The sequence below is a fragment of the Coregonus clupeaformis genome, chromosome 20, assembly GCF_020615455.1.
Source record: "Coregonus clupeaformis isolate EN_2021a chromosome 20, ASM2061545v1, whole genome shotgun sequence".
NCBI classification, from domain to species: Eukaryota; Metazoa; Chordata; class Actinopteri; order Salmoniformes; family Salmonidae; genus Coregonus; species Coregonus clupeaformis.
In genome coordinates this window covers 36833281-36905369 of record NC_059211.1, presented here as the reverse complement: position 1 = coordinate 36905369, position 72089 = coordinate 36833281, and the positions used below count along the sequence as shown (strand labels likewise).

The following is a 72089-nucleotide window of genomic DNA, read 5'->3' as shown; positions in this document are numbered from 1 at the left end:
AAGAAGCACTTCATCAAGTGTTTACACTTTAGAGATATTGTATCTGATTTTATATAAACATTATAGACGCGACGATAGTCCTGTCTACATTAGGTTTTAATAGTACATAGAATAGAACCAGGTACAGGTGCTTGCCTTGGGGCTGTCTACCAGCAGGGGGGGCATCCTCTCTGGGTGTGGTTTGACCCCGGGGGGCAGGGGCATGCCATCCTCCATGAAGGAGCCCTGGGGAGGGCTGGAGGCCAGGTAGAACTCACTGGCCTGGGTCATGATACGACGGTTGTCTATAATCAGATGGTATGCTACCGCTAGCTGGTCCTGGAGAGACAGAATGAGAGAGGGTGGAGAGAGAGCGATAGAGGGTGAGTGTGTTTGTCTGTCTACTGTATGACTAAGTGTGTGTGTGTGTGTTTGCACTAGTGTGCATGTACAGTATGTACCTGGGGGTCTCCGCTGTACAGGCTGCACATCACCTCAGACTCTGTGCTCTCAAACTTGTCACACACCTCCCTGACGGCCTCCTCATCCAGAACCGTGGCGTCATAAGACAGGTCCTCAGGAAACAGGTAGCCTGGCAGGTCCTGCTTAAACCACTCATGTTCCCTACACACACACACACACACACACACACACACACACACACACACACACACACACACACACACACACACACACACACAAACACAAACACAAACAAAATAACAGTTACTGTCCATGATTCTTCTATTCTTTTGCTCTGGACCAACCTTCAACCACCACAAACCAGCGTTTGGCTACGTTTGCCAGTATTATCCCATTAAAAACATCAGCATCATCATCAGTAGGGAAGGTTAGAAGTTAGAGGTCAGGGGTTACCTAATGTCTTTAATGGTGGCTCTCTTCAATGGGTCGACCTGCAGCATGAGCAGCAGCAGGGAGGCAACAGGGCGAGTGAGGTATTCTGGCATATAGAACACACCCCCTCTGATCTTCTTAAACAGTGTGGGAACATGTTCGTCATCAAAGGGCAGAGTCCCACACAGCAATGCATACAGGATCACCCCACAACTCCATATATCCACCTCAGGGCCAGCATATAACCTGTTACCAAAGCAAAGCATACAGGATCACCCCACAACTCCATATATCCACCTTAGGGCCAGCATATAACCTGTTACCAAAGAAAAGCATACAGGATCACACCACAACATCCTACAGCAACCACACTCAATAGGCAGACCGCGGTACTGATCCGAACCCGGGGGGGGGGGAGCACAGAATTGTTATTTTGCCCACGCTACAGACGGCTATATCGGTCTGGTAATAAAGGACTGTTTTTTTTCTTCTTCGGATTGTTCGGGGGGTGCTCAGCACCCCTACTTCCCGTGGCTATGCCGCCATTTCCTGGTTACAAAAATGATAATACTTCGCTTAATTTCAATTTATGTGACCAAACAAGCATGTATAGTGTAGAGAATCGTTGTACCATCTAAACCGCTGTGAAATATATTTTCCATAACAAAAACATTTGTATTTTCAGCTGTTTGAAGATGGTGTACAAAACCGAAAGTAACAGACTCAAAAACGAAACTTAAAAACGGGAAGCTTAGAAACAGATCTATCGCTTCTTAGACTTGCGTTCAATGAGAATGATAGCTCTATAACACAAATGTCTATGTGAATTTGATCAGGTCACCCAAAAAGTTACATATTGCAGCTTTAAGGAACTCGGTCAGGTAAGTTGTAATAGTAATTGTAATAGCAATTTCTAAATTTGGTAGTGCATTAGCAGCTTTTATTATATGAACACACATAAGACATGGCAAAATGTGTCGAATTGCAGGAAATTAGCTTGAAAACGAGGTGGGGGTTTGTTACTATGCTGATAAATGACAATATATCCATCCAGACTTTTGCCACCTAGGACATTTTTGTACCCCTGTCCTACAGTATCAACCTTAGGACCTGCATACACACACACACACACACACACACCTTCCAGAGATGACTTCAGGAGCAGCGTAGTTGGGAGATCCACAGCTGGTCCTCAGGAACTCCCCATCTGACATCATGTTTGACAACCCTGTTGACCAGAGCACATCATTTTCTAACAACATTATCTTCAAGCTCAAGTTCCTGATGCTATCTTGGAACTATGTTATGAGAGGGTTAGTGTTAGGTCGTGCCATGGTTAGGTCTCTAGGCCTGTATAATGTGTTTATTCAGCTTTACTAACCCAGTCCTCTAAGCTCCACACATGCTGCGCTGATAGGATCAACTTCTCCCTAACCTTACCTTCACTATACATGCTTATTATCTATGCATAGTCACTTTAACTCTACCCATATGTACATATTACCTAAATTAACTCGACTAATCTGTGCCCCCGCACATTGACTCTGTACCGGTACCCCCTGTATATAGCCTCGCTACTGTTATTTTACTGCTGCTCTTTAATAAAAAAATGTTTTCATTTATTTGTTATCTATTTTTTACTTAACACTTTTTTTTTTCTTCTTAAAATTGCATTGTTGGTTAAGGGCTTGTAAGTAAGCATTTCACTGTAAGGTCTACACCTGTTGCATTCGGCGCATGTGGCAAATAAAACTGGATTGTATTTTTTGATTTGACCTAACCTTCCCACGATTTTCTCTCTTCCCTTGCCCTCTCTCTCTCTCCCCCTCTTTCTCCCCCTCTCTCTCTCCCGCTGTCTTTCTATGATCAGGTGACACAGGCCCTGACAGGGCTCCCTGCCAGAGTGGATATCAGACCTGCCTGTTGCTAAGCAACAACCCCCCCTCCTCACACACACGCACCCCACCCAAGCCCCCTGTCCAGAGTAATCAGAGTCATATAGGTGTCGGTATATTCTAAAAGAGAAGTGGTTTGGTTTGACATTTGCTACTGCTGATACAGTGGCTATGGATATCTTTGTGGATAACTCAATTTGTTATTTATGTGCATGCATGAGAGTGTGTAGCATACCAAAGTCAGCTATCTTGGCGTTCTTGGAATGGTCCAGCAGGACATTCTCAGGTTTGAGGTCTCTGTGCACCACCATGTGTCTGTGGCAGTAGTCTACCCCTGAGATGATCTGCTGGAACAACCGACGAGCCTCTTTGTCTTCTACCTACACACACAATATGAGGTACCGAGTAGGAGGTTAGTAGTTTCTTCTATTCTAATGTTACTACATACTGTCACTATGACAAATGTCACCATATAATGGCCCGTGTCTGTATCTATCAATCAATCAATCAATCCAGACAGTCAGTCAGTCAGTCAGTCAGCCAGTCATTCAGTCAGTCATACATCTCACCCGTCCGTGTTTGCAGATGTAGTCAAACAGCTCTCCTCCTGAGACATACTCCATCACCATGAAGAAATCTGTAGGAGTACTGATCACCTGGTACCTACACACACAGGGGGTAGACAGACTTAAACACTCAGGAGAAATGTCAGAAATACACTTGTTCTCTTTCTTTTCCTTCCTTCTCTCACACAGACAGACAGGGCTATTGTGTCTCTGAGTGGCTATTGTGCTGAATACATTGGCTGAAAGTCTGTCATAAAGCCATAGCTCACAATGTCACTGTGGCCTAACCCTACAATTAACACTCACAGAGGAAGCAGAGAGAGAGAGAGAGAGAGAGAGAGAGAGAGAGAGAGACACTAGACACCTGGGAAGGGATTTATCCAAGCCGGAATTATAAACTTTATCTTCTTAACCAGAGATTTCTGCTAACCGGAAGGAACTGATTATTTGTGTGTGGGAGAGCGAGAGGGGGTGGGGGGTGCTCCCAGGGGTTAAAATCGGCTGGGTCCCGCCAGGTCTATGATCCAAATGAAAGCCAGGTGGAGCTGAGACCCAGTACCTTTCGTTAGCCTATTAGAATTATCAAATGAAACATTTTGACCACGTTTAATTTTCCACAGCCAACAACATGAGTAGGCTAAGCAACAGCAAACTCAGACAACCCCATAGTAGAATAGTTTACCTATTCAATTGTTCAGCCTGTCGCATTCTATGCAAGAAAAATAATATTCCTCTCGAGGCGCATTCAAATTGTGAGTGACGCACAGGGAGAGAAATATGCATGCCCAGTCATTGTAGCCTACAACATTCTTAATGCAGTCGTGGGAATACACACCTTTGAAAGCAGTCTTGATGGCCACTGTTAAAAGAGGATCACTGAGTTTTCTAGTGTTACTAGGCTACACTTATTTCTCAAATCCAAGAAATTAGTAAAATGCACCATCAAAAATATATGGCAAAATAGAAATCAAACTGGATGGGCTTCAGAGATAGATTGGAGGGGTTGATGGTAGCTGAAGGATGGGATTAAAAACGAACAAAAGATAACTACTGTAAAATATATTGTGTCCGTAACACGTATACAGTATGTATAAGCTGGAAGTAGAAGCCTAAGTGTTGTTGTCCATTAGTTTACTCCAATTAGGGGAGGGGTGGTAGGGTTAGGGGAAAATAAGAAAGGAAAATATATTTTAAAAAGATATGTATGTATATACAGTACCAGTCAAAAGTTTGGACACACCTACTCATTCAAGGGGTTTTCTTTATTTTTACAATTTTCTACATTGAAGAATAATAGTGAAGACATCAAACTATGAAATAACACATATGGAATCATGTAGTAACCAATAAAGTGTTAAATACATCAAAATATATTTTATATTTGAGATTCTTCAAAGTAGACACCCTTTGCCTTGATGACAGCTTTGCACACTCTTGGAATTCTCTCAACCAGCTTCATGAGGTAGTCACCTGGAATGTATTTCAATTAACAGGTGTGCGTTGTTAAAAGTTAATTTGTGGAATTTATTTCCTTCTTAATGTGTTTGAGCCAATCAGTTGTGGTGTGACATGGTAGGGGTGGTATACAGAAAATGGCCTTATTTGGTAAAAGACCAAGTCCATATTATGGCAAGAACACCTCAAATAAGCAAAGAGAAACTACAGTCCATCATTACTTTAAGACATGAAGGTCAGTCATTGCGGAAAATCTCAAGAACTTTGAAAGTTTCTTCAAGTGCAGTCGCAAAAACCATCAAGCGCTATGATGAAACTGGCTCTCATGAGGACCGCCACAGGAAAGGAAGACCAAAGAGTTCCCTCTGCTGCAGAGGATAAGTTCATTAGAGTTACCAGCTTCAGAAATCGGTAATTAACTGCACCTCAGAAATTGCAACCCAAATAAATGCTTCACAGAGTTCAAGTATCAGACACATCTCAACATCAACTGTTCAGGGGAGACTGCGTGAATCAGGCCTTCATGGTCAAATTACTCAAAAGAAACCACTACTAAAGGACATCAATAAGAAGAAGAGACTTGCTTGGGCCAAGAAACATGAGCAATGGACATTAGACCGGTGGAAATCTGTCCTTTGCTCTGATGAGTCCAAATTTGACATTTTTGGTTCCAACCGCCGTGTCTTTGTGAGACGCAGAGTAGGTGAACAGATGATCTCCGCATGTGTGGTTCCCACCGTGAAGCATGGAGGAGGTGGTGTGATGGTGTGGGGGTGCTTTGCTGGTGACACTGTCAGTGATTTATTTAGAATTCAAGGCACACTTAACCAGCATGGCTACCACAGCATTCTGCAGTGATACGCCATCCCATTTGGTTTGGGCTTAGTGGGACTATCATTTGTTTTTCAAAAGGACAATGACCCAAAACACACCTCCAGGCTGTGTAAGGGCTATTTGACCAAGGAGAGTGATGGAGTGCTGCATCAGATGACCTGGCCTCCACAATCACCCGACCTCAAACCAATTGAGATGGTTTGGGATGAGTTGGACTGCAGAGTGAAGGAAAAGCAGCCAACAAGTGCTCAGCATATTTGGGAACTCCTTCACGACTGTTGGAAAAGCATTCATGAAGCTGGTTGAGAGAATGCCAAGAGTGTGCAAAGCTGTCATCAAGGCAAAGGGTGGCTACTTTGAAGAATGTCAAACATAAAATATATTTTGATTTGTTTAACTTTTTTTTGGTTACTACGTGATTCCATATGTGTTATTTCATAGTTTTGATGTCTTCACTATTATTCTACAATGTAGAAAATAGTAAAAATAAAGAAAAACCTTGGAATGAGTAGGTGTGTCCAAACTTTTGACTGGTACTGTATGTATATATATATTTGTTTTGTTTTTTGTTTAAATATTTGGGGGATTGGAAATGATGCAGACAATTACATTGATGGAAGCTACAAACCAACTGCAGTATTAAAGCTGATCTACCCCCTAAAAATAAAAATAAATAAAAGATTGCACCATTTTAGAACCAGAGTTTTTAGCAGCAGCATGGTTTATGCGCGCTAGCGGACACCAATGGCTTTGAACGCATAGGAAAGACCTAGGCTAAATGTAACACGGTCAGGTGTAACAGGTATGCCTACATTATATTAACAGTAGGCTACATGGGGGGGACATTCAAGTCATCCATATGTTGCTATAACTAGGAACAGAGTTTGTGATCTAGCTAATGATTAGCCCAATGCGGTAAATGGGCAACCCTCAGCCCATTTATTTATAGCCACTATGCTGTATCAGGTGGGCTACATCAGGTTGATAATAATTATTGCTAAATAGCACACCTGCCTGATCATATGGACTAATTAGTTATATTGGGCTCATTTCTGGAGGGGGTCATTATATTGTCAGCATATATATTTTTTTCAATCATTTTGGAGTAGGATTTCCTTTAAAAGGTCACCAGAACTGACCTTCTCACAGTCATTCTCCCCCCGTAAAATGGTAGATCCCTCCCCGACCTGTAATATGTGCTTTTGTCAGTATATATATTTAGGCTAGTATATCACCCCCCACCATCCCCCCACCCCGGCACACCCCTGACCTAGGGACCTCCCAAATCCCAATTCAGCTCCTGGGGCGCGTAAGTAAACAAACACTGAGTCTGTGTGTTTTTTTTATTTATTTATTTTACCTTTATTTAACTAGGCAAGTCAGTTAAGAACACATTTTTATTTACAATGACGGCCTACACCGGCCAAACCCGGACGACGCTGGGCCAATTGTGCGCCGCCCTATGGGACTCCCAATCACGGCCGGTTGTGATACAGCCTGGAATCGAACCAGGGGGTCTGTAGTGACGCCTCAAGCAATGAGATGCAGTGCCTTAGTGTGTGTATGTTGTACTCACAGTTTGATGATGTGAGGGTGTCTGAATAGTTTGAGGTTCTGTATCTCTCGTTTGATCTTGCCCACCACATCCAGACTCCTTATCTTCTGTCTGTTCAGGATCTTTACTGCCACCTTATGACCTGTCAACTGGTGCTCTCCAACTACAACACACACACACACACACACACACACACACACACACACACACACACACACACACACACACACACACACACACACATGAACCAACTGGAATGTTTCTGTTCAACTGCTGCAATGTAGGCTATAAGGCACAATTTGTGTTGGTCCCATGTTTCATGAGCTGAAATACAAGATCCCGGAAATGTTCCATATCCACAAAAAGCTTATTTCTCTCAAATGTTTTGCACAAATGTGTTTATATCCCTGTTAGTGAGCATTTCTCCTTTGCCAAGATAATCCATCCACCTGAAATGTGTGACATATCAAGAAGCTGATTATACAGCATGATCATTACACAGGTTCACCTTGTGCTGGGGGACAATAAAAGGCCACTCTAAAATGTGCAGTTTTGTCACACAACACAATGCCACAGATGTCTCAAGTTTTGAGGGAGCGTGCAATTGGCATGCTGACTGCAGGAATGTCCACCAGAGCTATTGCCAGAGAATTGAATGATACGTCCAACCGGCCTCACAACCGCAGACCACGTGTAACCACCCCAGCCCAGGACCTCCACATCTGGCTTCTTCATCTGCGGGATCGTCTGAGACCAGCCACCCGCACAGCTGATTAAACTGTGGGTTTGCACAACCGAAGAATTTCTGCACAAACTGTCAGAAACCGTCTCAGGGAAGATCATCTGCGTGCTCTTCTTCCTCACCAGGGTCTTGACCTGACTGCAGTTCGGCGTCGTAACCGACTTCAGTGGGCAAATGCTCACCTTTGATGGCCACTGGCACGCTGGAGAAGTGTGTTCTTCACGTATGAATCCTGGTTTCAACTGTACAGGGCAGATGGCAGACAGCGTGTATGGCGTCGTGTGAGCGAGTGGTTTGCTAATGCCAACGCTGTGAACAGAGTGCCCCATGGTGGCGGTGGGGCTATGGTATGGGCAAGCAAAAGCTATGGACAACGAACATAATTGCATTTTATCTATGGTAATTTCAATGCACAGAGATACCGTGGCAAGATCTTGAGGCCTATTGTTGTGCCATTCATCCATCGCCATCACCTCATGTTTCAGCATGGTAATGCACGGCTCAATGTCGCAAGGATCTTCACACAATTCTTGGAAGCTGAAAATGTCCCAGTTCTTTATGGCCTGCATACTCACCAGACACTAATTAAGCATGTTTGGGATGCTCTGGATCGACGTGTACGACAGCGTGTTCCAGTTCCCGTCAATATCCAGCAACTTCGCACAGCCATTTAAGAGGAGTGGGACAACATTCCACACGCCACAATCAAAACCTGATCAACTCTATGCGAAGGAGATGTGTTGCTCTGCATGAGGCAAATGGTGGTCACACCAGATACTGACTGGTTTTCTGACCCACGCCCCTACTTTTTTTTTAAGGTATCTGTGACCAACAGATGCATATCTGTATTCCCAGTCATGTGAAATCCATAGATTAGGGCCTAATGAATTTATTTCAATTGACTGATCGACTTACAGTGGGGAAAAAAAGTATTTAGTCAGCCACCAATTGTGCAAGTTCTCCCACTTAAAAAGATGAGAGAGGCCTGTAATTTTCATCATAGGTACACGTCAACTATGACAGACAAAATGAGAAAAAAATCCAGAAAATCACATTGTTAGGATTTTTAATGAATTTATTTGCAAATTATGGTGGAAAATAAGTATTTGGTCAATAACAAAAGTTTCTCAATACTTTGTTATATACCCTTTGTTGGCAATGACACAGGTCAAACGTTTTCTGTAAGTCTTCACAAGGTTTTCACACACTGTTGCTGGTATTTTGGCCCATTCCTCCATGCAGATCTCCTCTAGAGCAGTGATGTTTTGGGGCTGTTGCTGGGCAACACAGACTTTCAACTCCCTCCAAAGATTTTCTATGGGGTTGAGATCTGGAGACTGGCTAGGCCACTCCAGGACCTTGAAATGCGTCTTACGAAGCCACTCCTTCGTTGCCCGGGCGGCGTGTTTGGGATCATTGTCATGCTGAAAGACCCAGCCACGTTTCATCTTCAATGCCCTTGCTGATGGAAGGAGGTATTCACTCAAAATCTCACGATACATGGCCCCATTAATTATTTCCTTTACACGGATCAGTCGTCCTGGTCCCTTTGCAGAAAAACAGCCCCAAAGCATGATGTTTCCACCCCCATGCTTCACAGTAGGTATGGTGTTCTTTGGATGCAACTCAGCATTCTTTGTCCTCCAAACACGACGAGTTGAGTTTTTACCAAAAAGTTCTATTTTGGTTTCATCTGACCATATGACATTCTCCCAATCCTCTTCTGGATCATCCAAATGCACTCTAGCAAACTTCAGACGGGCTTGGACATGTACTGGCTTAAGCAGGGGGACACGTCTGGCACTGCAGGATTTAAGTCCCCTGGCGGCGTAGTGTGTTACTGATGGTAGGCTTTGTTACTTTGGTCCCAGCTCTCTGCAGGTCATTCACTAGTTCCCCCGTGTGGTTCTGGGATTTTTGCTCACCGTTCTTGTGATCATTTTGACCCCACGGGGTGAGATCTTGCGTGGAGCCCCAGATCGAGGGAGATTATCAGTGGTCTTGTATGTCTTCCATTTCCTAATAATTGCTCCCACAGTTGATTTCTTCAAACCAAGCTGCTTACCTATTGCAGATTCAGTCTTCCCAGCCTGGTGCAGGTCTACAATTTTGTTTCTTGTGTCCTTTGACAGCTCTTTGGTCTTGGCCATAGTGGAGTTTGGAGTGTGACTGTTTGAGGTTGTGGACAGGTGTCTTTTATACTGATAACAAGTTCAAACAGGTGCCATTAATACAGGTAATGAGTGGAGGACAGAGGAGCCTCTTAAAGAAGAAGTTACAGGTCTGTGAGAGCCAGAAATCTTGCTTGTTTGTAGGTGACCAAATACTTATTTTCCACCATAATTTGCAAATAAAATCATTAAAAATCCTACAATGTGATTTTCTGGATTTTTTTTATTTAAATTTGTCTGTCATAGTTGACGTGTACCTATGATGAAAATTACAGGCCTCTCTCATCTTTTTAAGTGGAAGAACTTGCACAATTGGTGGCTGACTAAATACTTTTTTCCCCCACTGTATATGAACTATAACTCAGTAAAATCTTTGAAAATGTTGAATGTTGCGCTTATATTTTTGTTCAGTGTAAAAACCTGTTTAGTCTTTTCCTCTGTGGCCAAGGTCAGACAGACTCTGCTGAGGTAGGCGCTAGCAGAATGTTTCCCCATTCATAGACACTAATTGTTTTAGTGCCTATTGACGATAGTATCTTCTGACCAGAGGAGTTTTGTTAAAGCCCAGATGCTTGCTGTAAACATTAACGCGCATCGCTTGCAGTACATTTTTGGAAACATAAGGATAATATAATAATTTTAAAAAAGGTTCAATTACTACACACTAGAGGTGTTTCAAAAGACCCGAGCGGGTCCTAAATTCTGACTTTCTCTTGGATCTGGGTCGGGTCTAGGGTATGTGCACTTAAAATGTATTTACCTACTGGATCCGATTGGACCTGTCCTCTGTTAATTTAGTGTTTGTGTGGTGAGAACTGCCCGAGCTTGTTATATGTCAGCAAATTGCAACTCAATAAAACGTATAGCTTATATCCAGCTGAAACTGGTTCTGGCTGCTCACCTCAAGTGCGCCTGCTGCTGAGGAGAGAGAGCGAGTTAAATGAGCCTTGGCCTAGGCTACTGTTGATTGTGAAGATTTAGTCATTTTTCATTTAAGTAAAATGAAAGTTAGAGGAGAAAGAGTATAGTGAAAAGGAGCCGACAAGGGGAATGTCCTCTGGGACAAGTTTTATGCGGCCAAATGCACTGTGTGCAACTCGCTATTCAGGTTTGATGCAATTTCATGTATTTATTTTCGTATTTATTATCAATTGTTTAGCCATTATTGTTATTGTAAATCCTTATTATTATTATTATTGTAGGTCTTTAATGATTTAATAATCTAAACCATTTCTTTAAATAGCCTATGCAAAAAGTGTTTTGTTTCATTTTCTTGAGAAATGTTCATTGGCTAAATTAACTGTCTTTAATTTTGTGCTCGGTATTTAGTTTAAGGTTAAAAGTAGGCCTGTTGTAAAAGAAATAGCCTAGCATTAGCCTATTGCTGTCATTTGTTGGGCAGGCAATCACCTTTTTTTGTAAGTAATTTAATGGTGCAATATAATAACCTGTTTTGTATTTTCCCTATAAACAAGGACTTGACTTACTTTTGACACCCTTATAAAGTTAATAATATTCCATTTAGCAGACGCTTTTATCCAAAGCGACTTACAGTCATGTGTGCATAAATTTTTGTGTATGGGTGGTCCCGGGGATCGAACCCACTACCCTGGCGTTACAAGCGCCGCGCTCTACCAGCTGAGCTACAGAGGACCACGTTAAGCAACGTTTGGTGTGGTATGGCTATTACTAGGCTTAGCTACAGCAGGACTATGAAGGCAGTGCACACCGGCACTCCAACTGTTTTAGGCCTACCAGAGTTACTCCTTTAAATCTAACAATATAATGCTTATCTTTATCAAATATATTCTGATCGAAATGTATGAATTAGCCTCCTTCTGTAGCCTATCTGACAAGTATAAAGAAATCCATGCCGATGTCAGGAACATGGCGCCGACATATCTCTATCTTTCTCTCGGTCTCTCTAGGGCTAGGCCTAAACTTGTCTCCTTTAATATTTATTTTTGAAATATTAATATCATACAGTGGGCACCTAAGCCTATAGGCCTATATGCATGCAATGCCCTGTTGCATTTATCGATCGTATTTACCGTGAGGTAGACAGACAACAATTTTTTAGGAAAGTAAAAATCTATAAATCAATAGACTATAAAGTTTTTAATATGCTACACATCGAAACACAACAAATTGTTTTTTTGTCATTTTTCAGTTTGTAAGGACATGTAACTGGATCATTTGGCCAATATCCTTGTTTATTGATGACGCTTGCAGCGCCCAGTTGGAGGTTTCTTTCTCTCTCTTTCTCTCGGATCCGAACCAGCACAGGTCTGTTTTGGTCTGTTTTCCAAGGCCCTTTTCGGAACGGGTCTGACTGTCCTCGGGTCCATTCAGAACAGGTCTGTTTATTTAAAATTAATTTATGCATATCGGGTCAGTGGGAAAGCCACGGACCCATTTTGAAATGGAACCAACTTGTTGGACCCGTGAAGACCTCTACTACACACCTTAATAGGGTTAAGGTTAGTGTTCCCACACAGCCATAGCTCCATGTAACATAGTTTATTTACGGAAGACATAGGCGGACACCTGTGCTAATTATCTATCTAGGGTGCTCCGAACACCTGTGTGTAAGCGTAACTGAAGAGGAAGTGTAGTTCGCCAACTGGAGGCACACACAGCTTGTGGAGCTGTACAAAACTGCTACAGTAAGTGTATATTTTTTATTTGAAAGATTCCTTCTCTCTGATATGAAAGATAAGGGACATATCAGCATATGTTTCGAGAACTGGATTGAAAGTGATGATTATTGACTTTTCTAAACGTTAAAACACAGCGTCGGAATTGTAGTTCACATGGAGCCAAATGTGGGCGAATGTAACCGCTGAAAACCCTGCATACAGAGAAGAAGGTTTTTTTTCGAGAGCTAGGGGAATGTGTGCTGTAATGTGTATGCTACTCAGCTAAACATTTATTGCCTGATAAAGAACAGAATCCTGGCTGTTTCACAGTAGTCAACTTGACATGATTCAGAACATCTCTATTTCCACATTACTGGACTAGCTATATCTGTTCACAACAGTAAGTAACCTACATAACAAACAGGTAAAATACAACACACCAATTACAGTAAGCCTAAAGCCTACACATAGATTACAAGGTGAATAAGACAAGTGTGACCTGTCTGTCTGTCTGTCTGTCAGGGTTTGTCTGTCTGTCTTGATCTGTTTGTCTGTCACATTGTATTAACATTGTTATAGTCTGTCTGTAGCCACATGGTTATTGCCTGTCTGTAACAATGAAGAAACACTGTTATTGTTGGCTAGTAGCTGGTTACACTCTCCTACTCAGGTCTCAAATCTAACACACCTCCTGCAGCGCAGTGGGAGAGAAAGGGGAGGATTCGGGAGTGGGGTGTGGGTCTGAATTCGGCAAGGTCACGTTGAGACTGCTGAGGTGAAGACATGAGGTAACTTGATGAGGCGTTCTAAATTCTCATTTTGTCCATGCCATGCCATGGGATAATTCACACCATGGTTTGATTGAGGAATACTGGTGATGATGAGCACTATTTAGCTATAACGTTACGGTAGATTTTTCTTTTAAAATGTCCTACATTTCCATAGCCACATAGGACAAGTTTAAAGGTCTACTGCCACTAGCAAAGTCAACCTCAGACATTCACTAGCGGTCAGACGTTACAATTATGTGCGAGTTGTTTGTTTACACCATCATTGTTGCCGAAGGTAGCCTAATTATGCATGTAATGCCTATCATTACTGGTGCGCGAGTGGACAGGGTAGAGCTAGCTTCACCAAACCACGTTCTCTACACATAAACCGAGACAACGTTAATCTATTCTAGCCTGTTTATAACTACGTAGCCAAAGCTACGTACTTCGCGTAGTTATCTAAATAGCCCACAGCTGAGTTGGGGACGAAAACACAGGCTACGATTATTTACACTCAATAACAGCAAACGTTCCCACGACATGACTGTTGACAAGCACGTGACTTAACTCTTTACTTTGCCGAAGGTGCCGACGCCCAGAGTGTCTCCTAGGAGATAATGCCCGATTTTCACTCGGCCGCCTTCATGTTTCTGCTGTCGTTCTGCCATGTTTAACGTTAATAACGTTAACGGCTCCGGTAGGCTCGAGCTCTCTGCTTGGTGCGTTGGCTGCGGACGCGAGGTGAGGGGGAGGTGGGTCCGCCGTACAGTGGACAAGGCAACAACTCTCTTCTCGAGTACGGACAGCGCTCTACAGTGGCACTCTATGGCGCAGGGGGAGGGAGTGAAGGAGAAGCCTATAGATATTGGCTTTTTTTGTTTTGTTAAATAGGCCTTATCAAATATTGGGTCAGAAATAAATTACAGAACATGTAATTTATTCTAGGCATAATGTAGGCTAATTAATGTAGCCTGTTATTACATAATATCCTATACTACAGTATTATTATTGCCCTGGTTCTCTCATTTTGGTTACAGTTACGTTCCCATACACTTAGGGCATGTCAAGAAACAACCCCTAGTCCGGCAATGCTGACATCTGGCCTTCAAGGCCAGCAGTAGGCCTATAGGCTATTGATGTTTTTCATTCTTCTTGCTCTCTAATTAGGGACTGATTCAGACCTGGGGCACCAGTGAGTGGACTCTCTGGCCAATCAATTAACTCAGGGAGAAAACCATCAGTACTTTGTCCAGATTGGAAAAGAGGGGTTGTTTCTGAACAGGGCACAGTTTAGTATTTCTACCACTAGATGTCAGACAGAGCTCAGTGTAGATCCCCTGGCCTATACTCATTGGTGTTGATCAGTCACACACTTTTGTGCCTGGGACCACTGCTCTTCGCTATATCTATGAGGCTCACTGACAGGCAGAAGACAACACTACTTTGAACTCTCAACAACAGACAGGCAGGCAGACATACAGACAGGCAGACGAAAACCTCAATATGCAGATGGATAAAAAGACATAGGCTTATTCTAAACTGAACTCTCAACTCTTACTCTACAAACACAGACAATCTCTATTTTTTGATTGACGACAGCTGATGTTTCAATTTTAGTCTAGGCAGGACAAGTTCTGAGTGCAGTGGCTTCAAGAACATTACAGTATGACACCAGAGACCTTGTCATCAGGTTTGGACCTCTTGGCATAATGGCTAACAAGGTGTTGGACAGAAAACACAGGGTCGGGGGCCTGAAAACCGCTAAATTCACTTTATTGGTTTCAGAAGTGCAATGGTACTATAGTGAGGCCATTAAGGAAGGATCACATAATTCCATCCAGGTCATCAGGAGGGATCAGTCAATTCATTATATTAATGAGCAAACATTCCATAACTGCAGGTGGCAGTAAATTGCCAACCGTAGCTTTATACCTGTTCAAACAACACACTCCAGGTGGCAGTATGCACCGTTTCAGTTTGTTTACCAACTCATAGAAGTAGTAGAAGAAGAAAATTGACTACTTCAAAATGGAGATGGCCTCAATTGCGCTGCCCATGCTCTCACACACACGATAGGACAGACAGGAGGCTGAAAAGATTTGGCATGGGCCCTCAGATCCTCAAAAAGTTATACAGGTGCACCACTGAGAGCATCTTGACTGGCTGCATCACCGCTTGGTATGGCAACTGCTTGGCATCTGACTGCAAGGCGCTACAGAGGGTAGTGCTTATGGCCAGTACATCACTGGGGCCAAGCTTCCTGCCAACCAGGACTTCTATACCAGGCTGTATCAGAGGAAGGCCCTAAACATTGTCAAAGACACCAACCACCCAAGTCATAGGCTGTTCTCTCTGCTACCGCACAGCAAGCAGTACCGATGCACCAGGTCTGGAACCAACAGGACCCTGAACAGCTTCTTACCCCCAAGCCATAAGACTGCTAAATTGTTATTTAAATAGTTAACCAAATAGCTACCCGGACTATCTGTATTACCCTTTTTTAACTAACTTTTTTTGACTGATCAAGTACACTGCTGCTGCTGTTTATTATCTATCCTGTTGCCTAGTCACTTTATTCCTAGTTATATGTACATATCTACCTCAATTACCTCGTACCTCTGCACATCGACTCGGTACTGGTACCCCGTGAATATAGCCAAGTTATCGTTACTCATTGTGTATTTATTATTACTTTTATTATTACGTGTTATTACTTTTCTATTATTTTCTCTCTGCATTGTTGGGAAGGGCCCGTAAGTAAGCATTTCACTGTAGTCTACACCTGTTGTTTACGAAGCATGTGATGAATAAAAATGTATTGGATTTGAGATACAATGCTGTGTCCTCTAACTATCTCTCTGCTATACAGTTACCGTGCTCACCATCCACACCTTGGAACTATGAAATGTGCTTGTATGGAATTTTTGCTGTATTTCTATCTTTGCTGCTAATAAATGGGCAAAAGACCCAAGGATCTAAATCTGGAATAAGGTTTGTTTTGCACACGTTTATGAATATTTTCAATCCCACCTGTGCTAGAGTGGCTATCAGGAACTTTTGACTAGGTTAGCCACCACTAATCTCATCAAGAGGTTCAGATCTTTTGGCAATGACATTTAGGAGAGGTGTTGGACTGACAGACAAAAGGTTGCTGGTTCAAGTCCCCTTTGGTACACTCTGTAAATTGAATGCCCATACTTTCAATGACCAGTTAAGTGTGAGTACAAGGTCTTGTTCATTAGGGCCTCCTGTAGCTCAGTTGGTAGAGCATGGCGCTTATAACGCCAGGGTTGTGGGTTCGATTCCTATGGGGGGCCAGTATGAAAAATGTACGCACTCACTAACTGTAAGTCGCTCTGGATAAGAGCGTCTGCTAAAATGTAAATGAGTGTCCTGGATTTTCATAAAGAATAACACGAAATGCTCTGAGACCAGTACCTCATGGTGCGCTCTGTGTCCCCAGTACCCGCCGCTGGGAGCAGTGTCAGACTGCTCTTATCCATGTCCAGAGAAAGTTTTCTAGCAGTAGGTCTGGAGCTGATTACTGAGCCCTTGCAGAGAGAAGAGAAGAGGGGCTGAGCCTGAGGCTGCTGAGAGGGAACTTAAAGAGAGAGAGGAGGGGAAGGAGGAGGAGAAGAGGAAGGGTTGATAAAACTACCATCTCTCTCTCTCTGCGCTCAGAGCGCTATTCTCTGCCAGGCTTTGAAGCGGACTGAGAGAGAGAGAGGAAAGAGTAGCAGGCTTCGTTCATCATAGCACCTTTACAGTAGTTTACCATCCCAAAGCGTGAACCGGACAGACGAAAGGTTTTAATCCAGGATCTGAAGAGACGATTTAAGCAGAAAAGTCCGGTTTCTAAAGTAAAATATTTGGACAGACGAGGCATCGCATCGTTGCAGCGCTGATACAAAGTTTGCAGGACCTCTCCTTAGTTGGGAAGTTCGTTTCCCATAGTTGGCTTCTGAGTGACATTCGCTTCTTCTTGGCTTTAAACCTTGACGGACTAAATAACGTGATTTAGTTTGTTTGGAGCGCTGGTTGAATTTTAACTGGAGTCGGAGTTGTTCCATGCAACTGTAGGCTATTTTGTACGAGTAAGCCATGGCACAACAGACCAGAAACGGAGGGACCTCATTGAACAACAACGGCAGCGATAACATTAAGAGGAAACTGTTGACAGGACTGGACCTCTTCTGCCTGCTACTAGGTGAGTTTCAAAAACATATTCGGCCTATACTGTAAACCAATGAAATTACTTGACAGCACTGAATACCCTATAACATGTCAATAACATGCCAATACTGTCACACTGTAATAGCATCAGGGAAAAGTGTTGCCTATAATAAACTGGACAATTAGGCTACATAACATATTTAACACTTTAAAGGGTGTGACCAGAATGTATAAAACGGTGCTTACCATCATGGTGCATTAGTGTGTTATTCGTTTTTTTTTTAACAGAACCACTCTGCCAGAGTGTGTTGAGAGAGAGAGAGAGAGAGAGAGAGAGAGAGAGAGAGAGAGAGAGAGAGAGAAAGAGAGAGCGAGAGAGGGAGTTAGAGAGGACACAACTCCAACATGTCCACAAAGGGACAGCTAGGTTAGGCCTACTATATTTAAAATAATGTAATATGTTAACAACCGGCAACATGTCCACCTAACACACTTATCGTTAAAGTGATCAGACCGTAAAATAGACGTCAGACAGTAGGAACCAGGACCACGGAACTCTGTTTTAAAGTGCCGCTGAGAGAGAAACAGAACACACTGTGGTTGACGTGATGTGAAGTGGTAGAACAGGTTATTATGGTTTCCTAAAGACCACTGTCTGACTGAACAGGACTCTATGAGAATGAACTTACTCAATGTATTTAGTTGTGATTAAGTAAAATCGTTCCTAAATGTTTCTATAATTGGATATTATATTATCCCAATTAACAGTGGGAAAGGTCCCTGCTGTGTGTGTGTGTGTGTGTGTGTGTGTGTGTGTGTGTCCAGGGGTGAGAGATGTTGGAGATGTTTTGCAACTTTGCTGCAACTTTCTCATTTTACTGCCCCTTAAATAGTCTGCCAGCCCCTCTCCACAACCTCTTCCCCTACCACCATCCTCCCTTACCCCTATTGCCGCTATTACCCTCTTGAGCTGCCTTTCCATCTAGAGAACAGGAATGGAATGAAACAGGACTAGAGCTTTGGAATGATGGAATGGTGTGGAATTGGAATATAAATATAAATGGAACATAGAATGTGATTCTGCTCTGTAGTGCTATTCCGATATGACATTCATTATAGGACATGCAGCATTGACGCAGGTCAGGCAAGGCAATGGTGTCTGTTTGTGTTTGTTTGTCTGAGATGATGATGGCTCGTTTGAACTCTAGACCCCCTTGAGTGTTCCCTATGCCAGCCATCTTCTTCTCTCTTTCTCTCTCGTTACCCCCTTTTCTCTCTTTCTTTACACGTTTTCTCCCAGAACCCTACAGCAAATCCCCTTCAGCTGCCCCCCAGATCAACTTTCTCTCTCTCTTTTTCTCTCTCTTTTTTTCTCTCTCTCCTTTTCTCTCTCTCTCTCTCTCTCTCTCTCTCTCTCTCTCTCTCTCTCTCTCTCTCTCTCTCTCTCTCTCTCTCTCTCTCTCTCTCTCTCTCTCTCTCTCTCTCTCTCTCTCTCTCTCTCTCTCTCTCTCTCTCTCTCTCTCTGTGTACAGGGGGATTGCGTGGAGTAATTGCTTAAACATTTGTGTTGTGAGGCGGGGGGAATGCCTCTTCACTGTAAGCCCACCGCTGTGCTCTGAGAGAGAGAGAGAGAGAGAGAGAGAGAGAGAGAGAGAGAGAGAGGGGGAGAGAGAGAGACAGAGAGAGAGAGAGAGAGAGAGAGAGATTAGGGAAGGCAAAAGGTGAGAGATAACAATAACTGTTCTATAGTTTTTGCCCTCACAAGACAAGCTTGATCTGATAGGAGGAGAGAGAAAGTCCCAGTTTCTTCACAAGCATAACTCTGTCTAGAAACAGCTACAAATGTCAGACACTATTAGTGTGCTTATTAAAAAACCTCAGTCACACATACAGTACAGTGTTTCAACTGTTTCATTTCTAGCCTATAAACTCTGAAACAGATACACTGTTTCATATAAACTCTGTGACAATCTTTGAATCCATGTGGAGTAGATTTCCTCCACAAACCAACTTCCTCCGCTTTAGAAACACAGGCTTGGGCGCATTGTGCTTGTTGTCAACACACACACACACACACACACACACACACACACACACACACACACACACACACACACACACACACACACACACACACACACACACACACACACACACACACACACTCATACACACACTCTCTTTGTGATTCTAAACACAGACAAGCTGTCTGTTTTTGATTCGATGGCCTGGTTTAGTGGCGTGTGGGTAAGGGATGGAGGGATGTAGAGGGGGATGGATCTAGCGAAAGAGGAGAGGAGATAGAGGGGGGTTATCAGGGGCAATGAAAGGGGTGAGGAGGAATGCGCGTTTGCAGAGGACTTGAAGAATGTGTGATTGTGAATGGGCTTTGTCCTCACCCGTGTGTGTGTGTGTCTCTTTCTCTGTGTGTCTGTGTGTGTGTGTGTGTGTGTGTGTGTGTGTGTGTGTTCGTGGCAGGAGAACCTCAGGGATCCTACAGAGTACCTACCACTCCTCCAACACATTGTCTGCTGGTGAACACCGTCTAGGCAGACAGTCTATAGACCCTCCTGTTACTCTTGGGTAAATCAGAGATAATAAATCAGCTTCTATACTGCCAGAGAGAACAGCAGCCCAGAGAGTGATTGAGACTGACAGATTTACTATGGAGAGTTAATCCCATACTGGCAGTTGGACACAGACAGTATCTGCTGATTAGCATAACACACACACATAGCGTCCCGGGGCTGTGGGAGAGTTGAGATTGCGGATGTTTTTTAGAAGACATGTTTAATGTGGAGAGATGCTGTGCTCTTCAGGAAACAACACTTCTAAAAACAGACCTCACCTCAGCCGCACAATGGGACTGGAGTGCTGTGTGTGTCTGTGTGTGTCTGTGTGTGTCTGTGTGTCTGTGTCTGTGTGTTAATGTTCCGACTAGAGCTGGGAAGCTATTCAAGGTTGGGTCTTTCTCAGAATAGAAATTCCAGTTCCCCCCTCTCTCCTCTCCACTCTGGCTTGTTATCCAGTTGGCTGCTCAGAAAGCAACAAAGAGTGAAAATAAATTCTAAGTAAATGTCTCTATAGCGGCCAATCTTATAAATCTGATCAGAGACATATCTCCTGTTCATTTCGTAATGCAGCTGAATGAGATATCAGCCCTGTTACCATGTTACCATTAGCTGAACATGAGAATTGAGGTAATGTGTGTTTTTATGTGCAGTCTGACCTGAAGTCAGTCTCTGAGGGAGATGAGAGAGTAGCCTTACAGCCAAGGGGAATCGCGTTATACTCCTATAGCTGCTGGCATTAACCCTCGTCTCTACCTCCCATTAAGACCTATAGCATTGCATTACATTACAGCAGTTTCACCTTCTAGCTTGACCAATTTAGTCTCATACATCTCGTTAACCCAATACTCTACCTCCCCCAGTATAAGGTACAGATAACTGCCAAAATAATGGAAACACTTGAGTAAGTGAGGGATTCAAAGTATATTGAAAGCAAGTGCTTTCACACAGGTGTGGCTCCTGAGTTAATTAAGCAATTAACATCCCATCATGTATAAAAATGTTGGACAGGCTATTATTTTGGCTACCATGGCTATGCCCCCATCCATAGGGCACGAGTGGCCACTGAATGGTTTGATAAGCATGAAAACGACGTAAACCATGTGCCATGGCTGTCTCAGTCACCAGATCTCAACTCAATTGAACACTTATGGGAGATTCTGGAGAGGCGCCTGAGACAGCATTTTCCACCACCATCAACAAAACACCAAATGATGGAATTTATTGTGGAAGAAGGGTGTTGCATCCCTCCAATAGAGTTCCAGACACTTGTAGAATCTATGCCAAGGCGCATTGAAGCTGTTCTGGCTCGTTGTGGCCCAATACCCTATTAAGACACTTTATGTTGGTGTTTCCTTTATTTTGGCAGTTACCTGTACATCTACTTCCCCAGCCACTTTACTCTGACTGACTGACCGGCTCTATAAATATTTTCCAGAATTTCTTACATTCCTCATCAGCCAGCAGTACCGAGCTCTCTTGAAGTGACATCTGGTGTAATTTTCTCAGTGTTTGTGTGTGTTGTGTGTGTGTGTGTGTGTGTGTGTGTGTGTGTGTGTGTGTGTGTGTGTGTGTGTATGTAGGGGGCACTCAGGAAAGGGTGGGAAACGGAAAGGTAGTGTCGGTCGGACGTAGGTGTGGCTCACTTTGCTGTGAAACATAATACCGTCCACTTTCCAGCCCGTCCCTCCTCCTCTCCACATCTCTCTACCTCCAGCTCCCCCCTCTTCCCTCTCCCTCCCTCTACCTCCCTGTAACCCCATTTCCACTCCTCCCTCTCCCTCCAATCAGTGGAGTGATGGTGCTTGTGGGACCCTGTAGAGGGAGGAATGTGTTAGGTCTGTGGTAGTAATGAGTTATAGATGTAGCTGTGTCTAGTGTGAGTGGTTTACAGGCAGGCTGTTAGGGCTAGTGTTTGCCAGGCGCCTGTTGGATGGATGACTAATCTAACCATTGGTGGCTCACTTGGCAACTGTAAACACACACACATACATACACACTAGCCATGTCGCACAAGATCCACTGCGAAATTAGACATCCGTCCAGGTAAGCAGGATGTCAGGAGATTACTTCAAAACCGTGAGCGCTATTACCATCAAGTAGGCTTGGGTTTTGCTAGGGCATTGTGGACGGGGGTGGTGGGTGGGCGTAAGACACAAGCTCCGGCTCTGAGGGTCGCGTGTTCAATCCCAGTGCTAGACACTCATTTTTCTTTTTTGGGTTTTAACACTAGAACTGCTGGGCCTCAAGGGACCCCCCCGTCGAGCTAATGAGCAATCATTCTGACTGCAACATTCTAACACTGTAATTAACACATTTCATATTCGCAAAAATAATGATTTGGTTGTGTTTATGAAGGTCTTAGGTAACATTATAATATGAAGATGTTTTATTTATTTCAAATAACACAGTATTTTCTTTAGTTTATGTTACTGTAGGCTATATGTAAAAATGAAAAAACACAACTTCAAGTGTTTAATAAATGTTATTCGTGGAGTGCCTTTGTTACAACTATGAAACAGAAAGCATATGTGTTGGAATGCGGTAACAGCTTTTTTTATAACAACAAAATAAAAAAAATACCCCAACCACCAAGAAGCACAGTCAGTGATGAGATTTTGGTCTGATAATTGGCCCGTAGCATTGTCACGGCTTGTTCTATCCAAACAGTGCCGTCCCTTCCTCTCTCCTGTCTCACCATTTCATTTGGTGGTGGCACAGGCAAATGCTCAGTGCGCAACGTCCCCACAATCTGAATCGTTTTCAATCAGATTTTGCAGCAACGCTAACGCAGCATGTGCATCCATTTGTCTTGGTCTTCATGCCATTGTAAATTATGCACACTCTCACTGTTACTCCAAGTAGGCCAGTGTAGACTGATAAGACTGCTTGGATTCGGTGGACTGATATAGGGTACATACCATTTTGAGATTATAATCAGAATAGATCAATATAATAGAATGGCTCGCCCTGCTCTTCATTCACAATTGGTGGTTACATAATTACGCATTGTTCGCTTCCCCTCACTCATCAACTCACCCATTCTCCCCCTTTCTCCCCCATCATACTTTATTTCATTTATTTAATCTGTTGTTGTATGTGTGAAATTAGTGTCGGTATAGTTTAGGTTAAGTTTCGAGGCAATTATCGGGGTGATTATCAACTGGGCACGGTACTTTCAAATGTTGGGAGAAGGAGGGGAGCAGGCCCTACTGTCGGGAGAAGGAGGGGCAACGTGGAAAACCATTCAAAAAATGACATTCCCTCCTAAAACTGGTTGTAACTCCAGTTCTGTTTGTGATATTAAGATTCTAACAATGACAGTGTATTATAGACTTATTTAAGAAAAGTCAAAGACGGAGGAGGGCATGACTTTAAATGGCAGAGTATATATATTTTTTAATTCATGAGCAGTCCAAATGAACAATTTAGTGGTTCTAGTGTTAAAGGCCCAATGCAGCTGTTTTTATCTTCCAATGCAGCTGTTTTTATCTCCCAATGCAGCAGTTTTTATCTCCCATTGCAGCTATTTTTATCTCCCAATGCAGCTGTTTTTATCTCAATATCAAATAATTTCTGGCTAACAATTAAGTACCTTGCTGTGATTGTTTTCAATAAAAAATAAAAAATAAAAATAAAATAAAATAACTTCTTAGCAAAGAGTAATTTTTCAAGCAATAATTTATCTGGGACTGTCTGGGAATGGTCTGAGTGGGGAGGGGAAAACTGAAAACTAGCGGTTATTGGCAGAGAGGCTTGGAACTATTATCTAATTTACCGCCTGGTGATGACACCAGGCAGGTCAAAACTCCATACCGCCAAAACAGGCAGACATTTCAGGCGGTCTTTCCAAACAGCTCTTAAGGGCATTATCTTAATTTTCACAATTTCACAGTATTATTTTACCTCATAGTGTGCAAATATACACTGTATATAAAACACAGGAAAATCACGTTGTTGACTGCACCCTTAACTTAACCATTTGAAATTAATGCCTAAACTTAACCGTGGGGTTGTTTTTGTTTTAACCCTATCCCAAACCTTAACCCGTAACTTAATCATTCGGAATTAATGCCTATGAAAAAAAAACCATGTATGCACTCACTTACTGTAAGTCGCGATGGATAAGAGCGTCTGCTAAATGACTAAAATGTAAAATGTAAACTTAACCTTCGACATTTGACGTTTATGGACAAACATCTGATTCTGCAGTGAGACCGTGAGAGCTTATTGCACACACACACACACACACACACACACACACACACACACACACACACACACACACACACACACACACACACACACACACACACACACACACACACACACACACACACACAAACACACAAAACACAGAGTTAGGACACACACACACACACACACACACAGAGAGAGACACAGACAAACACAAAAAACAAACACATACTTAGGGTTAATTGTTGTGTCCGGTGCTGTTTATTCTCCTGTAGACCAAACACAGTTGTGTTTACAGTGAAGTATTACAACCCCATTCTTACAGCTCCAGACAGTATTATAGCCCTTTACGGAGCTAGACTTTAGAGTATATACACAATGACCTCGGCCCCCACACTACAGTTGGAGTGGAAATCATCAGGCTGAAATGGGAAGAGGAGCTGTGTTTATACTCACAGGGACACAGACTACCGGTATGTTTACAGGGCTGTATACTTCAGGAGAGAAGAGATAAACCATTATTGGATTGACGAGATGATATGTAATCTAATATATAATCTATGTAATCTAGAGATAATTATGTGATAACATGTTATGTATACCCCCACTCATTTATCCTCTGCCATAGCTGTATTCTGCTGCAGAGGTTATAGTGAGAGAGGACAGGAGGTCTGCAGTGCTATGCCTGACATTTACTGTACACCCACACTGTGCATGTGACCCGGGAATCAAAGCCACTACCCTGGCGTTACAAGCGCCATGCTCTACCAACTGAGCTACAAAGGTGAGTTAGCTCCTGAGGCTTTAGCTCCAGTAATTTACTGGGTTGCGTAACTACAGTAGATTGAGATCCTTGCATGTTGACTACACCAACCTTCATATAGGGCACCCGGACGTCCAAGAATGTGTGTGTTAATAAGCTACTGTGGTACCATGCCCAGGCTGATGTGTGTCCCTTAAACAGCCAGTTGGTCTCCGACTACTGGGTATACTGGCTACATGACACACACACAAAAAGTTGCAGCTGGTGTGTGAGGCTACGGGTTGTACGGCTAGATGATAATGATACACTCCTGGGGTTTCTGAGACCTCAGGGCTGTCATTAGATATGTTAGTGTGACAGACTGGACTGGCTGTGTGGGCAGTGTGTGTGTGCTTGCCATATGCGGTCCCCTTGTGCATGCTGTCAGCAGCAGGTTGAGTGATTGAGAGTGTGTGTGATAGGAATGAGGAGGTCTCACTGTAACTGTCCTCTCCTCCGCTCATCTTTCTCTCCTGTGTGTGTGTGTGATCCTGCATGTGTCTTTCCTCCACAAAGAGTTTTAAAATTGTCTTGAATTTTGGGTTTCAATTGTGTGTTCAGTGGAATTCTGTGTGAGGGTTTTACACATAAACATCTGACCACCCCTTCTGTTTCTCTCTCTGGTCTCTCTCCCTGGTCTCTACCTCCAGTCTCTCCCTTCTCTCTGTCCTTACCTTCCCTGATAGGACCTCATCTTTCCATCTCTTCTCTTCACTGTCACACCGGCCCCTCTGTCCTCAATTCTGACTATCTCTCTCTCTCTCTCTGGGGGTGGGGAGATATTCACTGTTTTGGGGAACAATGGTTCTTTTGATGCGTCTGGACTCTTTGTGTTGCTAATGAGCACTAATAGTCCTCTAGTAGAGAGAGGGATGGAGGGGGTGAGATAGAGGGAAGGGAGAGATAGAGGGAGCGCAGGAGGGAGAGAGAGATTGTTGATTTCACTTTTGTTTATTAACCCTAACCCTTTTAATTGAACTGAATTGAATTGAGAGAGAGAGAGAGTTCCTCACTTCTTGTGTATCTCTCAGCTACTCCTGCCCTCCCTCAGTGTCATTGGCTGGTCATTTAGTTGACAGGAGACTGACTTTCAGAGGTGGTTGTATGGGCAGCCAGGTCGCTCAAGATCCACTGCGCAATACAACATCCGTCCAGGTAAGCAGGACGTCGGGAGGTTACTTCAAAATCGGCCGCTAGGGAAACGGTAAGTGCTATTACCATCAAGTAGGCTTGGGTTTTGCTAGGGCATTGTGGACGGGGGTGGTGGGTGGGCGTAAGCCAGGAGCTCTGGCTCTGAGGGTCACGTGTTCAATCCCAGTGCTAGGCACTCGTTTAACCCTATCCCAAACCTTAACCCTTAACTTAACAATTCGTAAGTAATGCCTAAACTTAACCTTCCAAATTTGACATTTATGGACAAACGTCTGATTCTGCAGTGAGACTGAGAGCTTGTTGGTATGGGGCTGTATATTAAACTGTGTAAGACTGTTGTTTGGCTGTGGTCTTATCCAGCAGGAGGCTGTGGTCTTATCCAGCAGGAGGCTGTTATAAGGCTTTTAGTTCTTATCCTTATCTCTATCTCTCTTTATCCTGTTTACATACAGAGGGCTGTAGAGGAGAGGCTCACCGAGGCTCACAGCTTCACTGGAGAACAATACCAAGAACATTCACAGCCTAGCTGTGATTTAACACACATTGTCTTGATTTAGAAACACACACACACACACACACACACACACACACACACACACACACACACACACACACACACACACACACACACACAGAACTCCATGACAGGGGTAGCAGGTCTGGGCTGGGTTTCCCAAAACCATGGTAGCACTAAGATAAACTTTCATTCATTTAGTTTCAACAGAATTAAGATGATCTTAGTGCTACCATGCTTTTGGGAAACCCAGCCCTGATCTCTAGTCCTGACAGAGACACCCTAGCCGGTATTACAGTACACTCTGCCCTTAGTGACAGCTAGAACTCTGGTGCTCTGAGTCTCTGATATCAGGGCCTCAGGGTAAGGATGGGTGGAGAAGGGGAGGAGGAGAGGGGAACGAGTAGAGGTGGAGAGATGGAGGGGTAGAGGAGAGGAGAGTCATCAGCTTTCAAAGGGCATCCAGCCCTCCTCTCCAGACCCGGACTTTGTCCTACAGGATAATAATACCATTATAGCAACAATAGAGGAACGCCCAGCGGGCCTGACAGACGGCTCTATACTCTATAGTCTATACTCTATATAGCGCTGGGAATTTGTGTGCTGCTGGAGTCCTATGGGGTCTCGGGTTTCCATCCTAAAGCAGATTTCACATGATGGCAGAAAGGTGCTGCACTCCCCAGTCCCAATGGGGTCAGGCACAAGAGCAGGTGGAAGATCAAATCATTTGAACTTTGAGCACAGCAGCACTGCCTCAAAAGTGCCATGCTGGGCTCAGTCTCCCCATCCTATGGAAAAAAGCTGTTTTTACATTTACATTTACGTCATTTAGCAGACGCTCTTATCCAGAGCGACTTACAAATTGGTGCATTCACCTTATAGCCAGTGGGACAACCACTTTACAATTATTACATTTTTTATTATATTTTTATATATTTTTAATTTTTCTATTTTTTATTATTATTTTATTATCTTTTGTTCTTTCATTTTTTTTTTTTTTTTTGGGGGGTTGGGGGTGGGGGGTTAGAAGGATTACTTTATCCTATCCCAGGTGTTCCTTAAAGAGGTGGGGTTTCAAAAGTCTCCGGAAAGTGGTTAGTGACTCCGCTGTCCTGGCGTCGTGAGGGAGCTTGTTCCACCATTGGGGTGCCAGAGCAGCGAACAGTTTTGACTGGGCTGAGCGGGAACTGTGCTTAAGCAGAGGTAGGGGAGCCAGCAGGCCAGAGGTGGATGAACGCAATGCCCTCGTTTGGGTGTAGGGACTGATCAGAGCCTGAAGGTACGGAGGTGCCGTTCCCCTCACAGCTCCGTAGGCAAGCACCATGGTATTGTAGCAGATGCGAGCTTCAACTGGAAGCCAGTGTAGTGTTTTTCCCCTTACAAAGAAAAGACTATGGGGAACGTTGAGTTATGTAACAGCTACTCTCTTCCTTCAGATCTAAAAACACTTAAGGCCTAGGGGTAGATAGTAGGGGGAGTTCATAGAGAATGAGCGAGGCCTATAGTGGCCAAAAGGCAGTATTATCATGGGCAGCACCATTGAGGGCTTCTACCACTTTAATGTAGTCAACTGGGTGGGACTTCCAACTTCACTGGCTGATCCTTCCTAGTGACCCTGTTGGAGTCATGTCCAACCGGGTCATCAGGAGGGATCAACCAACCGTGAAGAATAAAATTGACTACTTCAAAATGGAGATAGCCTCAATGGCGCTGCCCATGCTGTCACAGACGCCATAATGGCACGGATACAATGATGAGGCCTCTTTCCATCTCTATGGGGGAGCTGGAGCAAGGACCACAGAGGCTCCCCTTTGCAGCTGCCTGTCTGTAAAGACCTCTGGCCCAGAGGTTGTCCTATCAGGTGCCTGTGTGTAAAAAGCTGGTTGTTTATTGGTGTGAATAAAATCTCTCAGAGTAAGCACATGTTTGTGCCGCGCCCCCTGCCCTGCCTAGCCCAGGCTAGCTGGCTGCCCTTTCACTGCAGGAGAAAAGAGGCCATTCATTCTGTACACTGCTCTGCTGACACAGCAGCTTGTCTCTGTGTGTGTGTGTGTGTGTGTGTGTGTGTGTGTGTGTGTGTGTGTGTGTGTGTGTGTGTGTGTGTGTGTGTGTGTGTGTGTGTGTGTGTGTGTGTGTGACAGCAGCTTGTGCAGACAAAGCTCTCTCAAACACACTCATACACAGATCAGCTGTGGAGTAGAATTGAAAACGCGAGCAAAGAGAGAAGAGGAGAACAGAGGAATCGAGAGGAGGAGAAGTGAGGAGAGAAGAAGAGAAGAGAGGAGAGATTGTAGCTGCTGTGTTAAAGCTGTTCAAGTCATTGGTAGGCCTACAATATTTCAGGCTAGCACTGATCTCGTGTGAGATCACTCTCCTGACCCCTGACCCTTAACCCCTGACCCCTAACCCCTAATCCCTTACTTCTAACCTTGCAAAGTGGAATAGCACACTCCTGAAGAGTTCCTCAGGGTCCACACATATGTTAATGTCACACACACACACACAAACACACACACACACAAACACACTCATACACAAACACACACACACACCAGTGAGCAAGTGCATGGCCATATTTAACCCAACATTCTCTACATGACTGGGCAGTAGAGTATCTCTTAGTGTCACTCTCTCTCTGTCACTTGACTGTATGCTATCAATTCAGTGTTACTGGTAACAGCCAAGCAGCTAAACAATATGTTGTATAACATGACAGTGTGTATCACCATGGAAATCCCCACTAATTATCCTCCCCTTCCCCCCTAGCCATTCTCAGAGGTCCAGTCTCTCACACACACACACACACACACACACAGTTGCATGCACACTAATACTGAGCTGATCTACAGTATATTCATGCAGAGGAGAGACAGAAAAAGAGGAGGAGGAGGAGGAGGAGGAGTGTAGCTTTAATAGACTAGCAGGGCGAACAGGGTCAAACCTTTTAGCCTCTCCCCCCTCCCCCTCTTTCCTTGGCCCCTGCCCCTCTGTCTCCACGGTCAGGGTTGACCATGGTCTGTGTGACAGAGAGACAGAGAGGAAATCCTCTGTTTAGAGCAGACACAATGCCTTTTTCTCTCCTCTACAACTCCGGCCATTCACCCCCCTCTCTCCCCTGTCCCCCTTCTTTCTCTCTCTCTCTCTCTCTCTCTCTCTGATGTGTGTTCTGTGGTTTCTCTCTCAGTCTAGAGGAGAGAAGTGCATAACAGAATCTGATAAAACTAATAGAAACTTTCCCCAGAGCGAAGACCACTTTGCTCATAAAGCCACCCACGTCCCTCTTCCCTCCTCCCTCCATTCTCTCCTCTGTCTCCCTCTTTCTCCTAAATCTCTGCTATTCCCGATCGTCTCTGGATGTGACCCAGTGAAAGACCTTTTAACTGCGTCTTTATTTAATTCACTCTAGCCCTGACAACTTCTCTTTTCACCTCTCTCTCTCTCATCTCTCTCTCAATTCAATTCAAAGGGCCTTTATTGGCGGGGAAACATATTACATTTAAGTCATTTAGCAGACGCTCTTATCCAGAGCGACTTACAGTTAGTGAGTGCATACATTTTTCATACTGGCCCCCCATGGGAATCGAACCCACAACCCTGGCGTTGCAAGCGCCATGCTCTACCAATTGAGCTACAGGTGTGATGCGTGTGATAGAAGGAGTCAGGCACAGGAGAGTAATACGCATCCAAAGAGTTTATTCCGTTGATAAACAGTTGCAAGCATGCGACAACAAAACTCAGGCACAGGGGAAATATCTACCCTGGCAACAACAAGGTAAGGGTAGCTCAACCGAGCTACACACAGCTCACTACAAACAATCACCCACACAGACAAGGAAGCAGAGGGAACACTTCTACAATGACTAATTGAGGATAAGGACCAGGTGTGTGTGATTAATTAGACAAGACAAGTGGAGTGATGATAAATGGATCGGCAGCAGCTAGTAAGCCGGTGACGACAAACGCCGAAACCTGCCCGAACAAGGAGGGGAGGCAGCCTTGGCGGAAGTTGTGACAGTACCCCCCCCCCACCCCCCCTTGCTGCGCGCCGACCCCGGCCTCGGGGGCGGCCAGGAGGACGTGGAGCAGGGTGAGCCGGATGGCGACGGTGGAAATCCCGTAACATGGAGGGATCGAGGATATCCCTCACCGGGGCCCAGCACCGTTCCTCCGGACCGTACCCCTCCCACTCCACGAGGTACTGAAGGCCCCCCATCCGACCCCTCGAATCCAGGATGGAACGGACCGAGTACGCCGGGGCCCCCTCGATGTCCAGAGGAGGTGGAGGGACCTCCCACACCTCAGACTCCTGGAGCGGACCAGCTACCACCGGCCTGAGGAGAGACACATGAAACGAGGGGTTAATAATAACCTATATGTGACCTCGTTGACTCTCAAGACTTTGAACGGCCCCACAAACTGCGGGCTCAGCTTCCGGCAGGGCAGGCGGAGGGGCAGATTCCGGGTCGAGAGCCAGACCCGATCCCCCGGTACAAAGACGGGGGCCTCAATGTGGTGGCGGTCAGCGTTGGCCTTCTGACGACGCACAGGGCGCGTCAGAAGGCCAAAATGATTCTCCTGGGTGATCATGGGGACTGGTATAGTGACTTCCGTAACAAATCCGGACCCTAATGGTCGACTATCAAGTGCTCTGAGGGGACGTGGAATGGAGAGTGGAACCAATGAAATGCCTTGACGGCATGCGAATGCCCTATCCATAAACTTCCCAGCTGCGCCTGAATCGACTAGCGCCTTACACTGGGAAACTACCATGTGATCGGGAAAGTGGATAGATAGGGTACAGTGCGCAACAGAGGGCTCTGAACAAGTGTGGGTGTTCGATACCTGGGGTGATGTGTGAGTGCCCTGCCTGCCGCCTCCAGACCCAAAATAACTTTGACTACGACGTGTGGTGGATTGTCCCTTCGTGCCACCAGAGTGGCACTGTCGCTGTCCTCCTCCGCTCTCTCAGCCAGCGGCTCCAACCAGCTCCATCGGCTCGAGGTCCGAGTCTTCTGGGGTGGAAACGGGCAGACCCTTACCAGGACATCCTCTGGCTGCCAGCAGGTTGTCCAACCGAATGGCCATGTCCACCAGTTTATCGAAGGACAACATGGTGTCCCGGCAGGCTAGCTCCCGTCGGATGTCCTCCCGCAGATGGCACCGGAAATGGTCGATCAGGGTCCGCTCGTTCCACCCGGACCCCGCTTCCAGCGTCTGGAACTCCAACGCGAAGTCCTGCACGGTCCTCGTCCCCTGCCTCAGGTGGACCAGTCGCTCACCCGCCTCTCGACCCTCGGGCAGGTGGTCGAATACTGCCCGAAAGAGGAGAGCGAACTCCCTGTAGTCCTCCAACGCGGTTCCTCCTTCATTCCACACCGCGTTGGCCCACTCCAGGGCTTTCCCACAGAGGCAGGAAACGAGGACGGGCACCTTCTCCCGCTCCGATGGTGCCGGCCTGATGCTGGCGAAGTAAAGCTCCAATTGGAGGAGGAATCCCTGGCACAGCGCCGCTGTGCCCTCAAACGCCCGTTGTCAGTATATCTGGATCCCTGCTGGGGTGTAGGTGGTTGGATCCGGTTGGCCAGCTGGTCTCGACAGATCGGGTCTGCTCCTCTCCAGGCGTTGGACGACCTGAAGAACCCGATCCATCGCTTCCCCCAAGTTGGCCAGCATCGTGGAGTGCTCCTGGACCCGTGCCACGACTCCAGGCATGCGCTCTTCTCCCGCTGACTCCATAGCGGGTGGATGATTCTGTGATGCATGTGATAGAAGGAGTCAGGCGCAGGAGAGTAATACGCATCCAAAGAGTTTATTCCATTGATAAACAGTTGCAAGCATGCGACAACAAAACTCAGGCACAGGGGAAATATCTACCCTGGCAACAACAAGGTAAGGGTAGCTCAACCGAGCTACACACAGCTCGCTACACACAGCTCACTACAAACAATCACCCACACAGACAAGGAAGCAGAGGGAACACTTATACAATGACTAATTGAGGATAAGGACCAGGTGTGTGTGATTAATTAGACAAGACAAGTGGAGTCGGCAGCAGCTAGTAGGCCGGTGACGACGAACGGCGAAACCTGCCCGAACAAGGAGGGGAGGCAGCCTCGGCGGAAGTCGTGACAACAGGAGGCTATGTTTACATTGCAAGTTAAATAAACAGTAAACAAAAGTGAGAAGAAAATAATTTAACAACGTCAACAAAAAAAGATGAGAAATTAACAGTAAACATTGCACTAAAAAAGGTTTAAAAAAGATGAAGACATTTCAAGTGTTATATTATCAGCTAAGTGTTTTGACAATGTGCAAATAATTGTAGTATGAATAGTGGGGGGAAGATAAATAAACAGATAAGTATTGGTGGTATTTACAATGTTGTTTCTGCTCCACTGCTTGCCATTTTCTCATGGCAACGGGCCACAATTCTTGCTGCTGTGATTGCACATTGTGGTATTTCGCCTAACAGATATGGGAGTTTATCAATGTTGGATTTAAAGAACATATATTTGTGGGTCTATGTGATCTGTGGGAAATATGTGTCTCTAATGTGGTCATACATTTGGCAGGAGGTTAGGAAGTGCAGCTCCGTTTCCACCTCATTTTGTGGACAGTGGGCACATATCCTGTCTTCACTTGAGAGCCTGGTCTGCCTATGGCGGCCTCTCTCAATAACAATGCTATGCTCACTGAGTCTGTACATAGTCAAGGATTTTCTTAATTTTGGGTCAGTCACAGTGGTCAGGTATTCTACTACTGTGTAGTCTCTTTTTAGCGCTAGATAGCGTTCCAATTTGCACTGTTTTTTGGTTGATTCTTTCCAGTATCTCAAATAGTTATCTTTTTGCTTTCTCATAATTTGGTTGGGTCTAATTGTGTTGCTGGCCTCAGGCTATTTGGGGTCTGTTTGTGTTTGTGAACAGAGCCCTGGCATCTACTGGGCAGAGAGAGGATACAGCAAGGACAGAGAGCCTTTTATAAACAGGCAGTCAAGGCAGAGAGGAGAGGGTCCGACATCAGAGAGGGTCCGCTGCCCCCCCCCCTCTCCCCTTCTGTTTTCTGTGTCACACTCTTGAGCTTCCCTGCTCTTGAATGGCCGGTTAGTGGAGGTCAGTGTGTGAGTGTGTGTGTGTGTGTGTGTGTGTCCCACGTGTGTTAAGCCCATGACCTCCTTTCACTCCTCCTCATTAGCAAGTAAATCCCCCCTCCCACCAAGGACCAGGCCAGTATGAAGGGAGGGAGGGAGGGTGGGAGGGAGGGAGGGAGGGAGGGAGGGAGGGAGAGAGAGAGAGAGAGAGAGAGAGAGAGAGAGAGAGAGAGAGAGATGGTTCTGGCCCTTCGAATGGGTTTGGCTGTTTACCATACATATCACTGGATGTCTCACAGAGTGTGTGTATTGACAGTAAACTCAACAGTGCATTAAGAGAACTATCTACAAGTGTGTGAGAGACACCCGTTCACAGTCTCTCTCCAGTTCCAGCCATGGTTGGTGTGTGTTTGTGCAGGTGTCAGCAGTGAACTCCCTGTCTACCGCCCTGGACCATTCAGCTGTCTACAGAGAGAAAGAGAGGAGGGAGAGAGAGGGAGCGAAAGAGGGAGAAGGAAGGAAAGAGAGAGCTGAGTGAGAGACAGAAAGTGGCTGTAACGGAGAGGAGGAGAGAGAGAGAGAGAGAGAGAGAGAGAGGAGGAAGAAGGATAGAGAGATATTTGCATATTTTGTTTATTATCTATTTCACTTGCTTTGGCAATGTAAACATATGTTTCCCATGCCAATAAAGCCCTTTGAATTGAAATAGAGCCCCCTCCCTCAGATGTGAGATAGCAAATGTTATGTCTGAGTGTTTGAGAGGTCTGAGCAATAGTCTCAAGCCACTGTCCCCCCAAAACACACACACCTTTTTATTAGAAACAATTTCCAGAGTGTTAAAAGCATGAAACTTAGCCATGTTATTCTTATTTTTCACATGTTTTACAACCCTTCAGGACTGACTGTAAACCTCCAGCCACAGTTAACAGGCCTGCGGTTCTGCTGCTTTGATTTGGATATATGGAATTATTTTCCCTGGCACTGGTGTGCGTGCGTGCGTGCGTGTGTGTGTGCATGTGTGCGAGTGTGTGTGTTTGTGCGTGTGTGTGTGTAGGATGTGTGACATGGTAATGAGTCAGGCTTTTTGGAGCCAGAACAGACTGACAGACTGGAACATACACACAACGCACGCGTGCAAACACAAACACACACACACACACACACACACACACACACACACACACACACACACACACACACACACACACACACACACACACACACACTATAACCGACAGAGTAGACTGCAACTCTACGTTTTCTAAATGAGCTAACTGTACTACAACTTTAGTAGCACTCCTCTCCACTCCTCCATTTAATGGGATTAGTTCAATCCAAACACTGTAAATAGAATCAGCAGGAGGTTGTTGACAATGTAAACGAAGGGTTTAATGTCCTGATAACCACTAATAACCACAAACACTGTTTACCACGCCCAGGTAGACTAGGCTTCTCTCCACAGGTCACAGGTGAGTTGACTGTGTGTGTTAAGTGCTCATATGCGTGTGTCTGAGAGTTGTCCTAGGGGTGTGTTGACCTGTGTATGTATGCATGTGTCCAGTCATGCTGCCCAGCCTTGCTATCCACCGCACCTCAGTGCATCCGTACCAGCGAGGATTCTACTGCAGCGACGTCAGTCTGCGTTACTCCTACAAGAGCTCCACCATCCCCTCCTCTGTCCTCACTGCCGTGGGGCTCACTCTGCCCAGTATGGCCGTAAGTCAGACCTACCATGGAGCACTCTGCCTGGGAGGAGAGAGGGGGTACGCCTGGAGGACTAGAGGTTTGCATGGTCAACTGGGTCAGACAGAGTGACCATATTAGATTCAAGATTTAAACAGTGGGTTAGGGTTGGAGTTAACTGGGTGGTGATTCTGTGACTATCTCTGGCTGATCGTCACTCTTCTACACTCAGACGACCATGTAGGACCAACCTCCGTTCTCTCCTCCTTTGCTATCCCATGTTCCCGTGGTGAAACCCGCACGCCCCCTCCCTCTACCTCCTGTTTGTGTCCAAGTCACTGACCTACTGTCTTTGTCTCTCTTCCCCCTCCCTCTCTCTCTCTTCCTCTCTCTCTCTCTCTCTCTCTCTCTCTCTCTCTCTCTCTCTCTCTCTCTCTCTCTCTCTCTTCCACTCATACCCCCCTCTCTCTCTTCCACTCTCTCCCCCTCTCTCTTCCAATCTCTCCCCCCTCACTCTCTCTCTCTTCCACGCTCTCTCTCCCTCTCTCTCCCTCTCCCCTCTCTCTATTGCTCTCTCTCTCTCCCCTTCTCTCCCTCCGCCCCCTCTCTCTATCTATCTCCTGCTCTCTCTCTCTCTCTCTCTGTGCAGCTGGCCTGCCCTTCCTGATAATAGAGACTAGCACCATACAGCCGTACCACAGAGGTTTTTACTGTTCTGATGAGTCCATCAGGTACCCATATAAAAATGGAGACACTATCAGCGATGCTGTGCTCTGTGCTGCTGGCATTCTTATTGCCATCCTCTCTGTAAGTCTACCTCTCTGAGTATCTCTTCTAGTCCCTCACTTCATACTCCATAATCATCCCTTCCTGTCTCTGTTTGTGTGTGTGTGATTTTCATGTGTTGTCTGCTCTGTGTGAAGTCATTTTCCATCGCCATAACAGCATTGACTCGCTCCACACTGAATATAGACCAGTTTCCATTCTTCTGATGAGCAAGGGAGGGTGTGTGTTTATGTGTGTGTGTGTGTGTGTGTGTGTGAACCACACACTCCTGGTTTGAGCTGTTGATGTGATACATTACATTCCCATGACCCCTGTTGCCTGTTGCCTGCCCTCTGGGCTTGGTGCCCCAGTGCCCTCTCCCACCAAATGAACACACACACACGCACACACACACACACACACACACACACACACACACACACACACACACACACACACACACACACACACACACACACACACACACACACACACACACACACACACACACACACACACACACACACACACACACACACACACACACCAGACACACCCCGCACTGAGTCCTAGCCCCCTCTACTATATGAGACCCCAGGCTGTGCTCTGTTGGCGTCTATCCTGATGGGGGTACAATCTAGCTACCAGCTCAGCGCTTCTGCTTTTACAAACCAGGAGTGTATGTGTCTGAGTGTGTGTGTGTGTGTGTTCTCACAGCTCATGGTGTGGGTAAGTTGGCGTGTTTTACACATCTGTATATCATTAGTGGTGTCTCCTGTGATTCTGACACAGTCTCACTCTGACACACACACACAGACACATAGACACACACACACTCTTTCCTAGCGTGGCCTCTTGGCTGTGTTTATCCCAGGGAAACCCCCTCCTCTCCTCCCCTTCTCTCCCTGACAGACTCTGTCTGCACTGTGGGATGAGATAGGCAGCATGGAGCGAGATGGAGAGAGGGAGAGAGAGAATAGATATTAGTATATATGGAGAACGCTAGAGGTACAGTATATCTCTAGCAGGCTGAGAGGAGGGCAAGTCAATATCTTAGGAGCAATATAGTGAGAGAGGAGAGGGTGGCTGGGTGTTACATAGAGGGCTGTGTGTGGGCATCCAGAGTTCCTGGGGGTCCGCAATGGGATGGCGTACCGCTGTGTCTCTTGGGAGGCTGTACCCCACCCCGCCCCCTGCTAGAAAAGTTCAGCTCTAGTGTTACAACATCACTGCAGGACTCTGAGACAGTGTTAACCCAGAGCCACATTGTCTCACGTCAAATGGCGTCATTCTACACTACGCTCGTCCCTCAACCGATCTGGCTTGTAGGATGTGGAACTCATCTAAAAATATAGAGAATATGCTCATCCGCCTAACACTAGTTCCTAATTCTGAAAATCACTGTGCTCTCGGTAACTATGATGCACTGGCTACTACGGCAAACCATGCTTGAGCAGCTGAGCAAACTTGCTCCAGCTAGCAGCCTAGTGCAAGCTTCTTTCGATGGCTATAAGGTATCTAGTTTGCCTGCTTGTTGTTTGTGAGTTATCAGACAGATCAGTGCCAGATCAGTGCATACGGCCGTTGCGCTACCTGACGTGAGACAATGTTAACCCAGAGCCATAGATAGGATCTCTGTTATCTCTCTCTATCTTTGTTAGAGGTGTCATCTGTCCATCTCATCCCCTCCTCCATCCCTCCATCAGCTCCTCTGTCATACCTCATCATTAAAGACATCATATCAGTGGTGCCCAAGGGAACGGCAGGCCATGCTCAATGTTTCCATCTCTCCATCTCTCCATTATCCGTTCATCCTTCTCACTGTCTTTCTCTCCATCTTGTCTCCATCCTCCCTGTTTTATCCATGTCTTCACTTAATCAACATGTGCATGCTTAATTACACATTGTCACTGTGTGTGGATGTGTTTGACCTAACTGCATGATAGTTGACAATATCACTCATCAGAACCCGATCAGGAGTTTGTTTGTAATGTTCAATTCCTTTCACTTCTTCATCCCAAATCCTCCTCTCCTCTCCTCTCCTCTCCTCTCCTCTCCTCTCCTCTCCTCTCCTCTCCTCTCCTCTCCTCTCCTCTCCTCTCCTCTCCTCTCCTCTCCTCTCCTCTCCTCTCCTCTTCCCTCCTCTTCCCTCCTCTTCCCTCCTCTCCTCTCTATAGATTGTTATAGGAGAGTGTTACAGGATTCACAATCTGAGGGTGGGATCTAAGTCTTTCGTTGGGAACCCTTATGTCTCATCTCTCTACAAACAGGTGAGTACTAGTAGAGGTCGGGGTGGGTAGAGACTGGACAATAAATGATACATTTCAATAATATTCTGGTTTTCATGCTAATGGTTATATGGTACTAATGGTTGTAATGCATCCTCTAGGTTGGAGTGTTTATATTTGGCTGTGCCATCAGCCAGTCGTTCACAGACATCGCCAAGGTGTCAGTGGGCAGGATGAGACCGCACTTCCTGGATGTGTGTAACCCTGAATGGTCAGCCATCAACTGTTCCCTCGGATACATCACCTCCTACACCTGTAATGGCCCTGAGAGCAAAGTACAGGAAGCCAGGTCAGTACACATACAAAAACACACATGCATGCATACAAACACACGCACAGAGGCATGCACACACATACACACACACATGCGCCCACACCACACACACACACACACACACACACACACACACACACACACACACACACACACACACACACACACACACACACACACACACACAGACTACTCATGTTTGCTTGTTTGTTTTACCAGGAAATCCTTCTTCTCAGGACATGCCTCCTTCTCCATGTTTACTATGCTCTACCTGGCTGTGAGTAACACATATACATACATACACACACACACACACACACACACGCACGCACGCACGCACGCACGCACGCACGCTCACACACACACTGTGGTACACAGAAACAATGGGGTGGTGCAGATGACAGAGGGCATCATGGGAAGTAGGTGTAGCCCTTTACACTCGTACCCGTATACAGGTTGAAAATGGCAGATTTTGGCACTGACTAAATTGGAACGCAGTGGCTGTACAGTAATACATGACGTCAGACCTCAGGCTCTGCTTCACAGCTCTGTATGGGTTTTGACTGGCTGTTCTGAACTTTGCACTGACTGGACGCGACAAGAAGTTTCCCCATCCCTCTAACTAATTGTGCAACTTTAGCACATGTTTTGTTGTCTGAGTGAAGGGAAATGCTGTGAATTAAGAGGAATCGATGTATTTTGAAAGATGAGACATTGAGGATTATAGAAATGCCACTTTGAGTCCAAATGTGCGCTTCACATTTCCATATCATAAAACTAATTTCATATAAAGTGTCAATGTTTATGATCACAATGTTTGATGTACAGTTATGACATGACGTCATACCCTGGGTAATTCTGAACAGAAGGAGCCTATCTTCATCTACTGTGAAGAAAGTTTGCCGCGGCACACGCACCTAAATGCACTCATGACTCCTTTCTATTTGCACCAAAAATACCATCTGTTTCTCTGGATTGTCTTGTGAAAGCCTAACAATTTTTGGATTGCGTAAACAACAACAGTAACTGTGTGATGGCGGGGATGCAGGGCTGTGTTCCAACCAAAACAACTACTAGTGTGCTTCCTCTAGTTCCTCAACAGCACAGCTAGGAGAGCTACAAAAAAAAGCACCTTATAGTTGAAGACTCTTGAGTCATAAAAGTGCTTTGAAATGACATAGGAACTGTGCACACTTTGGAGAGGTGTGTGGCCACTTGGAGACACCAGTTAGTCCTCTCACTCATGTTGGACCTACCCCACATTATCCAGGAATATTCTTATCATGTTACTGAATGTATTAAGAGTATTTTCTGATTTCGTTATCAACAAATGCGGCAAAAAGTACAGTAAATGTAAAATGCGCATACAATCAACAGTGTAATGTTTGGATTCAGTCTTGTGTCACGTGAACAGTCTTGTGTCCTCACCTTTGGTCTAATAGTTTTCTGATAATCTCCAAACTGTTCCCTTTGAATTGCTACCATGGCTATGCATTTCAGATTTCTTCTGTAAAAAACATTTCAATTTAGCGCTATCCATATAGGTCAATTCCCACGAGTGTAAAGGGTTAATGAGCTGCAGGATTCATCTGCCTGATGAAAAATATATTTGTTCTCCCTCTATCCCTCCCCCTCATCATCCCGACTCCCCCACCCGCTCATAGTTTAATCAGACTTTTCTTTCCTCCTCTTCCTAGAGGGATGGATGGATGGATGCACTCCACCTGTTTTCCTCTTAACATTTAAGTCATTTAGCAGACGCTCTTATCCAGAGCGACTTACAGTTAGTGAGTGCATACATTTTCATACTGGCCCCCCGTGGGAAACGAACCCACAACCCTGGCGTTGCAAGCGCCATGCTCTACCAACTGAGCTACAGGGGACTAACAGCTTTCTCTCTCTTTCACTCTTTCTCTTTCTTTCCTTCTCTCTCTCTCTCTCTCTCCCTATCTCCACCTGTTGTGGTCTCTTGATCCATCTTCGTACCCCAGCGGGCCTCCACGCTTCCAACACACTAATTACATACACTGACCCCCCCCAGCCCCCCTCTCTCTCTTTTTCTTTGTCTCTCCCTCCCCTCTTTATCCCCCATCTCCTATTAAGACCGCAGATATTCCCACAACTATGCTCAATGTTTTGGGCTTGGATAGGCTGAGCTTGGCTGAGCTGGGTTGGCACGGTTGGCCAATGCTTCCCGGAGTATTGTGTGGTATTTTGTGGTGAGTGCTGGGTATTTCCCTGCCTCTCTCTGACCTCTCTGACAGCCTCTCTGTTAGAATGGCAAGAGGGAGTGTAAAAGAGGGAGGGAGGGAAGGAGGGAAGAAGAGAGGTGTGCCTCCAGACCGCAGGCTTGACATTCAAACCACAAAACCGCAGGCTTGCCATTCAAACCACAAACAAGTTTTCTGGGAGGTGGATCTAGTGTGGTGAAGAGAGAGCAAGAAGAGAGGGAAGAAGGAAGAGAGCGAAGACATAAAAGCCAACTCTCCTTGGAAATATAAACTGACCAGACAGTTTGTACAGTACACACAGCGACACACAGCAACACACACCCCAAGGATCCAGTTTTTCTAATTGAGGGTTAGTAAACAACAAATATTACAGACATTCTGTGGTGGTGTGGAATGATGGCCGGATTATCTCTCTTTATTTCGTTGTTGTGTTTTATATCTGTCCCAGAGTGAATAAGTGAGTCCATGAGAGAAAGGAGTCTCTGTTCTTGAGTATAAATATTCTGTAAGAAACCACTAAACTGTGGCTTCATGTCTTCTCAGTCATTCATGGAGTTTGGAAAAAATATTTTGTTGTTTTTTTATAGTAGTTTTTCTCAGGACAGAAACACAATAGTCTTCTGACGGATGAGTGTTAGTGAGACATTCCTCAGTCTGTGGTAAGAACATTTCTCTCATACTCACACTACAGCCAGTAGCTCTGTAAGACCAGGACTGGAACTACAGCCAGTAGCTCTCCAGGACCAGGACTGGAACTACAGCCAGTAGCTCTGTAAGACCAGGACTGGAACTACAGTCAGTAGCTATGTAAGACCAGGACTGGAACTACAGTCAGTAGCTCTCCAGGACCAGGACTGGAACTACAGCCAGTAGCTCTGTAAGACCAGGACTGGAACTACAGTCAGTAGCTATGTAAGACCAGGACTGGAACTTCAGCTAGTAGCTCTCCAGGAACAGGACTGGAACTACAGCCAGTAGCTCTGTAAGACTAGGACTGGAACTACAGCCAGTAGCTCTGCAAGACCAGGACTGGAACTACAGTCAGTAGCTCTGCAAGACCAGGACTGGAACAACAGCCAGTAGCTCTGCAAGACCAGGACTGGACCTACAGCCAGCAGCTCTCCAGGAACAGGACTGGAACTACAGCCAATAGCTCTCCAGGACCAGGACTGGAACTACAGCCAGTAGCTCTGCAAGACCAGGAGTGGAACTACAGCCAGCAGCTCTCCAGGACCAGGACTGGAACTACAGCCAGCAGCTCTCCAGGACCAGGACTGGAACTACAGCCAGTAGCTCTATAGAACCAGGACTGCCCTTGCCACCCCTACAGTAGGTCTAGAAAACCTCATGGTCGGACAACGGCATACATTCCTGTCTTACTCACTTCCTTTTCCCTCCTTCCCCTTCACCTTTCCCCCCCTGGAACCTGCGGAAGTCAGAACTATAAACATCCCTGAGAGAAAGAGAGAGGGAGAGAGGGATGGGAGGGTACCTTCCTCTCCTTCCTCGAAGTCAACAATGATGAGCAACAATGATGATGAGCTTGTCTTCCAGGAAGAGCAAGTCAGCCTACTCCATACCTTCCTCTGGGAATCTACAGCCTTATGGGGGAGGAGGGTTAGACTGGGCTATTGTTAGGACAGCTAATTAGGCCTTGGTGAGAGTGGAGGGGTGAGAGAGGGGGTGAGGAAGGTAGTGAGGGAGACCTTGGCAGAGGTTGCCCCACCCAGTCTCTGGCTATTAGAAGCAGGAAGTATAGGTCTGAGTCTGAGGGGAGATGAAGAAACACAGGAAGTCCAAGGGTCCACGCCTGACCTCATTTTGGTGTGTGCGCGCGTGTGTGTGGGGATGTGCGTGTGTGTGTGTGTGATTGAGAATGGCCTTGGCCATTTGCATTCCTGTTTTAGTTGTGCTTTGGTGTAAAATATAACCCAGCTAAACTGACTGAGTCAGGGGGCAGGAGGTGGAGAGTTGGAGGGCACATCCGCTTGTCTGCTGTTTATTCTAATGGGGGGAGAGAGTTCACTCTGAACAGGTGTTGAACATGGACCGGAGTGAGTGTGCGTTTCTGTTGGGTTTAGTCAGTGGTCATGGTGTTTTTTTTACAGCTGAAGGGGGAACATTTATCAGAACCACAGCCTGGTCTACAGTTGAAGTCGGAAGTTTACATACACCTTAGCCAAATACATTTAAACTCAGTTTTTCACAATTCCTGACATTTAATCCTAGTAAAAATACCCTGTTTTAGGTCAGTTAGGATCACCACTTAATTTTAAGAATGTGAAATGTCAGAATAATGGTAGAGAGAATGATTTATTTCTGCTTTTATTTCTTTCATCACATTCCCAGTGGGTCAGAAGTTTACATACACTCAATTAGTATCTGGTAGCATTGCCTTTAAATTGGTCAAACGTTTCGGGTAGCCTTCCACAAGTTTACATACACTTAGGTTGGAGTCATTAAAACTTGTTTTTCAACCACTCCACAAATGTATTGTTAACAAACTATAGTTTTGGCAAGTCGGTTAGGCCATGTACTTTGTGCATGACACAAGTAATCTTTCCAACAATTGTTTACAGACAGATTATTTCACTTATAATTCACTGTATCACAATTCCAGTGGGTCAGAAGTTTACATACACTAAGTTGACTGTGCCTTTAAACAGCTTGGAAAATTCCAGAAAATGATTTAATGGCTTTAGAAGCTTCTGATAGGCTAATTGACATCCTTTGAGTCAATTGGAGGTGTACTTTTGGATGTATTTCAAGGCCTACCTTCAAACTCAGTGCCTCTTTGCTTGACATCATGGGAAAATCAAAAGAAATCAGCCAAGACCTCAGAAGAAAAATTGTAGACCTCCACAAGTCTGGTTCATCCTTATGAGTAATTTCCAAACGCCTGAAGGTACCACATTCATCTGTACAAACAATAGTACGCAAGTATAAACATCATGGGACCACGCAGCCATAATACCGCTCAGGAAGGAGACGCGATCTGTCTCCTAGAGATGAACGTACTTTGGTGCGAAAATTGCAAATCAATCCCAGAACAACAGCAAAGGACCTTGTGAAGATGCTGGAGGAAACAGGTACAAAAGTATCTCTATCCACAGTAAAACTAGTCCGATATCGACATAACCTGAAAGGCTGCTCAGCAAGGTAGAAGCCACTGCTCTAAAACTGCCATAAAAAAGCCAGACTACGGTTTGCAACTGCATATGGGGACAAAGATCGTACTTTTTGGAGAAATGTCCTCTGGTCTGATGAAACAAAAATAGAACTGTTTGGCCATAATGACCATCGTTATGTTTGGAGGAAAAAGGGGGATGCTTGCAAGCCGAAGAACATCATCCCAACTGTGAAGCACGGGGGTGACAGCATCATGCTGTGGGGGTGCTTTGCTGCAGGAGAGACTGGTGCACTTCACAAAATAGATGGCATCATGAGGATCCTATAGCAAATTTGTGGGCAGAACTGAAAAAGCGTGTGAGAGCAAGGAGGCCTACAAACCTGACTCAGTTACACCAGCTCTGTCAGGAGGAATGGGCCAAAATTCACCCAACTTATTGTGGGAAGCTTGTGGAAGGCTACCCGAAACGTTTGACCCAAGTTAAACAATTTAAAGGCAATGCTACCAAATACTAATTGTGTGTATGTAAACTTCTGATCCACTGGGAATGTGATGAAAGAAATAAAAGCTGAAATAAATAATTCTCTACCATTATTCTGATATTTCACATTCTTAAAATAAAGTGGTGATCCTAACTATGGAGGACTAAAAGTGCCACAATTAAATAAATAAATACACCATTAAATAATTACTTAAATGTGTCATTAATTAATTAAAATTAGAATTAAATACATAAATGTGTTATTAAATGTGTCATTAATTAATTCAAATACCCGATTCATTTTATGTAAAAATACATATATAATAATTTCACTATTTACATTTACATTTCATGGTCCTGCGTTGGAGTGCTTCCTGAATTACTTAAAACTGTCAAACTGACCCATCAAAAGTTGGTAGGCGGAACCTAACGCCTGATTGGTTACCCTCTGCATCAAGCCAAGACAAATCAATTCCGGATAATGTCAGCAGGTCCTGCTTCTACATCCTCTGCTAAGTTTAAAATGTCTCTAACCAACTCCCTGGAAAGTTCACGGAGATCCTCCATTGTCTCTATCCAGGTTGGCCTACTCTACTTCAGACCAAAGCAATGGATCAGACTAGATTCGCGTTAGCCCGCCCACTGACTTTGATGGGTCAGTTTGACAGTTTTAGTAATTCATGAATCACTGCAATGCAGGATCATGAAATGTAAATGTAAATAGTGAAATAATTATATATGTATTTTACATAAAATGAATCGGTATTTGAATTAATTAATGATACATTTAATTACACATTTATGTATTTAATTCTAATTTTAATTAATTAATGACACATTTAAGTAATGATTTAATGGTGTATTTATTTATTTAATTGTGGCACTTTTAGTCCTCCATACCTAACTGACCTAAGACAGGGTATTTTTTACTAGGATTAAATGTCAGGAATTGTGAAAAACTGAGTTTAAATGTATTTGGCTAAGGTGTATGTAAACTTCCGACTTCAACTGTATCTGCTTCAGATGTTTACTATAAATCTGCCTGTGTAAGATCAAACGCCTACTGCTCAATGTCTTTCTGTGGTCATGCATTAAAATAATAATCCCTTTTCCTCTCTCTTTCTCCCTCTTTCCATCCCTCTGTCAGTTTTATCTCCAGTCCAGGTTCACCTGGCGAGGTGCCCGTTTGCTCCGCCCCCTCCTCCAGTTCACGCTGCTGATGATGGCATTCTACACCGGCCTATCGCGCGTCTCCGACCACAAGCACCACCCCACAGACGTACTGGCCGGCTTTGTACAGGGCGCCCTGGTGGCCTACTGCATAGTGAGTACACGCACACACACACTGAGTGTACAAAACATTAAGAACACCTTCCTAATATTGAGTTGCACCCCCTCCCCCCTTTTGCCCTCAGAACAGCCTCAATACATCAGGGCATGGACTTTACATGGTGTCGAAAGTGTTTCACAGGGATGCTGGCCCATGTTGACTCCAATGCTTCCCACAGTTGTGTCAAGTTGGCTGGATGTCCTTTGGGTGGTGGTCCATTCTTGATACACACGAGAAACTGTTGAGCGTTAAAAACCCATCAGCGTTGCAGTTCTTGACACAAACGGGTGCCCTGGCACCTACTACCATTTCCCGTTCAAAGGCACTTAAATCACCCTCTGAATGGCACATATACACAATCCATGTCCTAATAGTCTTAAGGCTTAAAACTCCTTCTTTAACCTGTCTCCTCCCCTTCATCTACACTGATTGAAGTGGATTTAACAGGTGACATCAATAAGGGATCATAGCTTTCACCTGGATTCACCTGGCCAGTCTATGTCAAATGTTTTGTCCACTCAGTGTATATATATATATATATATATATACAGTGGGGAGAACAAGTATTTGATACACTGCCGATTTTGCAGGTTTTCCTACTTACAAAGCATGTAGAGGTCTGTAATTTTTATCATAGGTACACTTCAACTGTGAGAGACGGAATCTAAAACAAAAATCCAGAAAATCACATTGTATGATTTTTAAGTAATTAATTTGCATTTTATTGCATGACATAAGTATTTGATACATCAGAAAAGCAGAACTTAATATTTGGTACAGAAACCTTTGTTTGCAATTACAGAGATCATACGTTTCCTGTAGGTCTTGACCAGGTTTGCACACACCGCAGCAGGGATTTTGGCCCACTCCTCCATACAGACCTTCTCCAGATCTTTCAGGTTTCGGGGCTGTCGCTGGGCAATACGGACTTTCAGCTCCCTCCAAAGATTTTCTATTGGGTTCAGGTCTGGAGACTGGCTAGGCCACTCCAGGACCTTGAGATGCTTCTTACGGAGCCACTCCTTAGTTGCCCTGGCTGTGTGTTTCGGGTCGTTGTCATGCTGGAAGACCCAGCCACGACCCATCTTCAATGCTCTTACTGAGGGAAGGAGGTTGTTGGCCAAGATCTCGCGATACATGGCCCCATCCATCCTCCCCTCAATACGGTGAAGTCGTCCTGTCCCCTTTGCAGAAAAGCATCCCCAAAGAATGATGTTTCCACCTCCATGCTTCACGGTTGGGATGGTGTTCTTGGGGTTGTACTCATCCTTCTTCTTCCTCCAAACACGGCGAATGGAGTTTAGACCAAAAAGCTCTATTTTTGTCTCATCAGATCACATGACCTTCTCCCATTCCTCCTCTGGATCATCCAGATGGTCATTGGCAAACTTCAGACGGGCCTGGACATGCGTTGGCTTGAGCAGGGGGACCTTGCGTGCACTGCAGGATTTTAATCCATGACGGCGTAGTGTGTTACTAATGGTTTTCTTTGAGACTGTGGTCCCAGCTCTCTTCAGGTCATTGACCAGGTCCTGCCGTGTAGTTCTGGGCTGATCCCTCACCTTCCTCATGATCATTGATGCCCCATGAGGTGAGATCTTGCATGGAGCCCCCAGACCGAGGGTGACTGACCGTCATCTTGAACTTCTTCAATTTTCTAATAATTGCGCCAACAGTTGTTGCCTTCTCACCAAGCTGCTTGCCTATTGTCCTGTAGCTCATCCCAGCCTTGTGCAGGTCTACAATTGTATCCCTGTTGTCCTTACACAGCTCTCTGGTCTTGGCCATTGTGGAGAGATTGGAGTCTGTTTGATTGAGTGTGTGGACAGGTGTCTTTTTTTACAGGTAATGAGTTCAAACAGGTGCAGTTAATACAGGTAATGAGTGGAGAACAGGAGGGCTTCTCAAAGAAAAACTAACAGGTCTGTGAGAGCCGGAATTCTTACTGGTTGGTAGGTGATCAAATACTTATGTCATGCAATAAAATGCAAATTAATTACTTAAAAATCATACAATGTGATTTTCTGTATTTTTGTTTTAGATTCCGTCTCTCACAGTTGAAGTGTACCTAGGATACAAATTACAGACCTCTACATGCTTTGTAAGTAGGAAAACCTGCAAAATCGGCAGTGTATCAAATACTTGTTCTCCCCACTGTATATATATATATACACAGTTGAAGTCGGAAGTTTACATACACTTAGGTTGGAGTCATTTAAACTCGTCTTTCAACCACTTCACACATTTCTTGTTAACAAACTATAGTTTTGGCAAGTCGGTTAGGACATCTACTTTGTGCATGACACAAGTAATTTTTTCCAACAATTCTTTACAGACAGATTATTTCACTTATAATTCACTCTATCACAATTCCAGAGGGTCAGAAGTTTACATAAACTAAGTTGACTGTGCCTTTAAACAGCTTGGAAAATTCCAGAAAATGATGTCATGGCTTTAGAAGCTTCTGATAGGCTAATTGACATCATTTGAGTCAATTGGAGGTGTACCTGTGGATGTATTTCAAGGCCTACCTTCAAACTCAGTGCCTCTTTGCTTGACATCATGGGAAAATTAAAAGAAATCAGCCAAGATCTCAGACATTTTTTTGTAGACCTCCACAAGTCTGGTTCATCCTTGGGACAATTTCCACATGCCTGAAGGTACCATGTTCATCTGTACAAACAATAGTACGCAAGTATAAACACCATGGGACCATGCAGCCGTCATACCGCTCAGGAAGTACACGCGTTCTGTCTCCTAGAGATTAACGTAGTTTGGTGCGAAAAGTCCAAATCAATCCCAGAACAACAGCAAAGGACGAAGATGCTGTCCTATATCGACATAACCTGAAAGGCCGCTCAGCAAGGAAGAAGCCAATGCTACAAAACCGCCATAAAAAAGCCAGACTACGGTTTGCAACTGCACATGGGGACAAAGATCGTACTTTTTGGAGAAATGTCCTCTGGTCTGATGAAACAAAAATAGAACTGTTTGGCCATAATGACCATATTGAAGCAACATCTCAAGACATCAGTCAGGAAGTTAAAGCTTGTTTGCAAATGGTTCTTCCAAATGGACAATGACCCCAAGCATACTTCCAAAGTTGTGGCAAAATGGCTTAAGGACAACAAAGTCAAGGTATTGGAGTGGCCATCACAAAGCCCTGACCTCAATCCTATAGAAAATGTGTGGGCAGAACTGAAAAAGTGTGTGCGAGCAAGGAGGCCTACAAACCTGACTCAGTTACACCAGCTCTGTCAGGAGGAATGGGCCAAAATTCACCCAACTTATTGTGGAAAGCTTGTGGAAGGCTACCCGAAATGTTTGACCCAAGTTAAACAATTTAAAGGCAATGCTACCAAATACTAATTGAGTGTACGTGAACTTCTGACCCACTGGGAATGTGATGAAATAAATAAAAGCTGAAATAAATCATTCTCTCTACTATTATTCTGACATTTCACATTCTTAAAATAATGTTGTGATCCTAACTGACCTAAGACAGGGAATTTTTACTAGGATTAAATGTCAGGAAATGTATTTGGCTAAGGTGTATGTAAACTTCCGACTTCAACTGTATATATATATATACAGTGGGGAAAAAAGTATTTAGTCAGCCACCAATTGTGCAAGTTCTCCCACTTAAAAAGATGAGAGAGGCCTGTAATTTTCATCATAGGTACACGTCAACTATGACAGACAAATTGAGAAAATAAAATCCAGAAAATCACATTGTAGGATTTTTAATGAATTTATTTGCAAATTATGGTGGAAAATAAGTATTTGGTCACCTACAAACAAGCAAGATTTCTGGCTCTCACAGACCTGTAACTTCTTCTTTAAGAGGCTCTTCTGTCCTCCACTCGTTACCAGTATTAATGGCACCTGTTTGAACTTGTTATCAGTATAAAAGACACCTGTCCACAACCTCAAACAGTCACACTCCAAACTCCACTATGGCCAAGACCAAAGAGCTGTCAAAGGACACCAGAAACAAAATTGTAGACCTGCACCAGGCTGGGAAGACTGAATCTGCAATAGGTAAGCATCTTGGTTTGAAGAAATCAACTGTGGGAGCAATTATTAGGAAATGGAAGACATACAAGACCACTGATAATCTCCCTCGATCTGGGGCTCCACGCAAGATCTCACCCCGTGGGGTCAAAATGATCACAAGAACGGTGAGCAAAAATCCCAGAACCACACGGGGGGACATAGTGAATGACCTGCAGAGAGCTGGGACCAAAGTAACAAAGCCTACCATCAGTAACACACTACGCCGCCAGGGTCTCAAATCCTGCAGTGCCAGACGTGTCCCCCTGCTTAAGCCAGTACATGTCCAGGCTCGTCTGACGTTTGCTAGAGTGCATTTGGATGATCCAGAAGAGGATTGGGAGAATGTCATATGGTCAGATGAAACCAAAATAGAACTTTTTGGTAAAAACTCAACTCGTCGTGTTTGGAGGACAAAGAATGCTGAGTTGCATCCAAAGAACACCATACCTACTGTGAAGCATGGGGGTGGAAACATCATGCTTTGGGGCTGTTTTTCTGCAAAGGGACCAGGACGACTGATCCGTGTAAAGGAAAGAATGAATGGGGCCATGTATCGTGAGATTTTGAGTGAAAACCTCCTTCCATCAGCAAGGGCATTGAAGATGAAACGTGGCTGGGTCTTTCAGCATGACAATGATCCCAAACACACCGCCCGGGCTTCGTAAGAAGCATTTCAAGGTCCTGGAGTGGCCTAGCCAGTCTCCAGATCTCAACCCCATAGAAAATCTTTGGAGGGAGTTGAAAGTCTGTGTTGCCCAGCGACAGCCCCAAAACATCACTGCTCTAGAGGAGATCTGCATGGAGGAATGGGCCAAAATACCAGCAACAGTGTGTGAAAACCTTGTGAAGACTTACAGAAAACGTTTGACCTGTGTCATTGCCAACAAAGGGTATATAACAAAGTATTGAGAAACTTTTGTTATTGACCAAATACTTATTTTCCACCATAATTTGCAAATAAATTCATTAAAAATCCTACAATGTGATTTTCTTGATTTTTTTTTCTCATTTTGTCTGTCATAGTTGACGTGTACCTATGATGAAAATCACAGGCCTCTCTCATCTTTTTAAGTGGGAGAACTTGCACAATTGGTGGCTGACTAAATACTTTTTTTCCCCACTGTATATAATGTAATGAAGAAAAAATATATATATATATAAATACTGTATATACAGCGGGCTTCAGTGGCCTACTCCCTACTGCATGGTGAGTTAGTCATTTATTGTATTATGACTGTAAGGCAGTGGTATTCAAACTTTTTCAGTGGGACCTCAAATTTCTTCAACCTGAATTTCTGGCAACCTCACACCATCCTAAATCTAACGACACACCCTTAAAATCTGTACATTTCGATTTTTACATCAACAGATAATGATTAATTCATTACATTTCCATGTCTCTTATCAAAATTAAGAGAACCAATGAATACATTTACTCAGTTAAATTGTCTTTTTCAAATCATCTTTCTCAAAAACGTCCCATACAATAATCTGTACTAGGGGTCACGACCCCGACTTTGAATACACTGCTGTAAGGGTTAAGGTTAAAGGTTAGGGTTAGAGGCCAGATGAGAGAGAGAGAGAGAGAGAGAGAGAGAGAGAGAGAGAGAGAGAGAGAGAGAGAGAGAGAGAGAGAGAGAACTACAAGACCTTTTCCCTCTCTTTTCTATCAATCTCTACTTTCCCTTCCCTCTCACTCTCTCTCCCCCCTCTGTTCCCCTCTGATTCCCTCTCTCTACACCCCTCTCTCTCCCTTCCTCTCTCTCATTCTCTCTCCCTCTCTCTCTCTCTTTCTACCCCTCTGTGAAATAAAGCAGGCAGTGAAGTGAAGAGAATCTTATTCCCTTTAATGAATAGCACATTGCCTGGAGCCAGCTCCCCAGAGTATGTGTGTGTGTGTGTGTGTGTGTGTGTGAATCCCTACACACTGTAGTTGTGACACATCGTCTTTCTTGGTTGTTGGCAGAAGATTTTCATAACCATCTACTAAGCCACATGGTGCCAAGGAAAATTACATTTGGTGAGGGGAGAGAAAAAGGGAGAAGGAAAGAGAGAAAGAGGGGGAGATTGGTTCATTATTTTTTCTTTGGTGGGAGGAGGGGGAGATGAGTGGGATTCTAACACTTTAGAGCCGTGGTTCCCAACTCCAGTCCAACCGTACCCCCAACAGAACATATTTTTATTGATTTCTAATCATCAGGCCCTAAATGAGTTGAATCAGATATGTTTGTCCGGGGCTACAACAAAAATGTGTACTGTTGGGGGTACTCGAGGACCGGAGTTGAAAACCACTGCTTTAGAAGTATTTAAGCCTCTCGATAAGCTATACTAGAGAGAGGAAGGTACGTACCACTATCATCCATTTACCCACAGGCCTTTTCTGACGCCTGAATGTCTATAGAAGCAGACAGATATGTCAGGCCTCCTCTATGTATAGTTAGTGATCTGTTAGTGATGCTGAAGGCCTATCTATGTACACTTCCCCTTACTCATGCAGTCTGTGAGCGAGGGGTTAGTTTAAGAACCACACACGCAACACATGCACCTGCCTGTAGCAGCATGAGGTTTTAGACACACGCTATGGGCTGTGCTAGGTTCTGATGAAAGCCACAGGTTTTGTGGGGCGCTGTGTTCTCTGTACACCAGTAGCCACAGGGGGTTGGGGTTACACAGCAAGACGTGCCTGTTAGGTTTAGACACGCTCACCTGCTTCCTGCCACATCATGAGTCACATGGTGTGACAGAGGACTCTAAACATGACTGGCAGTGTTATTAAAAATAGTAGAATGATGGCAATCTCTGTAGGGAAAATACAGACCTGTCCCAGGCTGTACTCAGTGATGGAGGGATCTGATGAAGGGAGGACTTCTCCCTGCCTCCCTGAGACAGTGTTCCCCCTTTAAATGTTCCACTGGCATGTTTCCAGTAGGGCCACATTAAGGAGCGCACTGTCCTCCCTCGCCTGGTTTGTGTTGCTGAGTCTGCATTTCTCACACAATAGGCTGGGAGGTGGTGTGTTTGCGTGCGTGCGTGCGTGCTTGTGTGTGTGTGTGTGCACAGGAAGCCTCGGTGCTGTGATGAGGCCTCGGCCAGCCAGGGGTCAGGGGTTTGAGGTCAGAGGTGGTCAGCAGGGGGACAAGGCCTGCTGTGATTGGATGACTACGTCCTTGTGAGGACAGCGGTTTGGAATGCGGCCCATATCTTTAACAGTAGTGGTCAGAGATACTGTATGATACCATTCACCACTCTGCTCAAAACACTGCTACACACACACCACATATATGAATTCACATTTGTACGCATGAGCTCACTCACGCACACTTACACACACTTACACACACATACACATACAGACACACACACACACAGGGCCTGTTGTTCTAGTGAAGTCTATTATGGGTCTCCCTATGATGATGTCATGACTCAGTCAAAGGTCATTAGTAAAGGTTGTTAAAGGTCATGCTCTCACAGCAGGCTGTCTGGAATCTGACCCCTGACCTCTATATCTGTCCCCATCAGCTCAGCCTGTTTGGATGTGTGGGAGAAGGAGAGAAGGAAGGGGGAGAGAAGGAGAGAAGGAAGGGGAGAGAAGGAGAGAAGGAAGGGGGAGAGAAGGAGAGAAGGAAGGGGGAAAGAAGGAGAGAAGGAAGGGGGAAAGAAGGAGAGAAGGAAGGGGGAGAGAAGGAAGGGGGAGAGAGGGGAAGAGACTATGCTGTTGCTAAGAGCCTTTTCCATAGGCCCACTTCCTGCCCAACCTGCCCGGTTTCCCTTTTGGCCAATGATGTCATCAGGAGCTCCATATCTCTTCGTCCCTCACGGGAGACTCAGGAGGAGGCAGAGGGTGGAGAGAGGGGGAGGGGAGGGGTGAGGAGGAGGGAGGAGAGGGCTGAAGAGAGAGAAGGAGAGAGTGATGACCTCAGGAAGAGGCTGGCATTCCATTCCTCTTCCTCCCTCTGCCTCCCAAGTAACACGCTAGGGCACAGTGAGCTCACTACCTGAGGGGGAAGGGGGAGACAGGGGGAGGAAGAGGTTGGAGAGAGGGCTGAGGAAAGAGGTGAGTAAGGGAGAGACATCTTCAGCCTGGCTCCCTGTGTTCTAGTCCTAATAATGATGATGATGGTGATGATGATGTAGGGCTGTGGTCACTGTGAGCCATATTCAGTCATTTCCTCTGGTCAAATTCCTCACTCTAGCTGCTTATTATGTGTAGGTATAGTCCTTTAACATCTCTCTCTCTCTCCCCCCCAGGTGTTCTATGTATCTGACCTGTTCAAGCCACAGGAGAAGCCTACCTCGCCCCCTCCCTCCCCCATCAAGAAGGAGCTCCTCCCCCCTGCTGACATCATCGAGCGGAACAACCACCACAACATGGTGTGAGACAGGCCCGCCCCTTCCCCTGACCGAGGAGCCTATCACAGCGCTTCTCGCCTCCCATTGGACAGTAGAATGTAGCGACCAGAGAGACTATGGTCGCATCTCAAATCGCACTCTGTTCCTTATATAGTGCACTACTTATCACACCAAAGTAGTGCACTACTTAGGGAATAGTGTGTTATTTGGTCCTGCCCTGCAGAAACCACTATCCAGACTCTTTACTACTATTGTTCTTACTACTATTCTGATTTGAGCCCAAGTTAGAGCAAAAATTAAATAATAAAAAGCTAAAAGACAAGAAGTTAGAGACAGAGAGACAGACAGACAGCAGTGCAGAGCCACTGAAACTGAACACTTCGTAACCACACAAAGGGAAAAAAGTGTCAAAAAAGAAATGAATGAATGAATGAATGAAGGAGCGAAAGAGGCCTTGACATAGGATAACAACTTCCTTAGTAATAGGAACGATATTACTGCAATATTACTAGCACACGACACATCTAGTATATGAGTAACAATATAGAGTAGAATAACTTACAGCACTATAATCCAGTTCACTGTCAATTATCACCACTCGCCACCATATGGAGCAGCTATAAGAACGCTTGTAGATGCTTACGTATAAGGTGAAGTTAACCTGTAACTAGTTAACTTGTCCAATGCCAGCTACTGACTACAACAACAGAAGGAAGAGACCTGGAGATGAACCAGACACAATGGGACTCATTTATGGACTCTTGGAAGATTAGTCCAAATGAGGACAAAAAAATATCCTTATAAAAATCTAGTTAAATCCTCCTCTAGCTTCTACCTCCAGGTATAGAAGTTTGGACTAGTCTAGTTGTCAGCTCAACAAGCCTCTTATAACTGCCCCTATGAGTAGCCTAACCTGAGATGATGCTTTCTGAAAGAGGGGGGTGGGATGAAGAAGGGGTTTATGAACGAGGTAGGGTAAAGGAGGGATATTGATTAGTATTAGTTTGCGGGAGTCAAGGGGAGGAATGGAGGGAGGGGGAGGTAAATAATAAATCTCTTAGCCACCTGTCACCCGGTGTGGGGGCGTGGCTGTGCCATGCTGCCATCTGATTAGCTGCATAGGTGGGGGTGTGGTCTGTTACCATGGATGTAGGGTTGATTGACAGCTAAGCTGGCACATTATTATGGGATAGGGGCTCTTTCCGCTGGCAGGGAGGGGCTCTGGCCCACCCAGTCACTCATTGGCAGTATGTATGTGTGTGTCCTGTGTGTCACTGTGTGTGTATGTCCACTCTGTGTGTGTTTTGTTTGTGTGTGTGATGTGTGTGGGTTTGCATGTCTTGTGTATTTGTGTTTCTGAGTGTGATCGTATTTGTGTCTATGTCTGTGTGTGTCTATGTCTGTGCCAAGAGTGTGTGCCACTATGTGTGTGTTTGTGTGCGTGTTTGTGTGTGTGTGTGTGTGTGTGTGTGTGTGTGTGTGTGTCAGAGAGGGCCAGGGGTGGAGGGCTAAGACCCTGTCTGGAGAACATTCGAAAACTGTGGAATGAATATTTTTATTTTCTGCTACGATGGATCTTTAACATGTTCAGTGCTAGTCCAGTAATGTAATTAACTAACCGCTCCCCATCAGCCATTTTATTTTACAGTTCAGTTTACTTAGGGGAAATCTCAAATGGCTCACTATTGCCTATAGAATGCTCTTCTTGCTAAAAGAAGTGCACTAGATACGGAATAGGGTGCCATTTTGGACAGGCCTAAGACATCTTCTCAACATCACCACTTCTAAAACGTAGCACATCTTTCTAATCACGTTTAGTCCGTCCTATCATTTAAGCAAACCCTTTTTTCATTTTATAAATATATAAATAATGTATAGTTCACTAAAATTAACTGTGTAAGATATAATTTCTTATGTTTAGCTATTGTCCACTATGAAACCACAACCTGTGTTATCTACCAAGTGCTGCTTAAAAAGCATTGATTGACAGATTTTTGTATTTAGTTAACTACAATATTGTAGATTTGTGATAGTAAGTTTTTAATACGCGTTGAAAACAAACAGACCTACAATTTTATTAAAATTCACTATTAGTATTTTTGTATTGTCTCATTTTGTATAAAATAAATATTAGCAACATTTTTTTCCTGCTAAATGTACTTAGCTCTACTACATGTGGTTTTAAATAAAAAGCCCATTATGAACACAACTGTGTGGAGTCTTGTCTTGACTGTATGGTTTTACAGTATATTGATGATATCAGGTTTCAGGAGAAGACCCAGATGCAGAGAGTGTTGAAGTAACAAAAGTTTATTACAAAAACAGGGGGCAGGCAAACGATAGGTCAAGGGCAGGCAAAGGTCAGTAATCCAGATCAGAGTCCAAAAGATACAGAATGGCAGGCAGTCTCAGGGTCAGGACAGGCAGAGGTCAATAATCCAGGGTGGTGTGACAAGGTACAGAACAGCAGGCAGGCTCAGGGTCAGGGCAGGCAGAATGGTCAAAACCGGGAAAAATAGAAAACGGGAACCTGAGAAAGAAAGGAGCAAGGGGAAAACCGCTGATAGGCTTGACGAAACAAAACGAACTGGCAACAGACAAACAGAGAACACAGGTATAAATACATTGGGGATAATGGGGAAGATGGGCGACACATGGACGGGGGTGGAGACAATCACAAAACAGATCAGGGTGTGACAGATGATCTGTAGCGTTAGTTTTATGGCTCAGCTGGGTCTCATGAAAATAGGGTAACACTTCAAGTGTTGTTCATGACAACTCCATAGCAGTGTCTAAAGAGCATTGTTAAGTGTCATAACACGTTTCAAAACCTGACCAAAATGTTATAAAATCTTAGGTCAACTGGAACAACGCTCCAAAAATTATATTTGCCTGTCATGAGCTATGTATTTCTTAACATTATGACATAGTGTGGTAAGATATTGACAACACTGTTATGGATGTGTCATGACTGAACAACACTTTAAGTGAAGTGTTACTGAAAGTCGTATTCCACGCACATCTAACTTGGCACAGGAGCTGGACTCAAGTGAAGAACCTCCCATTTTCAAAAATAGTGTTTATACTTTTCTTGAAGGGAAAATGTCTTAGTACAGACACCACCATCAGTTTCAGTCAGACATAGACACCACAGACACCATCATGGCAAAGAGGCCTCAAGTACTGTAATTATAAGTGTTTAGGTCATATGGATGTTTAGGTCATACGGGTGTAACTTGCACTCACACATACACAGTGAACTCGGCAGGGCTCAGAGGAGTTGACGTCACACCTTGGCAGAGCAGAGCATGTGTGTTTGAAGAGACGGCATCATGTTGTGTGACTGAATGAGAAACAGGCGATGTCATTTTCTCTGCAGTAAAGTCTGTTTTCAGCTGAGGAGAGAGTTCTCTGAAGACAACTGAAAATAACTAAATAGATGTGGTATTAAAACCCAGGTTCTGAGAGGACAGTGTGGTGTTAGAACCCAGGTTCTGAGAGCACAGTGTGGTGTTAGAACCCAGGTGTCACGCCCTGACTCAGGGGACGCTTAAATGTTGAGTCAGGGTGTTGTGACGTCACGAGAGGCTACACAGCTTTCAGCGGGATTGCTCAAGTAGTGCAAGGAGACCAGGTTCAACCAAAACAAGGATTTTATTAAAGGTCTTGGGAAACTAACGAAAGTATAACACAATTCTGTTCTCTGGTGGCTCTTTAAGGGTTAACAGTTCAGGGATGTCTCTTCCACATCCAAAATCATAACTCTCCCTCGCTCAAATAACTTTTCCCCAGTCTTACTGTATGCCACGTTGCAGCTAGTGGCCAACCCAGCAAAACGTCCTTCCAAATGTCCCACACATATTTCCACAGGTGCATATATCCAAAGGTGAGTATTTCCCAAAGGTAAGTATCTCCAAATCCTTATATTCCTCATGGAAGTGGACGTGCAGCACTCTTGTCCTCCAGAGCCCAGCTTGGAGACCGTGTCTCTTCCCTTCAACAAACCTTCAGCTCATCAGCTCCTGATTGGTTTCAGCTGCGTGGGAAGATTGGCCATAGAGGGTTGGAGTTCCCGACCATACCAGCAGATGGAGCCATAGCTGTCTGGGTTTGCAGCCATCTCAGGGGGATGTAACGTCCCTCCAGGACACAGCCTCTCGTGACATCACACATCCCCTCCTCGGGACCGACGTCCTCGTCGGGTAAAGGCAGCGAAGAAGGCATCACGCCGGGAGAGGGCGTCCGCATTGCCGTGGTGCTTGCCAGACTGCTCTCTCTTCAACTCCTCCAACTCTAGGCCCAGGGACTCAGCCTCCTGTTGTCTCTCCTTGAGTTTCTTACTGAACGCATCAGCCTTGGTTTTAGCAGAGTTTAGCTTCTGTTGAGCAGCTTTCAGTTCCTTCTCTCTCTCTGCCTCCGCATTCTTCATCTTGTTCTCCAACACCTTGTACTTCTCCTCTGCCTTCTTCTGGACCTCCTTACTACTGCGCAGGGTCTCCTCACACTCCTCGATGGTCCTGCGCAGCCTCTCCAGCTCCTCCTGTTGCTTAGGGAAGGAGCTCTGTTGGAGTTTAGCCTGGAGGATATCTAACTCTTCTGTCTTCATGTCTAACTGTTGCTTTAACAAACGATACCTCTCAGCGGTCCCCTTCAGACCAGACAGTTCTTTGTCCAGATTCTGTAGCTCCGTCTCTGTGTCGGTCTGGGCACCTGCCATCCCTATCAGAGCCCGGGCGGGAGTGAGTAACTCGGAGGATTGCACCGGAGCCTTCCCAGGATGAGTCTTGCCTCTCCGTTTCCGAGGTACTCGGGTTATCCTCTCCTGAGACTCTCTCCAGAGTGGGTAAAAGGCTGGGCAGTCTCGTCCAATTAGGACAGGGACGGGGAGGGAATCAACCACCCCCGCCGTCGTGTGTATGGTTCCCCGTGTGCTGGTCATTGTAAGTTCAGTAATGGGGTATTCTCTGGTGTCCCCATGGACACAGGAAACTGGGAGGACTTTCCCCGGGGGTCAGACACGTTGGGCCCACCAAATCCTTACGCACCAGGGTGGCCCGGCTACCAGAATCCAGTAAGGCCTCCACATCATGGTGATTCACAGTTACCGGGCAGGTGGGGGGTCGATCTGGGCCGCCATCCACGACTCCCAAGAGCGAGGCAAAACGGTGTGTGGGTGCTGAGCTGGAGGACTCCGCAGTGGGCATAGGTTCATCGGCTGGTTTCCCACACTGCCAGGAGATATGTCCCATCTCCCCACACCGGTAACACTGTCGAGTTTCCCCCTCCTGGTGTACTCTTCTTGGACCCGCCTGGTTTCTGGCTCCCCCTGAGCCGGGATAAGTCCTGACGTGGCTGGGTTCGAGACCTTGGGGTCCTTTGGACGGGTTCTTCCCATTTGTGGTGGGGCCGCCCTCCTGGGGTCTTTTCGGAAGCATTCAGCATCTCCGCTGTGGCCTGGTACTTTTCCACAGCTTCCACGGTCAGATCAGCCGTGGTCAAGGCCTGTTGACTGATGAACCGTTTTGCCTCATAAGGCAGGGCGCGTAGGTAACGATCCACCACAACGGCCTCCACCACCGCCGCTGCTGTATTCCTCTGCGGATCCAGCCATTTCCTTGCGATTCGGACAAGTTCATGCATCTGCGCCCGAGGAGGTTGGTCTGGTTGGAAGGTCCAGCTGTGAAAGCGCTGGGCCATACCAAACTTTGTGAGTCCATATCTGCTGAGGATCTCAGACTTCAGGGGCATCATAGTCAGTAACCTGGTCAGGGCCCAGGTCCCGGACAGCATTCAGCGATTCCCCGGTTAGAAAGGGGGCTAACAGACCAACCCACTGTTGCTTGGGCCAGGCTTCCCTAGTGGCCGTGGCCTCAAATGCATGCAGGTATGCCTCAATGTCATCGGTAGCTCCCATCTTAGATATAAAGTCACTTGCCTTTATTGGGCGGGTATTTTGGACCACCCTCTGTCTCTGCAACTGCAATTCCTCTGCCTTCAGAAGGTTGGCTTTCTTTTGCTCCTCCAAGAGAGCCACGTTTGCTTGCATCTGGGCTTGCTGGCCAGCAACAAGGGCTTTCAATATGTCCTCCATTTCAGTCGGCGGGGAGCCTACGGCCAACTTGGAAAACTGGGTGATCAAACCTTCGGTATCCTCCTCTGACATGCACTATTAACGCTTGAGCGTGCCTGTATTCTCCACCATCTGTGACGTCACGAGAGGCTACACAGCTTTCAGCGGGATTGCTCAAGTAGTGCAAGGAGACCAGGTTCAACCAAAACAAGGATTTTATTAAAGGTCTTGGGAAACTAACGAAAGTATAACACAATTCTGTTCTCTGGTGGCTCTTTAAGGGTTAACAGTTCAGGGATGTCTCTTCCACATCCAAAATCATAACTCTCCCTCGCTCAGATAACTTTTCCCCAGTCTTACTGTATGCCACGTTGCAGCTAGTGGCCAACCCAGCAAAAACGTCCTTCCAAATGTCCCACACATATTTCCACAGGTGCATATATCCAAAGGTGAGTATTTCCCAAAGGTAAGTATCTCCAAATCCTTATATTCCTCATGGAAGTGGACGTGCAGCACTCTTGTCCTCCAGAGCCCAGCTTGGAGACCGTGTCTCTTCCCTTCAACAAACCTTCAGCTCATCAGCTCCTGATTGGTTTCAGCTGCGTGGGAAGATTGGCCATAGAGGGTTGGAGTTCCCGACCATACCAGCAGATGGAGCCATAGCTGTCTGGGTTTGCAGCCATCTCAGGGGGATGTAACGTCCCTCCAGGACACAGCCTCTCGTGACATCACAGTGTGTATATTCTTTGTTGTATATATTCTAGGTTGTAGTTCTATTATGTGTAGATCTATGTTGGCCGGTGTGGTTCCCAATCAGAGGCAGCTGTAGCTCGTTGTCTCTGATTGGGGATCATACTTAGGCAGCCTATTGGCACTAGTGGGTTGTGGGATCTTGTGCCGTGTGAGGTTTGTTGTGTGTTACCTTAGGACTTCACGTGTCGTTGGTTTATTTTTTTTGTCGTTGTTTATTCGTTATAATAAACATGTATGCATATCACGCTGCGCCTTGGTCCGTCCCGTCAATCAACAAACGTGACACCAGGTTCTGAGAGGACAGTGTGGTGTTAGAACCCAGGTTCTGAGAGGATAGTGTGGTGTTAGAACCCTTAACAGACAACACCAGTCTAAACACATCTAATCTACCAGCTCTCATAGTCTCACATCAGAATTAGACGTTCATCCATGTTTCTCAAATGTCAAATTTCGAAGTTGTTCCAAACGTCAATTTCAAAGTGTTTAAGATTAGGTTTAGGCATTAACTCAGAATTTTTAAGGTTAGAGTTAAGTTCAGGCATTAACTCCAAATCATTAAGGTTATGCATTAACGCTGAATGATTAAGGTAAGGGTTAAGGTTTGGGATAGCCTTAAAACAAAAATATCAAAAACAATTTATATTGCTGGATTTTAACTTGCAACCTTTGGAATCAGAGGCAGATGCTTATTAAAAGGCAGATGCTCAGAGGCAGATGCTTAGGCCCATCTGCCATCCCTGTCCACAATGCCCTAGCAAAACCTAAACTTACTTGAAGGTATCAGCACTCACTGTTGCCCCTAGTGGCCGGTTTCCACGTCATCTCCCGACGTCCTCAGACATGGATGAACGTCGAATACTGACTTGTATCACGGGTGACCTGGCTAATGTACTACCACAGGCAGATTGATTAGAAAATGTAGAGGGTATTAGAAGGTCCTAACCTAGTTCTAGTAAATCCAATGTGTGAAGGTGTTAGATAATAATGAAGACAGTTGAATGGTTTCCATGCTCTCATTCCGTTCTCTGACAGTGATTAACAATAACATGAGGGATTAATAATAATCGGGTTTACCCTAGATGCTGTTCCAAATGGAGGATCTTTGTGGGGAAAGGAAATCTTCCAGTTTCCCAAAATAACATGAAATAGATGTAATGTTGTTTTTATTAATCAAAACTGCAAAGTGGGATTGGATTGAAATGATATTCTAGCATTTCTAATCAGCGTTGGATATTTTCAGATATAAATCTGAGAACATCCTGTTATCTGAAACAGACAGAAAGAGGATTGACAGAGACAACACATACTGTACACATGCAGGCACACACACACACATACACACCATCCAGGAGACCAGGACGTTAGAGAACAGAACAGGATAAATTATCTCCTTACTATTAAGTTAAGCATCACTTCGGAGAAAACTACTGATGAACTGTAACTTCTGTTGGATGTAATTCTTGTCATCAGGCAGACATAGAACATACATTAATATCAAACATGCACAACACACGCACAGATGCAAACACATCCACAGATGCACAAAGCAAGTGTGAATGGTATTCCGATTTCTTAGAGGGAAGGAGGGAAAAAGAGAGAGAGAGAGAGAGAGAGAGAGAGAGAGAGAGGGAGGGTATTTAATAAAGCAGATGTTGGCAGTACAAGGGGTCAACAGGTGATTATGTCATCTCCATGTAAATAGACTCTCTGTGTCCACCTACACACACACACACACACACACAGCCTCTCTGTGCCCACCTATACACACTCCTTCTCTCTCTCTCTCTCTCTCTCTCTCTCTCTCTCTCTCTCTCTCTCTCTCTCTCTCTCTCTCTCTCTCTCTCTCTCTCTCTCTCTCTCCCACCCTCCTCTCGCTCTCTCTCACCCCCTCTCTCTCTCTCCTGAGTTACAGTAGCCATGGCTATATTCAGTAAAGTAAATCTTTAAGCAGAGTCTCCTAAGATTTAGAGACACAGAAACCTTCTATACTCAGTTATTCCCTGGATGTTGCTATAGAGCACTGGTCACCAACCTTTTCTGAGTAAAGATCACTTTCACAGTAAAAAAGCAAGTCGGCATCTACCGCTCAGATCATGACTTACAAAATGTAACATTAACCTAATAAGAACAGTTATATTGTTCTCCTCAGAGCTTATTATATTTCAAAACTCGAGCTTTGATAACAAACTAGATCATCAGTTGGTGTAGCACTTGAGAGGCACAGCTGTACATAATTAGCATTTTTATTTTACTGGACTGATGATACTTGCATATGATGGTCATGGTGCTTTCAAGACAACTGGGAACTCTGGAAAAAAAATCACGACGTCAGTGATGTTCAGGTCAGAATGTCGGGGCTCTAGAAAGATGCCTGAGTTTCCAACATGGAATTCCGAGTTGGATGACCATTCAAAATGATTTTTCGCAGTCGGATCTAGTTTTTTTTTTAGAGTTCCCAGTTGTCTTGAACGCACCGAAGTCGGAGATGTCCGAGTTCCGAGTTGTTTTGAACATGGCATTAGTCTCAGTGGAGGGAGGGAGAGAGCAGCAGAGGGTCCGCCTCTCACAGTCCCTGCTCTCTCTTTCCTTTCCTCCGGTGAGACTGACCAGAGAGAGGGGACACCGTCTTCCACCTGATGGCGAAACTTGATTCCCCCTTCATTCTCAGATTGCATTTTTGTCCCCTCCCCCCGGTTTTATCACTATGATACAAAAAGCGTCCGAGACATGCAATAACAGGGGAGGTTAGCATTTATGGGGGGTATATTTGTGCGTCTATAACCTCCTCACTCATCATTATTCACGATTAATTCAGGATTATCCATAATCATGGTAGCATCCACATTAATGTAGAAGTATTTAGAAACATATCCTATTCTTATTTACAATAAAAGTGACCCCAAAATAACCCCATTAGATTGTGTAGAAATGCAGGAAATGAGATTTAGATGCCCCAAAAATGTCTGAGGGAGTCTCACTTCTAAAACCAAAGTTGCGCCCCTGCAAAACTCAGTACATTTAGTATTATATTAGACCCCCACAAAGCCTCCTCCTACAATGTCCCAGATTAAGTGGTGTGTGTGTGTGTGTGTACGTGCGTGTGTGCGTGTAGTCTGTTTTATGTAGTGTCCCTGCAGTAGGTCCTATGGGGGGAGTCCGGACTCCTCCCCTGCAGGAATTTGCTGAGTGGACACACACACACACACACACTGGGCCATACTCCATCATACACACAGGTGGCAACCCTATTCCACTGTACAGACAGAAACATTGAATTTGAGTCAATGAGTTGTCTACCACATTTAACTGGCTTAATGAGCTGCTTCACAATAAGCTGTGTAGGTATATGCATCTATATGTGCAGTGTATGACTATAGAGTCCCATGTTATCCCAGTGAGAGTCAGTGTTCACAGGGAACATTCCGTGGCGACAGCCCAGCTGGAGAATGAGACTGAGGTTCCACTGGGTTAGTTAATTGTTTAATTGACTCAGCAATTTCACTGTTTATGGACTCATTTTCAAGCTGACATATGAGCTGTATTCCTCAGGAGTATGTGGTGTGTGTGTGTGTGTGTGTGTGTGTGTGTGGGGGGTATTGCACACACATACATGCAAAGGCCCTTATCTTCTACATAGCAGTATTCCATGTGGACAGGCTGTTATTATTACCTCTACTGCAGACAAGAACATGTTTCACCTAGAACCTGGAATATACTGCTGTGGAGGTTGGGTTAGGTTTTCAAGCAGCAGAAAGTGCAGCTGTAGTAGCTCTAACACATGAATCTCGGCTGAGAATGTGAATGTGGGTAGACTGGGTACTGATGAGGTTAGCGTACACGCATGCATACACACACACTAGCCTTTTTAGTTACAGTATAGTCAGAGAATTCCCTGGTCATTAGAGGTCATTCTGACAGAGCAGGTGGACTAATTACAGAAAACATTCCATCCCACACCACCAGACTCCCCCGCTTCCCCAGCCTCATCTCTCTTCACTTCCCTCATCTTCCATCTCACACCACCAGACTCCCCCGTTTCCCCCAGCCTCATCTCTCTTCACTTCCCTCATCTTCCATCTCACACCACCAGACTCCCCCCGCTTCCCCAGCCTCATCTCTCTTCACTTCCCTCATCTTCCATCTCACACCACCAGACTCCCCCGTTTCCCCAGCCTCATCTCTCTTCACTTCCCTCATCTTCCATCTCACACCACCAGACTCCCCCGCTTCCCCAGCCTCATCTCTCTTCACTTCCCTCATCTTCCATCTCACACCACCAGACTCCCCCGCTTCCCCAGCCTCATCTCTCTTCACTTCCCTCATCTTCCATCTCACACCACCAGACTCCCCCGTTTCCCCAGCCTCATCTCTCTTCACTTCCCTCATCTTCCATCTCACACCACCAGACTCCCCCGCTTCCCCAGCCTCATCTCTCTTCACTTCCCTCATCTTCCATCTCACACCACCAGAATCCCCAGCTTCCCCAGCCTCATATCTCTTCACTTCCCTCATCTTCCATCTCACACCACCAGACTCCCCCGCTTCCCCCAGCCTCATCTCTCTTCACTTCCCTCATCTTCCATCTCACACCACCAGACTCCCCCGTTTCCCCAGCCTCATCTCTCTTCACTTCCCTCATCTTCCATCTCACACCACCAGACTCCCCCGTTTCCCCAGCCTCATCTCTCTTCACTTCCCTCATCTTCCATCTCACACCACCAGACTCCCCCGTTTCCCCAGCCTCATCTCTCTTCACTTCCCTCATCTTCCATCTCACACCACCAGACTCCCCGCTTCCCCAGCCTCATCTCTCTTCACTTCCCTCATCTTCCATCTCACACCACCATAATCCCCAGCTTCCCCAGCCTCATATCTCTTCACTTCCCTCATCTTCCATCTCACACCACCAGACTCCCCCGCTTCCTCAGCCTCATCTCTCTTCACTTCCCTCATCTTCCATCTCACACCACCAGACTCCCCCGTTTCCCCAGCCTCATCTCTCTTCACTTCCCTCATCTTCCATCTCACACCACCAGACTCCCCCGTTTCCCCAGCCTCATCTCTCTTCACTTCCCTCATCTTCCATCTCACACCACCAGACTCCCCCGCTTCCCCAGCCTCATCTCTCTTCACTTCCCTCATCTTCCATCTCACACCACCAGACTCCCCCGTTTCCCCAGCCTCATCTCTCTTCACTTCCCTCATCTTCCATCTCACACCACCAGACTCCCCGTTTCCCCAGCCTCATCTCTCTTCACTTCCCTCATCTTCCATCTCACACCACCAGACTCCCCCGTTTCCCCAGCCTCATCTCTCTTCACTTCCCTCATCTTCCATCTCACACCACCAGACTCCCCCGCTTCCCCAGCCTCATCTCTCTTCACTTCCCTCATCTTCCATCTCACACCACCATAATCCCCAGCTTCCCCAGCCTCATATCTCTTCACTTCCCTCATCTTCCATCTCACACCACCAGACTCCCCCGCTTCCTCAGCCTCATCTCTCTTCACTTCCCTCATCTTCCATCTCACACCACCAGACTCCCCCGGTTTCCCCAGCCTCATCTCTCTTCACTTCCCTCATCTTCCATCTCACACCACCAGACTCCCCCGTTTCCCCAGCCTCATCTCTCTTCACTTCCCTCATCTTCCATCTCACACCACCAGACTCCCCCGCTTCCCCAGCCTCATCTCTCTTCACTTACCTCATCTTCCACCTCACACCACCAGACTCCCCCGCTTCCCCAGCCTCTTCTCTTCTCTCCTTGCATCATCCTCCCCTTTACATTTACATTGAACATTTTAGTCATTTAGCATTTATCCAGAGCGACTTACAGTTAGTGCATTCAGCTTAAGATAGCTAGGTGGGCCAACCACATATCACAGGCATAGTAAGTACATTTTTCCTCAATAAAGTAGCTATGAGCAAAGTCAAGTGCAATTGTGTTGGTTCAGGATGTATTTATTTTTTCTAGAGGGGGGGTCGAGGTGAGGATGGGTATTATTTAAGATACTCTTTGAAGAGGTAGGGTTTCAGGTGCTTTCAGAAGATGGGCAGGGACTCTGCTGTCCTAGCTTCAGGGGAAAGCTGGTTCCACTATTGGGGTGCCAGAACAGAGAAGAGCTTGAACTGGACTGAGCGGGAGCTGCCCTCCCGTAGGGGTGGCTGGAGTGCTCGGGTTGGGGTGTAGGGGTTGAGCATAGCCTGAAGGTAGGGAGGGGCAGTTTATCTTGCTGCTCCGTAGGCAAGTACCATTGTCTTGTAGTGGATGCGAGCTTCGACTGGAAGCCAGTGGAGTGTGCGGAGTGGGTGACATGGAAGAACTTGGGAAGTTTGAAAACCAGGCGAGCTGCAGCGTTCTGGATAAGTTGCAGGGGTTTGATGGCACAAGTGGGGAGCCCAGTCAACAGCGAGTTGCAGTAGTCAAATCAAATCAAGTCAAATTTTATTGGCCACATGCGCCGAATACAACAGGTGCAGACATTACAGTGAAATGCTGACTTACAGCCCTTAACCAACAGTGCATTTATTTTTTAATGAAAAAGTAAAATAAAACAACAACAAAAAAGTGTTGAGAAAAAAAGAGCAGAAGTAAAATAAAATAACAGTAGGGAGGCTATATATACAGGGGGGTACCAGTGCAGAGTCAATGTGAGGGGGCACCGGCTAGTTGAGGTAGTTGAAGTAATGTGTACATGTGGGTAGAGTTAAAGTGACTATGCATAAATAATTAACAGAGTAGCAGCAGCGTAAAAAGATGGGGTGGGGGTGGGGGTGCAGTGCAAATAGTCCGGGTAGCCATGATTAGCTGTTCAGGAGTCTTATGGCTTGGGGGTAGAAGCTGTTGAGAAGTCTTTTGGACCTAGACTTGGCACTCCGGTACCGCTTGCCGTACGGTAGCAGAGAGAACAGTCTATGACTAGGGTGGCTGGAGTCTTTGACAATTTTGAGGGCCTTCCTCTGACACCGCCTGGTATAGAGGTCCTGGATGGCAGGAAGCTTGGACCCAGTGATGTACTGGGCCGTACGCACTACCCTCTGTAGTGCCTTGCGGTTCGGAGGCCGAGCAGTTGCCATACCAGGCGGTGATGCAACCAGTCAGTATGCTCTCGATGGTGCAGCTGTATAATTTTTTGAGGATCTGAGGACCCATGCCAAATCTTTTCAGTCTCCTGAGGGGGAATAGGCTTTGTCGTGCCCTCTTCACGACTGTCTTGGTGTGTTTGGACCATGATAGTTTGTTGGTGATGTGGACACCAAGGAACTTGAAGCTCTCAACCTGTTCCACTACAGCCCCTTCGATGAGAATGGGGACATGCTCAGTCCTCTTTTTTTTCCTGTAGTCCACAATCATCTCCTTTGTCTTGGTCACGTTGAGGGAGAGGTTGTTATCCTGGCACCACACGGCCAGGTCTCTGACCTCCTCCCTATAGGCTGTCTCATTGTTGTCAGTGATCAGGCCTACCACTGTTGTGTCGTCGGCAAACTTAATGATGGTGTTGGAGTCGTGCCTGGCCATGCAGTCATGGATGAACAGGGAATACAGGAGGGGACTGAGCACGCACCCCTGAGGGGCCCTCGTGTTGAGGATCAGTGTGGCAGATGTGTTGTTACCTACCCTTACCACCTGGGGGCTGCCCGTCAGGAAGTCCAGGATCTAGTTGCAGAGGGAGGTGTTTAGTCCCAGGATCCTTAGCTTAATGATGAGCTCCAGACGGGAGATGACAAGTGCCTGGATTAGGACCTGCGCGGCTTCCTGTGTGAGGTAGGGTCGTACTCTATGAATGTTGTAGAGCATGAACCTGCAGGAGTTAGTCACAGCTTTGATGTTTGCAGAGAACGACAGAGTGTTGCCCAGGGTCATGCCAAGGTTCTTTGCACTCTGGGAGGGCAACACTGTGGGGTTGTCGAGGTTGAGCTTGAGGTTCTGGGCCGACATCCAAGCTGAGATATCTGCCAGGCACGCAGAGATGCGTTTCACCACCTGGGTGTCAGAAGAGTGGAAGGAGAAAAGTAGTTGAGTGTCGTCCGCATAGCAATGATAGGAGAGACCATGTGAGGATATGACGGAGCCGAGTGACTTGGTGCATAGAGAGAAGAGGAGAGGGCCATTAACCGAGCCCTGGGAGACACCAGTAGTGAGCAGAGTATGTTGTGCAGACACAGATCCTCTCCATGTCACCTGGTAGGAGCGGCCTGCCAGGTAGGATGCAATTCAAGGTTGTGCAGAGCCTGAGACGCCCAGCCCTAAGAGGGTGTAGAGGAGGATCTGATGGTTCACAGTGTCGAAGGCTGCGGATAGATCTAGGAGGATTAGAACAGAGGCAAGAGAGTCAGCTTTGGCAGTGCCTCCATCACACAGAGAAGAGCAGTCTCGGTTGAGTGACCCGTCTTGAAGCCTAACTGATTAGGGTCAGGAAGATTGTTCTGAGAAAGATAATGAGAGAGTTGATCAGAGACAGCACACTCAGGTGTTTTGGAAAGAAAAGAAAGAAGGGATACAGGTCTGTGTTGGTTTCTTGAGGAGGGGAGCGACTCGGGCCATTTTGAAGTCGGAGAGGACGCAGCCAGTGGTCAGGGATGAGTTGATGAGGGAAGTGAGGAATGGGAGAAGGTCTCCAGAGATGGTCTGTAGAAGGGAGGAGGGGATGGGGTCGAGCGGGCAAGTTGTAGGGCGGCCAGACCTCACTAGTCACAGGATTTCATCTGGAGAAAGAGGGGAGAAAGAGGACAAGGCGTAGGGTAGTTCTGTGTGAGTGGGACCAGTGGACTCAATAGGCTGAGTGAATGAGGAGCGGATGTCGTCAACCTTCAAAGTGGTTGACAAAGTCGTCCGTAGAGAGGGACGTGGGGGGGGGAGGGGTGGAGGATTAAGGAGGGAGGAGAAGGTGCAAAAGAGTTTCCTAGGGCAAGAGGCAGAAGCTTGAAATTTAGAGTGATAGAAAGTGGCTTTAGCAGCGGATGCAGAAGAAGAGAAGGTAGAGAGGAGGGACTGAAAGGGTAATAGGTCCTTTGGAAGTTTAGTTTTCCTCCATTTTCGCTCAGCTGCCCACCGCCCTGTTCTGTAAGCTTGCAATGAGCCACTCAGCCACGGAGCAGGAGGGGAGGGCAACGCCGGCCGGGAGGAAAGGGGACAGTGTGAGTCATAGGTTGCGGAAAGGTAGGAGTGTAGGGTCGAAGAGGCAGAATCAGAAGACAGGAGGGAGAACGATTTAGCAGAAAGGAGAGATGATCGGACAGAAGAGGAGAGAGTATTGGGAGCGCGAGAGCGAAGATTGTGATGGCGTATGATCATCTGGGTAGGGGCTGAGTGGCTAGGGTTAGAGGAAAGGGAGACAGACAAGGAAACAAAGTAGTGATCAGAGACCTGGAGGGGGGTTGCAGTGAGATTAGTAGGAAAACAGCCTCTAGTAAAGATGAGGTCAAGCATATTGCCTGCCTTGTGAGTTGGAGGGGATTGGGAAAGGGTGAGGTCAAAAGAGGCAAGGAGGGGAAAGAGAGAGTTAGAAATGATTGAATTGAAGGCAGACGTCAGGAGGTTGAAGTCGCCAAGTACGAAGAGCGGTGAGCCATCGTCAGGAAATTAGCTTATGAAGGTGTCAAGCTCATTGAGGAACTATCCAAGGGCACCTGGTGGGTGATAGATGACAACAATGTTAAGCTTGAGCGGACAAGTGACAGTGACAGCATGGAATTAAAATGAGGAGATGGACAGGTGAGAGAGGGAGAAAATAGAAAATCTCCAGTTAGGAGAAATGAGTAGCCCTGTGTCACCAACGCGACAACCAGATGCTCTTGGACTATGAGAGAAAACATAGTCAGAGGAAGAGAGAGCAGCTGGAGTAGCAGTGTTTTCTGGGGTGATCCATGTCTCCATCAGGGCCAAAACTAAAGGGACTGAAGGGGAGCATAGGCTGAGATGAACTCTGCATTCTTGACTGCAGATCAGCAGTTCCAAACGCTGCCAGAGACCAGGAATTCCACATGGGTTTCCTCTCAATCCATTACACACCACCAGACCCCCCTCCGCCTTCACTTCTCTTCCAACCTTTTCCTTCCAACTTCCCTCTCCACTTTTCTTCCCTGACCCACCTTCTCTTCCATCTCACAACCCAACTCCTCCTTCTCTTCCCTCTCCACTTTCCTTCCTATTCCCATCCCCCCTCCCTAATTACATAATTTTTCAAATCATCTGCAGAATTAGATGTTCATCCATGTTTCTCAAACATCAAATTTTGAAGTGTTTAAGGTTAAGTTTAGGCATTAACACCAAATGGTTAAGGTAAGGGTTAAGGTTTGGGATAAGCTTAAAACCAAAATATAAAAAATAACTTTATATCGCTGGATTCTAACTTGCAACCTTTGAAATCAGAGGCAGAAGCTTACACCCATCCACCTTCCCCGTCCACAACGTCATAGCAAAACCAGGGGGTTTGGTCAAGACGTTTACACAGATCAGACATGGACAGAATTGTATTAGCTCGGTTTTAGGGGTGTTTATTTAAATAATAAACAAAGATAAAATAATAGGTCTCCTCCAAGATACCGTCTTCTGGGCTCCGGGTCTTGCTGTATCCTGTGGGGAACAAAACCGAGATCCCTCCGTTATCTCTGGTACTGAGCGCGACCGTACGGGAGTAACTTCTCTTCCCCAGTCCCCACTCCAATGTGTCTCCCTTCTTGATAGGGCATCCGCGTTCCCATGCTTCGCTCCGTGAT

The 72089-nt window shown here is 45.6% G+C and overlaps 2 protein-coding genes and 1 non-coding gene across 4 annotated transcripts in view; 2 read left to right on the top strand and 1 right to left on the bottom strand.

The window, feature by feature from the left end:
• Positions 1-14275, bottom strand: part of LOC121533332 (5'-AMP-activated protein kinase catalytic subunit alpha-2) — a 17203-nt gene extending 2928 nt beyond the window's left edge. The window contains exons 1-8 of the mRNA XM_041839163.2: positions 14030-14275; positions 7161-7302; positions 3299-3392; positions 2965-3109; positions 1975-2062; positions 856-1080; positions 441-603; positions 136-318 (exon numbers count right to left, since the gene is read on the bottom strand). Of these exons, the coding sequence (XP_041695097.1) occupies positions 136-318; positions 441-603; positions 856-1080; positions 1975-2062; positions 2965-3109; positions 3299-3392; positions 7161-7302; positions 14030-14129 (1140 nt within the window). The 5' untranslated portion in view covers positions 14130-14275. The remainder of the gene's footprint in view (positions 1-135; positions 319-440; positions 604-855; positions 1081-1974; positions 2063-2964; positions 3110-3298; positions 3393-7160; positions 7303-14029) is intronic.
• Positions 14276-16703: 2428 nt separating this feature from the next.
• Positions 16704-16779, top strand: trnai-uau. Its single transcript has one exon. It is a non-coding gene; the product is annotated as a tRNA-Ile (tRNA).
• Positions 16780-17051: 272 nt separating this feature from the next.
• Positions 17052-55869, top strand: LOC121533331 (phospholipid phosphatase 3). Of its 2 annotated transcripts, none has more exons than XM_041839161.2 (7): positions 17052-17668; positions 36292-36449; positions 38585-38677; positions 38797-38984; positions 39189-39246; positions 45959-46135; positions 54446-55869. In XM_041839161.2, exons 1-7 carry the CDS (start codon positions 17563-17565, stop codon positions 54572-54574), a joined length of 909 nt encoding a protein of 302 aa, XP_041695095.1. In that variant the 5' UTR covers positions 17052-17562; the 3' UTR covers positions 54575-55869. The 2 variants fall into 2 exon arrangements, with proteins under 2 accessions (XP_041695095.1, XP_041695096.1); XM_041839162.2 differs by lacking the exon at positions 36292-36449 and adding an exon at positions 35521-35675.
• Positions 55870-72089: the final 16220 nt, after the last annotated feature.

Coding starts and splice junctions, on each gene's coding strand:
- LOC121533331 (XM_041839161.2), top strand. CDS start 17,563: ATGGCACAACAGACCAGAAACGGAGGGACCTCATTGAACAACAACGGC. Junction 36,450..38,584: donor TTCTTATTGCCATCCTCTCT/GTAAGTCTACCT, acceptor TCCTCTCTATAG/ATTGTTATAGGAGAGTGTTA. Junction 38,985..39,188: donor AGCAAAGTACAGGAAGCCAG/GTCAGTACACAT, acceptor TTGTTTTACCAG/GAAATCCTTCTTCTCAGGAC.